At 45.6% G+C, this 72089-nt stretch overlaps 4 protein-coding genes, 1 long non-coding RNA gene and 1 pseudogene across 7 annotated transcripts in view; 2 read left to right on the top strand and 4 right to left on the bottom strand.

Moving 5' to 3' along the window:
• Positions 1–16761: 16761 nt before the first annotated feature.
• Positions 16762–17453, bottom strand: LOC112902072. 2 transcript variants are annotated; one of them, XR_003230477.1, is made up of 4 exons: positions 17416–17453; positions 17240–17258; positions 17086–17155; positions 16762–17001 (listed from the first exon to the last, which is right to left on the bottom strand). XR_003230477.1 is itself a non-coding variant. In XM_025970983.1 (3 exons), the coding sequence occupies exons 1-3, from the start codon at positions 17312–17314 to the stop codon at positions 16787–16789; spliced, it is 360 nt and encodes a 119-aa protein (XP_025826768.1). In that variant the 5' UTR covers positions 17315–17334; the 3' UTR covers positions 16762–16786. The 2 variants fall into 2 exon arrangements, 1 of the variants encoding a protein (XP_025826768.1); XM_025970983.1 differs by lacking the exon at positions 17416–17453 and having other exon boundaries at positions 17240–17334.
• A 2604-nt stretch (positions 17454–20057) lies between these two features.
• Positions 20058–20928, bottom strand: LOC112901953. The gene is made up of 5 exons (XR_003230447.1): positions 20860–20928; positions 20516–20776; positions 20362–20421; positions 20211–20279; positions 20058–20076 (listed from the first exon to the last, which is right to left on the bottom strand). It is a non-coding gene; the product is annotated as an uncharacterized LOC112901953 (long non-coding RNA).
• Positions 20929–25843: 4915 nt separating this feature from the next.
• LOC112903818 lies at positions 25844–31429 on the top strand (annotated as a pseudogene).
• A 3543-nt stretch (positions 31430–34972) lies between these two features.
• Positions 34973–36526, bottom strand: LOC112903020 (formin-like protein 20). The gene has a single exon (XM_025972229.1). It carries the CDS (start codon positions 36503–36505, stop codon positions 35573–35575), a length of 933 nt encoding a protein of 310 aa, XP_025828014.1. The 5' UTR covers positions 36506–36526; the 3' UTR covers positions 34973–35572.
• A 27-nt stretch (positions 36527–36553) lies between these two features.
• Positions 36554–38092, top strand: LOC112903019. Its single transcript, XM_025972227.1, has one exon. The coding sequence runs from the start codon at positions 36836–36838 to the stop codon at positions 38090–38092; it is 1257 nt and encodes a 418-aa protein (XP_025828012.1). The 5' UTR covers positions 36554–36835.
• A 33488-nt stretch (positions 38093–71580) lies between these two features.
• The window catches only part of LOC112903380, a 2064-nt gene continuing 1555 nt past the window's right edge, over positions 71581–72089 (bottom strand). For both annotated transcript variants that reach the window (XM_025972631.1, XM_025972630.1), the window contains exons 2-4: positions 71988–72089; positions 71768–71900; positions 71581–71681 (exon numbers count right to left, since the gene is read on the bottom strand). The exon at positions 71988–72089 is cut by the window's right edge. In XM_025972631.1, coding sequence (XP_025828416.1) covers positions 71647–71681; positions 71768–71900; positions 71988–72089 — 270 coding nt within the window. In that variant the 3' untranslated portion in view covers positions 71581–71646. The remainder of the gene's footprint in view (positions 71682–71767; positions 71901–71987) is intronic.

A 72089-nucleotide genomic window follows, 5' to 3' on the forward strand; every position in this document is an offset into this window, starting at 1 on the left:
CCAACAGATCATCAACGCTCAAAAGGCACAGCTAAAGCAACAACTGCAAGGAAACAATGAGACGAGGAATATACCATGAACATGAGTAGCAGAGCAAGGGTGCGTCAAAACTAAACCGAAGTCAGGAACACCGGGTTGCAGACAGGGATCAGGATCACAAACAAATTCAGTACTTGGCCACATAGCTGAGATTTGATGCATTCGACATACACGCGAACTGCTCAAAGAATCTTCATTCTGTACCAGAACCATCAAAGTCTGATAAGACAACCAAGTTTCACAGATATCACAGGCTCATCCAGTACTTAGCACGTCACTGAAACATAATAAGAGATAAAACCATATATAGGTACCATACATTTATTATCCTAAGACCCATCAAAGCTGCTAATCTGGATACTGTTCATGTAATATCCTTAAACCCATAAAATTTGCTAATCGGAAGACGTAGTTGATATCATTTGAAGCAAAGAAGTAGCCGATATCACCGTTGAACTTTCAAAAAGTCTACCACATACTTTCTATTAGACCTCAAAGGTGCTCGACCAAGAACAGACCCATCACTGGTCTTGCTGATGCGGCACATACCACCACCCATCGAGACAACCAGATCAGGATCTTCAGTTAGCTGCCCCACCGACACCAGGTTCATAGTGAGCCCCGGGACGTACCACACGTCAGGGAGAACGACTGCCTCTAGGTGTTCACGGACCCTCGGCCACACACCAGCATCCCCTCGCCGTCTCCTGCCCGGACAACCTGGTTGCTCACAGGCACCAGGTTGGAGATGAGCGTCCGGTCACCTGTCATGTGATTGGTAGCATAAGACGCCATGAACCAATCGGCCGCCCCAGCGTTCACTGATGAGCTGTTGCCGCCAGTGCCCCTACTGTTAATAGCAGCAAGAAGCATAGCAAGTTAGGAGTGCACATACTGAAACCATCAAGAGAGTTGCATACTATTAGATTCATTCAAGACTATAGTAGCAAGGTAGGAGTGAGTGTACTGAAGCAATTAGTCAAGAGGATTTTGAGACAAAGGTTGTTTCAAGACTAAAATAGCAATTTAAGAGTTAATGAACTGAAGTAACCAAGAGTGTTACATACTGATTGATTAATTCAGAACAATGGTCACTGATGGAACAAAAACTCGATGGTGTGTCTGAAATTTTAGTATGTAAACGAAACGTATGGAGGACAAGCAGTTGTTGTTGTACATAATTGCCAGAAATTATCGAATTTTTCGCGTCCAGATCTACAGATTACATGCCCTATAACACACATAATTAAGATGGAAACAGAGAACATCAATAAACCCACACGAACTAGCAATCCCAGGGAAACCTAGCCAACCAAGAGGATCGGATGACGCCTCTTCCACCCGACTCATACTGCAGACAGGTTCGTAACAAAAAGATGATTCGCTCGAACGCAAGCAAGCATAACCCCAAAGCCCAAAACCCCAATCGGTGGTGCAGACCCTCGCACACGGGAAACGCGCGAACTAGTCATTTTCTATGGCAGCGGCAGAGGATAGAGGAGACAGTACCTGGGCGCCGCCGGCGAGGTGGAAGACGCCATCAGGTTTTTTTTTTTTGGGGGGGGGGGGGGGGGGGGCGGGGGGGTCGGCGAGCCAGTCCACTGTTCACGCAGAATTGCATACTGCCTACCCTTTTATGCCCACTCGCGCCTGCAAACTGGCCCACGGCCCAATAATTATGCAGCCCAAGGTCACGCATGGGCGAAATGTCCACGGCCCAATGATGTTGTATTTGAAGTTCTTCTATTTTTCTTTTTCTTTTTCCTTCAGCAAAGATAATACACATTCAAATAGATTGCAGGTAAATATTCAGTATAAGAAAGTGCATTACACATCATCCACCGGACAATAATAATGTGAAATAAAGCAAAATACTTTCACACTTAATTACAGATTTCAATAACGTAGTATTTGAAATAAACAAATACTAGAATTGCTACGGGTAATAAAATATTTTTTATGAATAAACATATCACTATACAAGAGAAATAGAAGTGCCCAAACATAAATTTCACTAATAAATATATCATGGACCAAAGCTAAATAGGATTGCTCTAACATAGTTCTACCAGGATTGTCGTCAAACCATCCCAGGGTCATTGTTTTTTTAATTCCCTAAAAAAATTGAACCACGACTCAAGTGCGTTTTGAAAGCAACAAAATTAGTTTCTAATAACCACACATACTCTATAGAATGCAAATTACAGTACACCCTGTGATAGTTCTGATGATAATACAGATGCATGGACACTTGCAACGAAGAGATACATGAACATGATTAATTATTAGGTCTCCAGAGTGCCCAGCAAAATATGAACATGGTCAAGCAAATTTACAGTACCAGACATCTCCAACTGTATATATAAGTAAAAGTATAGTAGACTCTCCCATGTAGAAATAAACAAGTATAATATTCCCTTCTCGCATCTGTTATTTAATATTTTTTTATACTGATAATATTTTTTTACAGGACTTGTGAGCAAGGTTGTTCCCATTCTTGACCCCATCCCTCGTAGCATTCTGGAGGAACTCATCAATAAGAGGGACCATGAGGGTACTGACGTTGCAACGAACGCAAAGTAGCAGCCTGGAACAGAAAGTTGTATTAACATGATATTAGTAGTTGTAATACCGGATGATAAGTTAGAATTAAAAGCAGTACTGTTGAAGGAAAAAAATACAGTTGTAGGAAAAAAACAAACATAATGATGTAGTTAGAGCTAAGAGCAGTCTGAGATGCAGTACCGTTGCAGGAAAAAAACAAAATATAATGATTAGAACTAAATGCAGCTACCTCTACAACTCGTAAGCAAAGTACTGAATTCCGACTACTGTACCTGTACTTAAATTGATGGTCCTTGATCTGTACATATCAAACGCCAAGCACACAAACTGCACGTGAAAAAGCGCCAAAGTGAGTTTCAACTATATTAGATAAAAACAACACAAGAAAACAATATACTATTATCAGTTTAAATAATAAAATCACCTCTTCTATGGCGTAAGAACTTCCTTATAAACAATATTCTTCGTTTATGTTTCATTCAACATCTTGATTGCTTTATTCTGCTTTGGCTTTGATTGTTTTTTCCTCTTTGTCGGTGTTTTACCGCCACGCCCACCGAGGGATACCCCTGAAGTGGTAAGTTTGTAGGTAGGGTGTCGCCGATATTAGGAACTCGAAGGTACAAAGGAACGTAAGGTTTTAGACAGGTTCGGACCGCCGAGAGCGTAATACCCTACATTCTGTGTGGTTTGTATTGCCTTTGATGGTGAATGGGTGATCTCCTGGGTGATTCCCTGGATGATCGCCATGTTCTCCCCTGAAGGGGGTTCTGTCCGCCCTTATATAGTCTGGGAGGACAGGTTTACATGGAAGTTCTAGTCGGATACATACCCTAGAGTCCTACCCGAGTACTTTTCTGGTAGTTCCCTACTTTATCCGACTAGTTTGACTACTGTAGGAGTAGTTCTACTAGGCTACGAGTAGTTACAACAGATGTAGGGCGTGGGCCATGTCCCAACCCTTATCCTAGGAAAAGTATGCTACGTGTATAGTCCCGTGTATCCGGGTCTGACAAGCCCCCGAGCTCTTCGTAGCCGAGTACTACAGGCGTCCGAGTACTTCTGAAGGCGTCTTCGAGTTCTCCCAAACTTCATCTTGAAGGTGTCCTCCGAGTACTTCCTTGGCTGCGTCGAGGCTGTGAGGTGCTCATGCCCGAGTAGTTGTCAAGTTTTGAGTCTTCTATCCTTATCTTCTAGCAGATTTATAAAATAAGTTGCTGATGACATGTGCCCCGCAGCCCCCGAGCCTTGAATCCAAATCCCCAAGTTTTGAAATAAAGGGTCTAAAGAATCGTGGCATGCAATCTTCATTAATGAGAGCCGTGTCGAATGCAGCCCCGAGCCTGGGAGCTAGATTAGTCGCATAGGATATGCCTAGTAGATGAATCGCATATGATATACCTAGTAGTCAGTGGAGCCAGCCCCCAAAGTCAGGTATTGGCGAAGTCGCCACTGAAACTTGAACTATCGATGAAGGCGACTAGTCGGAGTCGATTCCGACTAGTTTTGTAGGCGAGACGAGTAGTCGAAGTAGTCTCCAGCTTATCACCGAGTAGAGTCAATTCTGACTAGCTTGTATGCGCAACAAGTCGTCGAAGTAGTCACCCGCGCGTCACTGTGCATTTTGCATGAAGGCAAGTAGTCGTCGACAGCTGTTGTGTGGCAGAACCAACCTGAATTATACCGGCTCAAGTACGCGAGTCCACTCCCGAGGGCTCCAACATGCTTCAAACGGTATAATCTCTTGGCCTGTCGGGTAACGTCCCGATAAACCACCGATACACAGGATCAAATAAGGTTACCTCGCACGAAGGTGAGTCCAGAGATACAATCACCAGCACATTTTTACATCACAGGGATTTACATTACAAGAGTTTTCAAAAGCAGTACATTACAAACTGCTAAAGTCATGGTTTTTGGCAGCGAAAAACATACGCAATGATTACAGCACGTCGTCAAGACGGATGTCATGCTAAGCCCAGGCACGACATCACTCGGTATCACCAACGTTGGTCGGGGATGGATCCCATTCCACGGACCGACCTTCTGGGAGAGCACAGGGCCAAGGCAGGGAAGAGTAGGGTTTTCCAGACATTACCTGCAAAACATATAGCTAGCAAGGCTGAGTATACTAATACTCATCAAGGTTTACCCGGGATTGGGTATACTTTAGCCCATAACTAAACTTATGAAGGCTTATAATAGTTCTGGGTTTAGTTTCAGCTGAAAAGCAACTAAGAGTAGATCCTTATTTTTAACTTTTAGCTTTCAAGTTCTATGTGATTATCCATTCTATATAAGCACTTATAACTAAGCATGCAAGGTAGAGCTCTTTATATCAACCATCAGCATTACTCAGCATATAGTTGCTCTTGTTACTCTGTGTGATAAAGGGATCAAGCAGTCTCAATCATCGTGAGAAGCGGACGATTCTGAATCGAATTTAACCTTGCAAGGTAAACCTAACTCACACGCTTGGAACACCAAAGGGTCGTTCCGAAGCAACCGTTTATCTTTCATTCCGACTCGTGGATCAGAGCCACCACAAGTGACTGCAGGACCATACGCACACCCAATGTGTGCAGGACGTACGTCTGTAGCGCGACTACAAAACCCATACTCCTGGTTGCCCTTGCAACACGTATTCCCACACGTCGAACATAAGTAACCAGAAGAAGCAAGACGAGTGGTGGGAGGTATGTCCACTCCTCGGGCCGATTGGCTACTAGGCTTACCGCTTACCATATTTCGCGGCATATGGTTAGTACCTTCAAACGCTTAACCCCGATCGGCACACACCGCGACCTTATCACTTTCAACAACACAGACGGGGTATCACCTCAACCATGATACCTCTCAAAACTCCCGTCCGTCATCCTTATAGTGATAACAGGAATATAAACATTACAACTCCTATATCGCGCGAGTGACAGGAAATCACCCGACTTCTACCGGTCCTATTAGCATAGCAGCTAGTCGGACTCAAGTGCTAGTATTCATCACATTGGTTCCTAGGAGAATGCAACTAGGGTTTCAAGCAATTCTTAAGAACTTAATGCATAGAATACGTAAATAGATATAGATTGCAGTGTAATAAAATAGTAGGTTATGTCCGGGGCTTGCCTTTACTGGTGGGCTGAAGTCAGAAATGTCAATATCTTCCGAACTTTGGTTCGGGGCTTCAGTTAATCCCTTGGTGACATTCACTCGGTCTTCAGGAACATCCGCCGTAGACTTCTGGGAGATCTCGTAGTTGCCGTTTGCAGAAGTAGTCATATCTACATGCAGTGCAACATTACATTCAAAATGTGCACACAAAACTATTTTACTTCACAACAAAGTTGCAATTCAACATTCATTTTAACAGGCTACTCACATAACAATCAAAAAGATCTGAAACTAAACCTAGACAGAGCTATAGGAGCTACTTGTTGAGGGTTACAACAGAGCCGATTGGAAACAACGGGGGTTTAGCTGATGGATGAGTGTATCGGGTTCCTAGACGATCGATGAAAGCATCGAGTACTTCAGCGGGGGGGGGGGGGGGGGGGTGATTCCTAAAGCAGCTATCTCTTAATTGAGATGTGCTTAAGTGTTATTCTAGGTAACTAGGCATGGTTGTGTTGGCTCGATTACGTCAGCACAACAATTGAGTGACGTACAGCCGATTGAAGTGTGGTTAAGGGTGTGTGACCGATAGATATATAGCCGATCTCTCAGTCGACAAATCAGCTGATAGAAGTTTGTGGATAAGGATGGGACAACTAAGGATTGATCGGCCATAACCGATATGGACAACAACTAGAATCGGCTTGGATCGGCCGATAACAAGAACCTTAAGATCGTGTGTGTCTCTCTGATACATCGACTATGTGCAGTCGATGTAGGACAGAACGAAGGAATTGTATCGGCAGTAGCCGATATAAGAAGGATAACAACCGTATCAGCTAACCAGCCGATGGTAGAAACATATCAAAAGAAATGTATCAGCTGATAGCTGTTACGCAGAAACATTACGGACTCAAAGAAAACAGATGCTAAGTGGCTGGGTTGATAACCTGACACTGAAGCATAGCTGTCGAGAAGTATTAGGTAAGCAGCAGATACATACAAACTAACAGGGATCCTTTTACGAAAAGGATCTTAAGGGAACGGCAATCAAGACAAGGTTAAAGTCTTGATGGCAGGGATAAGAGCACTCATATGAAAGGATTAACTAGATATCGCACCTTTCTGCCTAAGACATATATCCTATGATTAACCCTTTAGCTACAACACATGCATACAACTCAAGGTACAAATAAAGCATTCATTTCCTAGTATTCAACCTAGATCACAATTCAAAGACTTTCACTCAAGATCATAAGATACAACTTATAGATTTTGACCTAAAGGTTCAAACAAAACTGATTTTGTATTTTTATGAACTTCTTATGAAAAACTATGAAATGTAGAAGTTCACTGATTTGAAATAAAGAAAGCTGTGGAAATTTTATAAAGAACACCCTAGAACTTTCTAAAACATAGCAATCAAGTCCCTGGTTTGGGAAAACAGATAACAGGAAGTTAACGGCGATATTCCGGCAAAGGAGTCGCCGGCATCAAGAAGATTCAGTAAATCAGGGCAAACCTTGGTTGTGGAGAAGAACAGATGGAAAGTGAATTCCCGTGGCGAACAAGATTAGCGAGGAGAAGAGCTCGACGGTGACGAAGAGTAGAAGTTGCTGGATGTCGTGGATCATGGGTCAAGACAATGGAGCCGAATGGGTTCGCTAAATCGACTTCTCCGCGAACCCTAGGGTTTTCTGGCTCACGGGTTGAACTTCCTCTTCCCACGCACATGCGATGCCAAAGCCTGGTCGACCGAACACCTCTGCTCGCACAAGAAGAAACCTTTGTTGACCTTACTGCTCCGGTGCGTGCACTGCCGGCTTACTTGCACAACCATTCGCAAGGCTGTCGCTCCCGTTCTGCTTCCCCACCATCGGCCTCCAATTTGCTTGCGCGTGGTTTGTTGCTTTGCATACGCACGCGCCTGCAGAAACGAGCCGAGTCGACCACTGGCAGAATACTTCGCTCGCATCCGCGGACGTGCTAGTCCAAATCCGTTTGGACCTTCGCCTTTGCTTCGCCGCCTTTCCTTTCGGTTCGTCATGCCATGACCACTCCTTCACTCCGCGGCTTCTCTTTCTGATTCGCCACACCATACTCACACCTTCGCCTTCGCGAGGACTGTGGTCTACCTGTATTAGGGCCGTGCCTTCCGCTGCGTTTTCCTCGACGGCCTCCGACGTTTTCCACGTGCGACTCTACTACACACCAATTCGGTCGTGGCCTGAGCTCGCCTAGCGGAAACACTGCCATGCGCTGTACGCCGCCGCTCTGCATGTCGTTGCCCTGCTTGTCAATGCTCTGCATAGCTCCTCCTCCTTCCTCTGCTGCCGGACCCGCGCTTGGCTCCGGCCTTACCGCATCGCAGGTCCCTCCGTGGCCGTCCTTGCCAAGGTACTGCCGTGCGCGGCCTCGTTGCCCTCCGTGCGGGCCGCTCCGAGATGCCAAGCCTCACCTCCATCCACGCACGCCCGAACCGCGCGCGTCCTCGGCCCGCATCGCGCTGCTGCTCACGTGTCTGAATCCGCCCTGCGCGCCACTGCTCGTTCCGGGCCGTTCGCTTCCGCTCGGGTCCCGCTCTTGCGCTCGCACGCTTACACCGCCTACACCACGCACGACATCATCTTGCGCTGCTAGCTCCTGCGCACGCCGTCGCCTATTCGCGCAGCAATCCTTCACTGCCACGCCCTGCGCTGCCCGCGTGCCGCAGTCGTTAGCCCCACATCCGTTGCCGCAGCTCCTCCCGTGCGCACGCGCTTGCTCGCTCCAGCCCCGCACACGTGCCGGTCCAGCTTCTGCATCTGCTCCACCTCTGCGCTCGCCAGCCATCTAGAGCTGCGCCCCGCCTGGAGTCACCCGTTGCCTGCTTCCGCGTCACCCGAGCCGCAGCCAGCGCCCGCGTTGCCTGCCGCCTGGAGCCACCAGCGCCGTTCCTGTGCTCCGCCCGGCTCACGCGCTAGCGCCCAGCGCCGCTCCCTGCCGCGCGCCTCCACGTCTCCCGCGCCTGCCACGGCCCGCGCCAGCCGCTGCCCCCGCCTGCGCCTGCGCTCGCTCAGCCGCACTGCGCGCCGAGCCGTGCGCGCTTGCTCCCGCCTCGCGCTGGCGCCGCTCCGCGCCGCCTGCAGCCGGCCGCCGCGCCTGCTCCCACGCGCTCGAGCTGCGGCCGCCCCAGCCGCGCCAGCTCCCGCGTGCTGCCGCGCTGCACTGCCGGCGCCCAGCGCCTGCCTCGTCCCATCCGAACCGTGTGGAGGAGGAATAGAGAGAGGGGGAAAAATGGATAAGGAGGAGGCTGTACTGCCGATGGGGATAGAAAGGAAGGCACCAGGAAAGGGAAAGCTGAGAAGGAGAAGTGAGACTCTTCCAAGGACTTGTACGCAAATATAGAAAACTGCAAGGGCCTGTCTGTAAAACAAGATTTCCCATTGATTTAAAACCCAAATGAAGAAATGTCCAAAACGAAAGTTGAAGAGTTTTTCAAACTCTACAACATTGCTTTAGGGCTCAAGTTCAAAAACTCCAAACTTGTATTTTTACACGTGAATTTTTGAACAAAAGTTGGATTTGAATTGCTTTTGTTCTAAAGAATGAAACTTTATAAAATTCAGGACCTAAATGCAAGCATTTATGACACGTCATAATGACGGGATAGACTCGTCATAATGGTTAGATAGACATGTCATGATGACTTGCACTTTTTACACTTTAGTCCTGAGTAAATTTAAAAGTTACTTTTGTAAATCAAATACTTACACAAAAGGACTTATACTTTTATAAAATTACATAAACACTCTTATTTTTACCATTTTACCCAAAATTTTTACACACTTCAACAAACATATTTCAAATACAACTTTCAAATAAACATACATTTTTTACAAGGGATAACATAAGAAAAACATGTTTACCAAAACCACCTTTCACTTATTTCGAAATTACCCTTCTCCAAATACATTTTACAAAAACCACCCTAGGTTTTTCTGTAATTACAAAAATACCCTTTTTACTTGCACTTTAAATTTTCAAAAGCTTCACATAAACACACATAAGCTTTATACAAACAAATATATATTTCACACTAACAAAATATTTGCCTAGCATTACAAGTACACGAACTGTCACATGTTGGTGAACCCAACTAGTCGGAGTCGAATCCGATGAGTAGTCAAGCGTTCTCGTGAAGTAGAAGTAGTCGTGGGCGATTGTTGATGAAGCCAACTAGTCGGAGTTGAATCCGACTTGCCCAGCAGCACGGTCCAGATCTGGTCCCCTGCAAGGTAAACATAAAAGAATATTGTAACTGATATACATGATATCATGTTGGGAGCAAATCCCAGCATTGTAGAATGCATGTAAAATTTTTCGCGTTGTACTCTTGCTGGGTCGCATAATGACACCGGGTAGGTAGCCTGTTACACTAGGCATCTGATCCCTGATTGCCGTAAACCATTGCGTAGGGAGCTTAGCCATGTGCACGCGTAGTTGCATAGGCGTACAGAAGAGTCAAGGTGGCTGCGATAAGCGTACGCTACTCGGGTAATGTAGCAACCGTTGAGAGGAAACTAAAGCAGTCGGCGCTGCATGAAAAAAGAGAACGCTCGATAGCGGACATGATCTCGTCGTAGGCTGCCTTCTGCTCAATGTTAAGATTATCCGCTAGTGACACATCATCAGGGTTGTGCTTGATGCTCGCCTCTTCGAATATCTCATGAGGGACACCGCTAGCATCATCATACGTCTCATCAATATCAGGAAGGGGAAATGATTTGATATCCTTCCCCATTGACTGTAACATATTCTGAATATCAATCAAGACCATCTGCTGCACAATTACGGGTGATGTATTATTGCGGCTATAGTCCTCTAACAATGCATCAAGGTGTTTATGCCATAGTGCTGAGACATCACTTGGCTCGCAAAACACCAAAATTGTAGCAAATAGTCTACGTAACGATGACGGCATATGGGATAATGTTGCTTTGGTTAGACACTCATCCAGATTGCTATCCTCCTCAATGAGACCCTTTCTTTGTGCAGCTTCACGAAATGTGGGAAGAATCACACCATCTACAGTCCTAAGGTCCTCATATGAAGTAGCACCCGCCACATGGTTCAGGATAACATGCAAGTAGTAGTGTTCGCCCTCAGCCGGGTGCGCCGATACGATCCTGCCAACTTGCCCACCTGTATCATGTATCCTTGGTTTCCAAAACTTCCCATTTGACTGCCACGTAAAGAATTTAGGAAAATCACGGTACAATTTATCATGACCAATCTCGTGGATTCTATTTGCTGCGAAGTATGCAGTAAACATTGACTCATCAGCACCCGGTTGATTAACAACTTGTTCAATCTTTTGATGCTGATTAAATGTTACCATGTGCATGTCTGGAAGATGTAGCTGCAACTGCTGTACAGATGGATAGTTCTTGCTAAGCTCAAAACCATATATCCTCTAAAGGGCTTCTGGGGGAGTAACCCATTGGACGTCTCTATATTGCTTGATCTCATCAACATTCCCTTTTTCGTCCGCCTTTCCAGTCTCTCTCATGGCCACGGACGCACGGTCATGTCCGTTGTATATGTACCTGAAAAGGTACTTAACAGATGTGATGCTCCCACAAGCCTCAACATTTATGTGACAATTGAACGTGCGTAGCAGATAAGGATTGAAAGGCACAACACATTGATTATCCAGCACGTGGCCACGTATCTTTTCTTTGAGTCCAACATCACGTCGCCTATAGATAGGGTAAGAATCCTTGCCCTGTGAAGTAGCATCGCAGAACGAGCATGGATATCTATTTTTGCAAGAGGAACGCCCCATTGTGCATGAGCAATTAAGATTTAATGACCCACACGGTCCGTGCATCATGTGTTTGGTTACCATCTTGTACAGTTCTAGGTACTTCTTCTTGTTGGGAAGCTCAGCTGTTATCAGATGGTCATACTGTTCAGGACATGTAAGCTTGTATTTTCTTTTCATGATGAGCAGGAAGTGGGCATGTGGCAATCCTCTCTTTTGGAACTCCACAACATACACATATGCACAGACTTTACCAAGGATATCCTTTTCCATCAACCTCCACTTCAATTCCTCTAGTTTTGCCCTGAAGACTCGGGTGACAAGATCTGGACGATCTTGCGCGGTCTGACCAGGGTACAACTCTGCCTTGATCTTGTCCCAATTGGGATTGCATGTCATTGTGAGGAAGATATCTAGCTTACCATACCTTCGGACCAAGGCCATGGCATCCATATACCAACGCCTCATGTCCCTAGGGCCTCCAATAAAGGATGTCTCGAGAACTGTACGCTTTCCAACAGAATCTGCTTGTGACTCCCCTGCGTGCAAACTATCAACCAGGGCTTGATATAAATCCGCTCTAATCTCATTCTGGTTGTTTCATATGTATTCTAAATGCGAACTCTCAATCTTGATGTAAGTGTCAAAGGCAAACTGTTGGAAGAGTCTCTTTTCATATAATATTGGTTAAATATCCCCGGCTGCATCTAAAACTTATAGCAATAGTAGTCGCGCACGGACACACATTTATTCCCTGCGTAACCTGCATTTATTAAATTATGATAGTTTAGTATGTATTCTTTCAATATTACAATGTCTAAAATGTAAATAATATTCTGAAACATTGCACGAGTTACCTTCATCATCACCCTCAGATCGGGCTTTGCGGATGGCGTGAGCAGCATTGACTTCATCCATGGTCACACGCACCTTTGGAAAGCAATCGTGCCAACCAAGCTCCCCTCTAGGAAAGAACAAGGGATACGATAATGGGCCGTAGCACGCATGATATGATCGAATGCCATGTATAGACCTATCCTTGCCTTGTAGTACCACGCTATGCTGGAACTGCCCACTCAGTTCACTTCCCTCTACCCAAACGGCAGCCACCTCTGATGTTAATGACACATTATGTGTCCTCTTATCTAACCGTTGATCCAAATTCAATGCAACATGATAGTCCTCAACGTGTTCGATCTGGCCCATTGTCCTAAGATGTTCAGAATAAGGATTACCTCAAAGGATGCCAACCAACATATCAATAACCTCCTTGTCCTTTCATGCACAATCTGCACGACACTTTTGGTACCGATGCTCAAGAGCCGAATCATCATCATAAAAGTAAAGCTCAAGGTGTCTAGTTTCTATCCCCTCTGTCAGTGTTTTACCGCCACGCCCACCGAGGACTACCTTCGAGGTGGTAAGTTTATAGGTAGGGTGTTATCGAGATCAGGCGAAGGTGCAAAAGAACGCAGGGTTTTAGACAGGTTCGGGCCGCTGAGAGCGTAATACCCTACGTCCTATATGGTTTGTATTGCCTTTGATGATGATTAGGAGATCTCCTAGGTGATTCCCTGGATGATTCCTTGGAGGGGGTCATGTTCACCCTTATATAGTCTGGGAGGATAAGTTTATATGGGAGTCCTAATCGGGTATAAGCCCAGGAGTTCTACCCGAGTACTACCATGTCCGACTAGTCTAACTACTGTACGAGTAATCCTACTGCATTACAAATAGTTACAACAGATGTAGGACGTGGGCCATGTACCATCCCGTATCCTAGGAGAAGTATGCCACATGTGCAGTCCCGTGCACCCGGGTCTTACAAGCCCCCGAGCTCTTCGCAACGGATAGCAAAACGTATCCATATCCGTTACCCGCGGGTAACGGATATCCAAGGATATATCCGTGCGGGGGGGGGGGGGGGGGGTGGGGGGGTGGGCTAGCGCCGCCGGTCGCCCGGGTGGGGGGCCGGAGTCTATCCGCCTGCGGCCTGCCTAGCGTGCACACGGGGGGAGGGGGGCAGAGCTGGATCTGCCCCGTGGCGGGCCATGGGGGGAAGGGAGAGGGGCGGCGGGCGGCAGTGCGGCACAGGGAGGAGGGGGAGGGGAGAGGGGCGGCGGCGGCACAGGGAGGATGGGGAAGGGAGAGGGGCGGCGGAGGGGCGGGCGGAGGGGCCGGCGGAGGGGTGGCGGAGGGGAGAGTGGCGGCATCAAGCCCAAGCGAGGCGGCGCACAGGCCGGAGGAGGAGGAGAGGGGCGGCGGAGGGGGCGGCGGAGGGGCCGGCGTAGGGGCGGCGGAGGGCGGGCGGAGGGGCAGGCGAAGGGGCCGGCGGCTGGGGGCTAGGGCCTTGGGCGGCGGAGGGGGTGGCGGAGGGGCGGCGGAGGGGCCGGCGTAGGGGCAGCGGAGGGCGGGCGGAGGGGCCGGCGGAGGGGCTAGCGGCTGGGGGCTGGGGCCTTGGGCGGCTGGGCGCTGGGAGCCTGGGAAGCGAAACCCTAATTTCGTGTATATATAAGGGTACTCGGGCCCACATGTCAGCGGGTATTCGGGTTTACGGGTTCGGGTATCATTTTTTTCATACCCATTAGAAAATATCCGTGGGTTTAGAGTTGCACCCGCGCCCGTACCCGCGAGCACAGATCCAGACCCGTATCCGCGCCCACCGGGTACAGTATCCGCTGGTACGCGGGTATTTCCTACCCGTTGCCATCCCTATATCCAGCCCCCGAGCCTGAGAGCTAGATGAGTCGCATAGGATATGCTAGTAGTCGGTGACGCCAGCCCCCGAGCCTAGGTATTGGCCAAGTTGCCTTGAATCTTGAACTATCGATGAAGCTAACTAGTTGGAGTCAATTCCGACGTGCCTAGCAACACGGTCCAGTTCAGGTCCCCTACAAGGTAAACATAAAAGTATGTTATAACTGATATACATGATATCATGTTGGGAGCAAATCCTAGCATTATAAAATGCATGTAAATTTTTTCGCATTGTACTCTTGCTGGATCGCATAATAACGCCGGGTAGGTAGCCTGTTACGGTAAGCACCTGATCCGTGATTACCGTAAATCGTTGCGCAGGGAGCTTGGCTGTGTGCATGATAGAAGAATCGAGGTGTCATGATAAGCTTACGCTACCCGGGTATTGTAGCAATCGTTGAGACGAAACTAAAGCAGTCGGCGCTGCGCGAAAAAAGAGAGCGCTCGTGGAGCACACTTATAGAGTGTAACCCGATCGCCCATGTTGCAGGGTGGACCGTGCAGGCAATCGGGAACAGGCATGACATGGCTTGTGAAGAGAATGCGCATTGCGCAAAAAGTATTCGAGCCTGTGAAGAACAAGTCGGAAAAGGTATAAGTGACTTAGCTTCGTGGACGATTGTTGATGAGCCGCAGCGGCCGTCAGTAGAGCCGTGACGGTTTGTTGATAAAGCCGACTAGTCGGAGTCGATTCCAACTAGTTGTTGATGATGTGAAGCCATCTCCGGAGTAGTTTTCTTGCCGAAACAAGTAGTCGGAGTAGTCGAGTCACACCCACTAGTGGATGGTTGTTGATGAAACCGCAGCAGTCGTTGATGGAGCCACGATGATTTGTTGAAGAAGCCAACTAGTTGGATTTGATTTCGACCAGTTGTTGGCCGTGCAGAACTAGTCACCAAGTAGTTTAAGGCTCGTTAATGTCTAGTTTCAAGTCGAGATGAATAGTTGAAGTAGTTGTTGGTAGTCGTTGGCGACGCAGATTTGTCAAAGTAGTCGTAGCCGGTGATAGCAGCGCGTCTGTGCTGCGGCGCTAGCTGAAATCGAGTCGGATCGTCAGGGTGGGTGGCGATGGCGTATTGTCGTTGTGGCATGGGCTGAATTTGAGTCGATCATGAGTAGGATCCGGGTTGGATCTAGGCTCGTCCTCACGGTTTCTGATTAGATTGGAAAATCAAACTCCGCCTCGATCATCGATGAGATCATCAATGTCGCGGTAGGATGCTGTAGCAGATGCTATCAGCTTCCCGGTTTCAGCGAGGTAGTAGTTGAAGCCACCACCTCGTCGGCGATGCAGACTCAGAAGCCGAAGGTGAACGCCGACGAGGTGGCTGACTCTTCGTTGGAATCCGAGTCATAGTCGAGAACAGGGGGCCCCCGATGCACGGTGGCTCCCTCATCTCAAATCTTGAAGAGGCGATCCAAGTCCTCCTCCAAGTCGAGGAGGGACTTGGATCGCGAAGCCTTCTCAGATCAGTTTGAATCCAATCCGAGTAGTTCTGGTGCAGTACGACTTGAAGTCGCGTCGAAAATGGACATCTTTTCGATCTGCCTGGGTGGATCTAGAAGCAGCAACTCGTCGAGATTGTCGATGATGGAATCAAGGTTGCAGCGTCGAGTTGCTGCAGGGGCCTCTGGCTTCTTGGAATCGACTAGGTGGCTGATGAAGCCACCCAAGCGTTGGCGATGCAGATCCAAGAGCCGAAGATAAAGGTTGTGCCCTCATCGAGCACGTTGCTGGTGAAGCTAAGAGATGCCATCGAGTTCTCCAGTGGATGCTCGATGAAGACCCCTACCTGGCGCGCCAGCTGTCGGTGTTTTACCGCCACACCCACCGAGGGATACCCCCAAGGTGGTAAGTTTGTAGGTAGGGTGTCATCGAGATCGGGAACTCGAAGGTGCAAAGGAACGCAAGATTTTAGATAGGTTCAAGCCGCCGAGAGCGTAATACCCTACATCCTGTGTGGTTTGTATTGGCTTTGATGATGATCAGGAGATCTCCTGTGTGATTTCCTGGATGATTCCTTGGAGGGGGTGTTGTCCGCCCTTATATAGTCTGGGAGGATAGATTTACATGGGAGTCCTACTCGGGTACAAGCCTAGAAGTTCTACCCGAGTACTTCTCAGATAGTTTCCTACCCTGTCCGACTAGTCTAACTACTATACGAGTAATTCTACTGCATTACGAATAGTTACAACAGATGTAGGGCGTGGGCCATGTCCCATCCCGTATCCTAGGAGAAGTATACCACGTGTGCAGTCCCGTGCACCTGGGTCTGACGCCAGGTGGGTGTGTAACTACTGGGGGTGCACCCAGATACGCGTTACCAAAAGACCGGATATTGTGGTAAATCTTACCATGTGCACGGAATGTGTAAACACCAGCATTCCGCATGTTCGTGGTCATATGGACAAGGTGACAGTACATGTAAGTGAAAGAAAAATTCCCATTGAAAAACCTAATGTTGGCACGAAAGTGCCTTGCATTGGGATCCGAACTTGTCCACAATCTCATTAGGGCTGGGGTTGTGTCAGGTGTGGAAAGATGTATCTTCCAACTACGGCAACAAAACCCCGGTGGTTCTGGCTCAAACTTCTTTGCTTAAACGGGGACATTTGAGTCTCTGATGGAACATTTGCATAAATCGCAGCATAAGGATCTGGAATCTCTATCACATTAGGGTCATCATCACCAATATCGACCTCATCATCTTCGTCAGCATCGTCTTCTGTAGAATAAACCATTTGGATTTTCATGTTAAATGGGGATTACGATATTGAGTAACACGTACAAACATATGCTTCGCGCTTACCTTGTCCTGCAAATAGGTACCCCCTCATCTTCTTCTTCATCATCCTCAAATATGATATCCTCATCACCATCTGCGATATAATTAGACTCACGATCACACTCACCATTTTTTTAGTACAAAGGGGTGGTGGAATTCAAGAGTCCATAAAACTTACCATCCTCCACCATGCCTGGCTGCATCTCGTCAACCACATCATGTGTATTATTTGTTGAGCCGGCATAATGAGCATATGTTTTAGAGGGGTTGTTGGCATACGGTCTTTATCAGTAACATTGGATATGCGACAATGTGTTGGAGTTGGAAAATAACTCTATCAGAAATGGGTTTTACCAGCATTAGTTACAGGCGATTCCTTTGTCGGCTGTGGATCACACCTTGTTTCTTCATGAGATCTATCCATAATCTGTCCAATTGTTGTCTCAAACTGTTTAGTTCACAAAGAACGAAGTTTACCCTTCAAGCTAGGGGTATCATGTGGGGAACACCTTTTTCTTCCAACGAGGATCGGCGGATTAGCTTCATGATGGGGGTCCTCTAGGGTTGCGTGAATGTAAACAAGTGTGCTGTTTACAACTGGGATCTCCCAGTCATGTGCGCTTAGTGGCTTATCAAGGGCTGTAGGAAAAATGAGTTCAGACTCAAAGTGTGGGTTCTCCATTGCGATAGAGTCAGGGTGCAATGTATCGGACCTAATACCTTTAATTCTTCGTCAAGATGCTCTTTTTATTTCACTAACTTTCTGCTTTTTCTCCTCGGCAAACATAGTCTTGTTAGGCTCTTTGTGTGCATGATATGCATCTCGACGACGCTTATTAATTATATCCCTCTGCTCGGTAGTCATTGCTGCCCTTCACGCTCAAGCCCTCTCGCGACGGAGTTCATTAGGATCAACCACTTGATTTTCAACTAGTGCATGAAATTCTAAAATGATAACAATAATTTAACTTATTTGTCCCCGGTCATACACAAACACATCTGTATAGCGAGTTAAATGTACCTGCGTTGTGCTGAGCGATACTTTCTCCACAACACGATTCCCGAGGTTATCCGTTCCAAATATTGTCTCCTGATAATAGACATTATAAAGTGTGATGAGATACATGTCATGCATGGAACCAAAACAACAACCCATCGCATACTATAGTGAACATTGACTAACTGTACCTGCCTCATCAGGTTTTGAAAGGACCTCAAGATGCCTGGGGGGGGGTGAATAGGCTAATCTAAAACTTAAAACACTTTGAACACCGTCAGTAACACAGATGTCCGGATATTTCGGATATATGTTCGGAGAGTCCGAGTATGAAACAATCTACACAAGAACAAAGATACTGATGCTATAATTTAGATCAAATAAATTTAGAAGAGCTAGTGGTACCTTTGAAGTGTTTCTCACCAGTTGTCTTGCTCTAGAGACTTGTATAATAGTAGATCGACCACAAACCCTAACATGTTAGTCTCACGAGCAAATAACCAATAGTTCAAAGTAAAGTGACACGGAGAGGCAAGGATTTGTTTCCCGGAGTTCACTCCCAAAGGAGCTACGTCTTTGTTGAGGAAGAGTTCAAGAGACGGTACTCAAGAACCCTTATGCTCTTACCTAGGGGCAAGACGTCGACACTCAAGCCCAAGGTCACCTACTATGAAATCCTCCGAGAAGATGGCGAGTACAAACTTCTTGTGGAGCTCACAATGTGGCTGAGCAATCACAAGCACGCCTAGCTGTCTAGGAGCACTTAGCTCCAAGAGTAACAAACTTCAATCACTGGCTTGACAAGGATCTAGTGCTCAAGAGATTTGAATGGCAGCTCATAAGCACCAATCTCTCCTCTTGCAATACTCACACTTGAATCCCTAATGGAAATCACTCAAAGATGGAAGGAGGGGTGTGTGATGGCTCTTTCAAGGTGTTTCAACTGTGCAGCATGAAAAATGGGCAAGAGAGCTGACTTTTGAGGGTAGGGGGTATTTATACCCCCACTCCAAAAACTAGCCGTTGGAGCAAGAGGTGCCCGAAAACTCTGGGCATATGTTTGGATACTCCGGACACTGGGGTCCGGACACTCCGGACACAGAGAAATTTACTGACGGGGAACAGTTACGCAGAGACTCCGGTTATATATCCAGATACTCCGGACTTTGTGTCCGGACATTCCGGACCCGGAGTCTCCAGACTCACTAGGGACACTCTCAAGAATATCATTTCAAATTGGTTTTTTGGCTCACAAGTATTTGTATGGGTTCTCTTGAGCACTAATTCTAAGTCAAAACCTGCAGATCAAAGTTTCTCTTTATAGTACGGGGTTCCTATACTAAAAAATAAAACAAAAGTCCACTCTTCGAGTAAATTTCAACCACCGCTTTTTCATTTCCTTTTGAGAGGTCGTACTTCACCATATGTTTTGCTTTCTCAACTTCAGCACCTGCACACATGCTAGATGTGTTTTATCATCTAAAACCAAAATCCACTAAGGGGTCTAGATATCTTTTTGGTTTTTTTCCACATCTGATATAAGTCAAATCGGCAATCTCGGGGATGACCTGAGATCCACCTGCACATAAGAGAATGAACTGCGTTTGGATTCCACGACCACTTACGCGCAACATGGAACAAAAACAACAACAGATCAGTAACTGATCAGCACATCACGTACCTGACTCATTAGGTGTTATGCCACTATTTGCAAAATTCAATTCTCCAAGCCCGGGAATGTCCCGAGCACCAACTGCACAAAACAAAACAAGATCATTTCTTAAATCGCAATTTTTGATAATGGGTTGATCTACTTCAGTGAATGAAGTCGCTGATTGTTACGGAATGGTTAGTTTATAGGGATGTCATCATCCGTTGAAGCCACAATAGAATAGAACAGTTGAGCTCACATACAAAACCTAAAAGTTTATGATTTATTATGCACACTGTAGGTGCGTACCTATCTCATTGGGTGTTAAGTCACCTGCAAATATCAATTCTCCAGGCCCGGGGATGTCCTGAGTGACACTTGCACAAAACACAAATGAGCGCAACGTGCAAGTTCAACAACCTCTGATACCCAATAATCATAAAAAAATCCGTTCCACCCTACTGTTTCAACAAACAACTTAACGGCACCGATCATAAGTACCTAAAAGTGGCATCACGTTGTTCTCTTCTTTCCTCGGAGCCCCAAGCTCATCTGCGCCCCGCGTGACCCCTGAATATGTGCACTTTATTATTGTTGTGGACTACAAGCATGAAAGCAATAAACAGGATAAAATGTTGCTACTAAGCTGTACCTGGTTAGTAAGATTCATTGCGATGCAGCCAGTCGGCATCCTCTTCAGCTGTGTTCAGATCTGCAGCGAACACGCGGACGGTGAGAGATCCAATGCAATATGGAGTAACACAAAAATCACAACAAATGTAGAGAGTGGTTCCAGGACACCATACCTGTTAAAGGATCAACATCCGAACCGCCGGCACGAACATTCTCAACGCCTGCAGATTGAGCTTTCCTCCTCTTGTACGATTCTCTAGGCTTCCTGTTCAGCTCAGCCCTCTTCTCATCAGACATATTTGAGACACGCTGCTTTTTAACCTGATCTATCTTTTGTTCCGCAGACATCCCTGCAAATGGGTCCCTCTCTCGCTGCCTTTTTGCCTCCTTTGGATCTGTCGCTTGTGGACTCGGGACATGAGGTTCTTGGTTACCTAATTCACATTTATAATTCACGTTTAGTATATGTAGCAAACAGATTGTCTGGAGAAGGTTGAACAGTAGCAGGAGGCCTCACCTAATCCAATTGTGTTTGATACTTCTCTGAAGGGCGATCGTCTAGATTTACCCATACCTCCTAAAATCCACAGAACCACCTTTACAAATTTACAATGCCCATGTGTTGCTACGGGAGTTAAAAAAACTTCTAACGAGATAAGAGGTGCATATAAAGTATAGTATTTTGAGTTCATCAGCTATTACAATCCCCCAATATGCTGTTTTGAACCAATACAGAAGAATCAACTTTGAATCAATTAAAAGAAAAGGCACATGAAAAAAGTTTTAAAAGATCTAATTTTTGAACTTATATAGACTTATTAAGATTCCATTACTGAACTTGCCAATTGAACCAAGAGGTTCTGCTCATTAATGATCCAACGGTCTGGAATCCATGCTCATTGATCAAGGCATATATCAAAAAGCTCGTTTTCTAAAACTCCATGCATCCCTTTCCAAAATCACCATGCCTTCGTAATAAAAAATCACCATGCCTATGAACATGCATTGTACCTTGTGGGAATGGCAATCGGCAGTCCGGCACCTCCGAACAGGACGCAAACAAAATGAATTCAACAGTGTCAGGGGATGCGGCTAATCAAACTTGTGATAAAACCAGAAACAATCTCAAGAGCTACTATATGGTTCCGGAAACCGAGCCCACTTAAACACCTAGGAGGAGACAAACATACAAGTCACAAACAATGAGAAGGACATAGTAGAAAAAATAAACCAACAATGGTCTTCAATAAATTTATTTACATTAGCTAGGTTCTTATTTCCCAGGATGATGACTATCGCTAGATCTGAAAAAAAGGCATGGGCATGACCCATTTATTGATCACTAAATTTAGAAAGGGAATTGGTAATGCATTGCAAAGTAAGAGAGATGGGAGTATCCTTATCACCTTTTCATATTACAGTAGTAGCAGTTTAATGAGACTAACTACCATGCTGTTCGATCATTTCAGTAACATAATAAAACCTTCATTCTCTTCCACTTATTTCAGACAGTGATAGACTGATACTTTTGATCACATTTTCTACTGACATGCATAATATCATGGAAGATGCAAATAACAAGGCATACGTAGGTTATCAAACTTGATAGATAACTCCACACTTTTACTTTCAGATCTCACTTCACTCACCAATCAAAGCTTAAAAGAGTAATTTCTGAAAATCACTCACATTGTAATAGCCAAATTAGTTAAACAGCCAAGAACATCACCTCATGGTGAGTGAAGTTAGTGAGCAGCAATATACATAAACAACCTGTATATTCTGCTTCTGAATTCAGTGTTACAGAAATATAGATTCATCTCCTTAATTTGATTGGCCCCAGTAATCAAAGTGCAGCGCACTCCCATAGCACAACACCTGACGCCTAATATTATGTTCTAGAAACCTAATATAAATTCTCAATAAAGGATGACTATCCACTACTAATTACATATTGCAGCCACCACATAGGTCCATTCCATTCTACATGCATTTTATCAAATATCTTTAGCTATACTGTTTTCTAACTATATATCAAAAGATCTAACTATGAGTAGACCTAGAAACAGAACTATAGCTAGCCAATAGCACAATAATAACATAAGCTCAGATTTTTTTTTCTATTGAACACATTAATCGAGAAAAGTACAGAACTACAAGTCTTGCAGGCATTAACCAATGAGGTTCCCCCTCCTCTGTTCCTCCATTGCACTACTGAAAACCAGAATAGCTCAATGGTCTAACAAAGTCACGTATAAACACATAATTAATCTAGCAAAATTACCAGGAGATTCAAATTTACAATGCAGCAGCAAGTATAATCAATGTTTGACCTAATTAGGCTTGATTCGATCCAGCTCGCCTTCACGCGCGGTCTATCCCTGGATGCTGCACCACGAGTCGAATTTGGGCAATTAATCTTTTTTTTGCTGGGCAACGGTATGGTGTATGGGCTGATAGGAGCAATCCTTACCTAACTCTGTCAGCAGAGATATGAAGCTGCTCAGGTACCTGCTTTTACTAAACATGTTCATAAATATGCAATATTGTGTATGAAATATAATTAAGAACCTTAATATTTTCCACGTTTGAGTATTCTTGTCAACATCTCTATCTTCTCGATAATATTAGATCTGTGCATTTAATTTTCTTTGTCTACAATTTGTCTGCGTACAGCTTTGGCAGAAGCTGAACTGGAGGTATGATTAATATACACCATTATAGTTCCTCAAATATGTAGGAAAATTGCTTAATTGTTCTGATTCTATAACTATGAAATGCTCAATAGTTCTGATTCTATCCCTATGCACCAAAGCTGCACTAAAGGTATGATTAGAATACACCACTATAATTGGTCAAATATGTAGCATAATAGTTCTGATTTTATCAATATAAGCATGCATAATCACAGCATTGAAGCTTCGCATAGCTCTCTGTTCTAGTTCTAGACAATTGATTAATAGCGGCAATGTGAAATCTAAAATATCAAGGGCTTGGTTATTTTGATAGGGATAGGGGGAATTCGGATGACGCCGTCAGCATGCCTAGACAGATCGACTGAGGGATAAACAGCAGGGAGTAGGATCGGCGTTTTTAGGATTGCTGCTCACCTCCCTCAGGGTCCGGACGTTCTTTCTGCTTAGTCTGGTCGGGGTGCAGACTGACGGTGTCTAGGGCGGCGTGGAGGTTTTTTCTTGGTGTCGTCACGGTGCATCCCACGTCGTCTAGTCAGCAGGAGGCAGGATCGTTGCCTAGACACTATTTTAGGAATTCACTTCTCACCTCCCTTAGTCTGAAGACAATCTTCCTCCTTGATCTCACCGGCCTGCAGGCCGACGACGTATATGGCAGCGGCATACATGTTTCTCCTTGGTGCTGTCAGGGTGCAGCCGACGGCGTCTAGGGTAGCACCTCGTGGTGTTCTTCTATAGTTTGTCCTAAAACACAACCGGGGATGATGCATCGAGGAACGGCATAAGAGCGACGATGCATTGATGGAGATGATTAGGATCTAGTTGCTCACCTCGATGCAGGCGATCTTTTTGCAGATGGCCGCGAGGTCTGCAGATCCTAGTCGGGAGGGGAGGGGAGGCACGCAAAGGCCATGACGTCAAGCGCGGTGGAGGGGGAGAGCTCGGAAAGGGAGGGGAGGCATGGGAGGGTGACGTGGGATTGTGGGAATCACACGGGAGGGGCGAGAGGCACGGGAGAGCGACGTAGGAATTGCACGGGAGGGGTGTGATTGCACAGGAGGGGAGTGGTCGCACAGCAGACTGGCGAAGGTGGGAGGGGTGAGGATCGCACCGAAAAATCATCCCCTAATTAGTCTTTTTAGTATGTATATATATATAATGGGTGATCGGGAAAATAGTCTCTTAAAAAAAAACTCTCGTCTCCTCTTCAAGTTCGCCCTGGTGGATGCCCTGGTGCCAAAAGCACCTAGATGGCAAAGCGGCGAGGTTTTCCACTGCAGGGTCAATTGCGGATGGTGTTGTTACACCGTGTGTCGGTGTGTTACTCCCTCTATTATGAAAGTATAGGGTATCCTTAGTTTGGATTTATAAATATTACTTCCTCCGTACATAAAAGAATGCAACTCTCATTTCTCGAGAAGTCAAACAATTTCAAATTTGATCAAATTTATATAAAATATTATTAATATTTATATTATAAAATAAGTATTATTAGATTAATTATGTAATATATCTTCATACTAAATCTATTTGTAAACATAAATGTTAGTGATTTTTTATATAAATTTAATCAAAACTCTAAATTGTGTGACTCCTCGAGAAGCGAGAATTGCATTCTTTTGTGGATGGAGGGAGTAACATATACCACATTAAATGAGTAAAATATTTGACCAAGTTTGTAGGGGATAATACTAACGTATACCACGTTAAAAAAGTAAAATATCAAACTTTTTATTTTATAATGAATCTAATTATGAAATTTTTACTGCAATGCCGTAAATATTACTTTTCTTTTCTACAAACTTGATCAATTTTTCAAATTTCAGATAGTCGGACCTAGGACAGACTCGTGATGCCTTATACTTCAAAATGAAGGCGTTAAGCAAAGCTCCAAAAGCACCACTGCTAGTGCTGCCTAACAGAGCACTCAACCAGCAGTCCAGCACAAAAGAAACTTCTACTATAGAAGAAACCTTTTGCCTGTCAACGCTCATGATCATTGAACAACACCAAGCATACCAACAGTAACATTCTTGTCTTGCGAGCATTCTTGGCACGTGGCTGGGCAATCGGATGGTGTCGACTCTAACCGAGCGCATGCCCGTGGATCAAGATCATGCTTGCACGCCTCAGGAACCTCTGACTATTTTCTTTTTTCTTATTTTCCTTTCTTGAACTTTGAGGTTCTAGGCTGTGAACTGTGGTTCATGGTGTAGGAACTTGTGAATTGTGATTTATGGTTTAGAAACTTGTACTTCTTCTTCTACCTCTTAATAAAATACGTGCTCAGGCACGGTCACTAAAAGATAATGAAAATAGGTGCGTACATAAGGTGATCTGTTGATAGCGGCGAGTCATAGTAGTAGGTGGAGTGTCGTCCTTCAGGATGTATACTAAATTAATGTACGTAAATATTGAAGAATAATTTACATCAAGTTATTTAAACATCAGCACCACACAGCCTCGATCCAAAAAGATTCGCCCAACAAACTGTGTTAACCTGCGTCCCATGCATGCCCACAATTAATATGAAATATGAAACACGTGCTCGGTTTTTTTTTTTTGCCGTTCTCCCTGACATACAGCGATCATGCGCGACGACGGATTACATTCAGAGTTGTATGCTGTCATGGTGTAGACGAGGCGTTAGTGTGTGTATATATATGTATATCCATGTGATAGATGCTCCTTATATCTTATGCCCTTATTGTCAACGCAGACAGCTAGACAATAAATATATAGGCCATGGATACTAGCTATCTACTGCATATATAGGAATACATAGCAGAGCAAACAAGACAAGTAGCCATGGGTAGCTGGAGCGGCCTCCGTGCGGCGGTCGTGGCCGTCGTCTTCGTCCTCTCGGCCATCCATGGTAGTACTGCCGGCAGCTGCCGCCGCCGCCGTCGAGCATACCTTCGTTGTAAGCATGGCACTCTTCCATGGCTCTGTTAAACCTCCAGCACTGATTCTTCCTGCATATATATTATTGTGAATTGGTTCAGAATTTGAGCATATCTATCGTTGTAAGCAAGGCAATTCTGGCATCTATCTATCTATGTATCTATCTATCTAGCTAGCTATATATATGAAAAATCCATTCTATATGCAGGTGAGCCGGGTGAACATGACGCACTTGTGCAAAGGAGACGCTGGTGACAGTGGTGACGGGCAGCTCCCGGGGCCAGCGATAGAGGTCACGGAGGGAGACTCGGTGGCCGTTCAGGTCATCAACATGTCACCCTACAACGTAACAATTCATTGGTAATGGATGGACCAAGCATACATGCATATTTATTAATGGAACATATGCGTTTCCTTTCTATTATTGCTGGAACGACGACACGCAGTTTTCCAGTGTGTCCGGAAAAGAAAAAGAAAGTTGGGTCATCTTGCATTGTCCAATAAAAGAAAAAATGAAGTTGGTTTCCTGTTGCATTCGAAATAGGGAATTTTTTTCTGGATCCTTTCTTATTTTCATGTCTTCTGGCGTAGGCATGGAGTGAAGCAGAGGCTGAACTGTTGGGCTGATGGGGTGCCAATGATCACGCAGTGCCCCATCCAGCCAGGTCACAACTTCACCTACCGGTTCAACGTCGTCGGGCAGGAAGGCACCCTGTGGTGGCATGCTCATGTCTCCTGCCTCCAGGCAAGTGTCCACGGCCCCTTGATCATCATCAGGCCAAGGCAGGGGGCCAGCTCGTATCCCTTCCCAAAGCCCCACATGGAGGTCCCGATCGTCATAGGTAAGTGAATTATTATTCAGCATTTTGTTGCCACGCTAAGATACGAACACAAAGTGTAGCCAGATTGTAAGTTTGAATAGGGAGAACGTCCATCTTGCTCCATGAAATTATGGGCATGCATGACTGTTTGATATACTAAGGTTGTCACCGTTTGCCGTAAAAATTTGCCCTTGAATACGCTTAGGTGTTCAAAATCTTTGCCACACTTTATCAAGACTAAGAAAATCTTGGCACACAACTATTGCGGCAACCAAGCACCTTCGTAAACTGGTCAAACTTGCCTAAATTTAGGTGTGGCAAACTATGACAAGTTGTGCCTACAAAGTACAAACTAACCTGTTGTGTTGTGATCTTGGCAATGGCAGGAGAGTGGTGGGAGACAGACCTCGTACAGGTGGCCAGGAACTTGACACACGGTTTCTTTGGTTTCAACCCCAGTGCAGCCACACTCAACGGCAAGCTTGGAGATCTCTACAACTGCTCCGGTAATCACATCGGTTCTTGGATGCATTGCGCCACATATTGAAAATGGTCTCGCATCGTCTCTAATTAAATGGGGGTACGTTGCTTCTTCATGTCAACTTTGAAGGGGCCATGGAAGAAAGCTTCGTGCTGGATGTGGAGCGTGGCAAGACCTACCTGCTGCGGCTCATCAATGCAGCCCTTATGTCTGAGTACTACCTCAAGATAGCCGGGCATAAGTTCACGGTGGTTTCCGCTGATGCAAACTACGTCAACCCGTACACCACGGACATCATCGTAATCGCGCCCGGTGAGACAGTGGACGCCCTGCTGGTCGCCGATGCACCTCCAGGGAGGTACTACATGGTTGCCCTGGCCAACCAGCCATCCATAGCCAACCCACCGGTTCCAAAGACCATCACAAGAGGAACCAGCAATGACCCCGACAATGGCGTCGCGGGTCATGGCTCAAGAAGCTGTGATGAGGGGGATGAAGAAGCTGCATCAAATAATACCGATGTGCCTTCTGCGCCTGAGATGCCTAGCCTTCACGACATGGCGCCCTCCTACTACTTCCATGGAAACCTGACCAGCAGCCGGAGAAGTCAGCAGCATCGGCGGTCGGTGCCTGCGCATGTTGATGAGCGTCTGATCGTCCCTCTATCTGTGGGCTCCGTGTGCCGACATGGCCAGTCGTCCTGCAAGAGGAGCGGGTGCATTGAGTCCATCATCGTGGTGACCATGAACAATGTATCTTTCCAGATCCCGGATGCAGCAACGGTGCCACTTCTGGAGGCTCACTACCACGGTTGTGACGGGAAGGCTGCCGGCATGGAGCTGTACACGCTGCCGGACAGGCCGCCGATGCCTTTCAACTTCACCGACGCACCTTCATCCCGTTTGGACTTTGGACCCATAGAGGCACGGCCTGAGCCGACGGAGAAGGCGATGACGGCACGGCGCTTCCGACATGTTTGTTGTCGCGCAGGGGCATGGCAACTATGATGCGGTAAGGGATGTGGCCCAATACAACCTTGTGGATCCGCCGGTGAGGAACACAGTACTCGTCCCCAGACTTGGGTGGGCCATTGTCAGGTTCGTCACCGATAATCCAGGTTCGTACCGTACCTAGGGGAATAATAAACTGGTCATCACGATTTCTGTAAACAGCTCGCTACTCCAGTAGTATGCTCATTAGAAAAAAAAAAGAACATAAACTCAGGACTTCAAAAACGTATACTTGTATCTGCACACTGTTCAGTAGTTCAGTAGCGAAGTAGTTAATTACACAATCAGATCTAATGCTTTTGTTCCGTATGTTGTGCAGGAGTGTGGTACCTACACTGCCACTATGAGTTCCATGTAGCGGCGGTGTTCATTGTAGAGGACGGGCCAACAGTTAACTCAACTCTTCCTCCACCTCCCTGTAGATCTTCCAAAGTGTGGCGGCCATGACAATATCCTGATGACAAATGAAGTACACCCTCCGGCAAAAAATAGTGATGTTCCCTACGTTAATGTAGCATAAGAACAATATTGTCGGTTCAATTCCAGTTCGGTCACTTCGGTTAAGACCGAAACCGAACCCGAATTACCCAAAACCGAATTCATCGGTCTCTATAAATTAAAATGGCCGATCGGTCCCAACTTTTTAGTAACTGAAATTCGGAGAAACCAAAGAACCGATCGGTTCGTTCGGTCTAACCAAATGCCCAGCCTGATATATGGTATAGCCCTTCATGGAATTAACCCCATGATTTTGGTGGGGGTGACATTATTTTTATACTTCCACTAGCATGTGCCTATGAGGAACGAAATAGAAATGGGCCTATCCATGTCATTCCTCAAACCAAACAAGTGTGCTAAGAGTTTGGATCAATGGATCGTCACTATACCATTCCTCAAACCAGCACTTACAAGAAATAATTACCTTCAAACGTCAGCGCTAATAGAAATATTTCCAACAATCATGGAATGAACAAGGAAATGTTGAAACAACCAAAGAAAATCCAGAACTTAGGGATTTCTCAATTTGACAGTCTAGTATGCTACAATGCTGGTATATCAAGTTTGTTTAGAAGCCCAATATGACATTGCACGTTCACTATTAGATAGCAGAGTGGAACTAAGAAGAAAAGTGATTGACAAAAGTTTTTTAATGTATTTCAGACAGAGATCAAATTTAAACCCAAGGATCCCAAGAAAAGTTGCCAAACTTCACCGTTTGTCCAATGTACAATCATTGTGTAGCCATCACACCAATAATAAAGCCTTTGTCCCAAGGAAGTTGGGGCAGACAAAAGCCAACCAAACAAGAGCCAAATAGAAGTCAGGTGAAGGAGAAGGGCATGGTTTTTAAGACATTACAGTGATGTCATGTGGGGCATCCAGTACCGACGCCGTCAGCATGTCCAGGAGCAGCCACCGCCAGCGCCGGGTGGCTAGGCGTGGAATTAGGCAGGCAGGCATGCAGATAGACATGCAAGGATTGCTAGAATTAAGGAGTTTGTTTCCTTTTGTTAGCAGGCCACGGGCCTATAGAAATCATGTAATCGGCACTCTGGGATTTTAAGCAATGAACACCTATCTCCTACCTCTCTCTCTGCTCTTAATCTCACCTCCTTCACCATTGAGCAGTTAGGCAAAAACCCTAGCGCTCCTACCCGCCGAGACTACGAGCTACGTAGTCAAGGTCCCGCCGTCTTGGGCGTTGAGGTCCTTGACAACCTGGTATCAGCTTCCAGGCGTTCCTCGTCTACCACGCCACCGTCAAATCCCACCCCGCCGCTGCCGCCTTCCCCATCCCTCCACTCCATGGCCGAGCCTACCTTGGCGGAGCTTGCTGCCATGATCCAGCAGCTCATCACGAACGTGGAGTCGCTGCAGTCCAAGGTTGATGGGCTCCAACAGGAGCGCACCGATGCGTCGTCGTCAGGTCCCCGCGTGCTGGTCACCGGTGAGCACCACAACGATTGTCCACCTCGGTTTCAGAAGATGGATTTCCCCAAGTTCGACGGCAAGTCCGATCCTCTCGCATTCATCAACAGATGCGAGTCCTTCTTCCATCAACAACGGATCGCCGAGGAAGAGAAGGTGTGGATGGCGTCGTACAATCTTGAAGGAGGTGCCCAGCTGTGGTACATGCAAGTCCAGCGCGACGAGGGCACGCCGCCATGGCGCCGCTTCACTGAGTTGCTCAACCTCCGCTTCGGTCCGCCCCTGCGATCTAATCCGCTGGGCAAGCTGATGGCGTGCAAGCGCACGGCGTCCGTCGTCGACTTCCAGGAGCGATTCGAGGCGCTCCTTCCCCGGGCCGGCTACCTTTCGGAGGCACAGAAGGTGCAGATCTTCACCGCGGGGCTCCAGCCACCCCTCAGCCTCGACGTGGAGATCCATAACCCGCAGTCTCTCGCCATCGCCATGAGTCTCGCCCGCAAGTTGGAGATGCGCGACCAGTGCGCGCTCGCCGTCGCGCCGCCGGCTCGTCCGCAGCAGAAGGGCATTCTGCCGGCGCCTGCACCTCGCTTTGCGTTTACCGCGCCCGCGCCACCGACCGCACCCCAGCCAGCGCCGGTCCTGGTGGAAGGGCGCCAAGTCAAGCGCCTGTCGCAGGCAGAGATGGAGGAACGCCGCCGCCTCAGCCTCTGCTTCAACTGCAACGAGAGATTCGGCAGGGGCCACAATCGGGTGTGCCAGCGCATCTTCCTCCTCGACCTGGCGCCGGACGACGACGACGACCCGGCCTCCGACACCGCGGACGCCACGCCGGCCGAACCCCAGATATCGCTCCATGCGATCGCTGGCGTGCGCACGAGCGAGACGATGCAGATGCATCTCTGGCTCGGTGGCGTCTCCCTCCTCGCCCTGCTCAACTCCGGCTCCACCCACAACTTCATCGCCGAGGAGGCGGCCGCCCGCGTCACGCTGCCGTCCCCCACCCTCGACAAGATGCGCGTCACGGTGGCCAATGGCGAGCGCGTTCCGTGCCGTGGCGTGTACCGCACCGTGCCCTTCCACATCGACCAGGAGGCATTCTCGGCGGATTTCTTCGCCCTGCCGCTCGCGGGCTACGACATCGTCTTGGGCACGCAGTGGCTTGCAACGCTGGGGCCGCTCCTGTGGGACTTCCGCACCCTCTCCATGACGTTCTGGCGTGGTGCTCGCCAGGTGTGCTGGTGCGGCGTAGCGGGTCCACCGGGCTCGGCACTGAAGTCCTGCAGCAGCCGCGACTTCCTCGACGCCATCGTCGCCGAGTTCGCCAGCATTTTCGCCGAGCCTTCCGGCATGCCTCCGCCCCGCGCTCGCGACCACGGCATCACCCTGCTACCTGGTTCCGCCACGGTAGCCGTTCGCCCGTACCTCTACCCGGCCGCGCACAAGGACGAGCTGGAACGTCAGTGCACCGCCATGCTCGCCCAAGGCATCATCCGTCGGAGCTGCTCTGTGTTCTCCTCGCCGGTCCTGTTGGTCCGCAAGCCAGACGGCTCCTAGCGTTTTTGCGTCGACTATCGCGCGCTGAACGCCATCACTGTCAAGGATGCGTTCCCGATCCCGGTGGTGGACGAACTCCTCGACGAGCTCCGTCGCGCTCGCTTCTTCACCAAGCTCGACTTGCGTTCAGGCTACCACCAGGTGCGGATGCGTGCGGAGGACATCGCCAAGACCGCTTTCCGCACCCACGAGGGCCTCTATGAGTTCCTGGTGATGCCGTTCGGCCTCTGCAACGCGCCGGCGATGTTCCAGGCACTCATGAACGATGTCCTCCGGCCGTACTTATGACGCTTCGTCCTCATCTTTTTCGACGACATCCTCGTCTACAGCGAGACGTGGGCCGATCATCTCCACCATGTGCGCACCGTCTTCACCACCCTGCACCAGCACCGGCTCTTCGTCAAGCGATCCAAATGCGCGTTCGGCGTCGAGTCGATCTCATACCTCGGCCACACCATCTCAGCTGCGGGAGTGGCCATGGATCCAGCCAAGGTGCAGGCGGTGGCCGAGTGGCCGCAGCCACGCTCGGCGCGAGCTGTTCGGGGGTTCCTTGGTCTTGGGGGTACTACCGCAAGTTCGTCAGGGAGTTTGGCGTGGTCGCCGCACCTCTGACGGCCCTCCTTCGCAAGGAAGGTTTCTCCTGGTCGCCGGAGGCAGCTTTAGCCTTTACGGCCCTCAAGACGGCGGTCACCACGGCGCCAGTACTCGCCTTACCGGATTTCACGCAGCCGTTCATTGTCGAGTGCGACGCCTCTACGTATGGCTTTGGGGCCGTCCTGCTCCAGAACCAGCATCCGGTGGCGTTCTTCAGCAGGCCCACCGCGCCCCGTCACCGTTCCCTGGCTGCATATGAACAGGAACTCATCGGCCTGGTGTTCGCTATTCGCCATTGGAGACCGTACCTCTGGGGGCGCCAATTTGTGGTAAGGACCGATCACTTCAGTCTCAAATTCCTTCTCGACCAGCGCTTGGCAACTATTCCGCAGCATCATTGGGTCGGCAAGTTACTGGGGTTCGACTTCACCGTGGAGTACAAGGCCGGCAGTACGAACTCGGTGGCGGACGCCCTCTCCCGCCGCGACACTGAGGAACCGGCGGTCATGGCCATCTCTGGTCCTCGCTTCGACTTCATCGATCGGCTACGTCAAGCTACATCGGCTGACCCGGCGCTCGTCGCGCTGCGCGAGGAGATCACGACGGGCGCTAGGGGGTCACCCTGGTCGCTCTCTGACGGCCTTGTCACCTTCAACGGCCGCCTCTACATCTCGTCGACGTCTCCGTTGCTCCAGGAGATCCTCGTCGCCATACACGACGACGGTCATGAGGGCGTTCAGCGCACGCTACATCGTCTACGCCGCGACTTCCACGCACCCTGCCTGCGCAAGACGGTGCAAGAGTACGTCCACGGTTGCGCCACATGCCAACGGTACAAGTCAGAACACTTGCACCCCGCCGGCCTGCTTCTTCCACTGCCGGTGCCCACGGCCGTGTGGACTGACGTCGGCCTCGACTTCGTGGAGGCGCTCCCTCGGGTGGGCGGGAAGTCCGTCATCCTCACTGTGGTGGATCGCTTCAGCAAGTACTGCCACTTCATGGCATTAGCGCACCCGTACACGGCGGAATCGGTGGCTCGGGTGTTCTTCGTCGAGATTGTGCGTCTCCATGGCGTTCCACAGTCCATGGTCTCCGACCGCGACCCCGTCTTCACCTCAGCATTCTGGCGGGAACTCATGCGCCTCACCGGGACGAAGCTGCACATGACGTCGGCGTTCCATCCCCAGTCGGATGGCCAAACGGAGGCTGCTAACAAGGTTATTGTTATGTACCTTCGTTGTCTCACAGGAGATAGGCCGCGACAGTGGCTCCGGTGGCTTCCGTGGGCGGAGTACATCTACAACACCGCCTACCAAACAGCGCTCCAGGAGACCCCATTCAAGATCGTGTACGGCCGCGACCCTCCTTCTATTCGATCCTACGAGCCAGGCGACACGAGGGTGGCGGCCGTGGCAAAGAGCATGGCGGAACGGGACGAGCTGCTCGCCGACGTCCGTTTTCGCTTGCAGCAGGCACAAGCTGTCTACAAGTCCTACTACGACAGACGCCATCGTGATGTTCAGTTTGCCGTCGGCGACTGGGTATGGCTTCGCCTTCGCCAACGAGCCGCGTCGTCCCTCCATTTACCGACCAGGGGCAAGCTCAAGCCACGCTTCTACGGGCCTTATCGCGTCTCCGAGGTCATCAACGAGGTCGCATACCGCCTTGAGCTGCCAGCACGCTCGCGGTTACACGATGTGTTCCATGTGGGCCTCCTGAAGAAGTTCGTCGGCACGCCGCCGCCTGCACCGCCGGCCCTTCCTCCGATCCACTACGGCGCAGCGGTCCCTGAGCCGGAACGCGTGACTCGCTCACGCCTCGTACACGGTGTTCGCCAGCTCCTCATCCACTGGAAGGGCGAGTCTCCTTCGTCGGCCACATGGGAGGACCTCGACGGCTTTGTCGAGCGCTACCCCGCATTTCAGCTCGAGGACGAGCTGCTCGTCGAGGGAGGGAGAGATGTCATGTGGGGCATCCAGTACCGACGCCGTCAGCACGTCCAGGAGCAGCCATCGCCAGTGCCGGGTGGCTAGGCGTGGAATTAGGCAGGCAGGCATGCAGATAGACATGCAAGGATTGCTAGAATTAAGGAGTTTGTTTCCTTTTGTTAGCAGGCCACGGGCCTATAGAAATCATGTAATCGGCACTCTGGGATTTTAAGCAATGAACACCTATCTCCTACCTCTCTCTCTGCTCTTAATCTCACCTCCTTCACCATTGAGCAGTTAGGCAAAAACCCTAGCGCTCCTACCCGCCGAGACTACGAGCTACGTAGTCGAGGTCCCGCCATCTTGGGCGTTGAGGTCCTTGACAAGTGAGGTGTGGCGACCCACCCCCTTCCAAGCACCCATGCACTTATAAGGCTAGCCAAGGCAACGCCTTACCAGCCTGATAAAGAGGCAAAATGCAGCAGGGGGAAGGGGGAAAGAGGAAAAAGATGAATAAACAGAACAGGCAGAGGAACGCAAATAAACATAATCAATCATGCAAGAAGGCAGAGGCAAACAAAGGATGCAACCACAATTCTGAAGAACCAAAAATTTCTGGTATGAGCTTGAAGTATGTGAAGAAACATGGACTGCAGAAACTATTTCGTGAATGTTTCACCAAGTAATAGTTCTATGACATCAAACATGGCAATGTAACTATCAGGAACTGCAAACAAAGACTAACCAAGGATTCCTTATTTCAATTCATTTTTAATTGACTCTCTACCTAGATATCTTCCATTTATAGATTCCTTGTTTAAATTCACTTTTAGTTGACTCTCAACCTTGGTATCTTCCATTATTTTACTAATAGTACACGAAAAACGTCAAACGGTATAACTTTATTGATTAAGAAACTGGTACATGTATATAAAAAAAATGGACAAATAGAGAAGCTAACCAAGGAGAAAGATGAGTGCAGACAAAATACCAATCGTTGAAGAATTACATAAACAATCTGTGGAAGTGCCATTCCATGGTAAATCCAAAAGGTCAAACATAACAACAGTTTTTTTTTTCAATTGTTAAGATTATCTAACACTAATCCAAAATCATTTGTTATATTTTGCCCCCTTCTTTTTAGGGGGAGAAAAGGTGCTACATGGAATCCACTTATGTGCTAGTATAATGAAATACTACCAACAACATTATGTTGACGACTCATTTATCATGTATCACTTTCACTTCCAATGTTGGTTGGTATCTAAATTGAGTTTGAACTTTTTGCACTCAGCTAACCACATCCAAACATAGGATTAAATCAACAAGGCAAAATCTTTCAGATTTTCAGCATACCTTTGACAGACAGGGCACTTCAGCTGGGAAAGCTTCCCATTGGCCCGGTAATTCTTCTTATCTGCTTCATTCTCATTCATCAGCTTCACCATCTTAAGAAAGGAGCTCTTCAGCGCCTTGGGGTCCACCCCCGTCTCTTCCACCTTCACCTGCTTCACGGCACGCGCCTCAGCCTTCTGCTGCTGCTGCTGGCGTCCAGAGGATTGCCCAGGCGCACCCCCATTGGCCTGATCCTCCCACTTCCGCTTCGGGACCGGCATGGGAAGCAGCCCAGCAGTGGGCAGAAGCGCAGGCATGGGCGGCGGAGCCCACCGCTCGAGGGGCGGGCGCAGCGGGACCAGCGGTGGCGGCGGCGGCGGTGGGGCCAAGAGGTGCGCCGGTATCGGCGGCGGCGGCTGGCGGAGCTGCGGCGGCGGCTCGTGCGGGAGCGCGAAGTAGGTGCGCACGGTGCCGTCGGAGAGCGCGACGGTGCGGCGGTCGAGGTCCTCCAGCCCGTACGGCGGCGGCGGCGGGATGGCGTTCATCACGGCCTCCACCGCGGCCGCGACGGGGGGCAGGGGCACGGGCGGCGGCGGCGGCAGCAGCAGCGGCGACGCGCCCCGGGGAGGCGGGTGCGCCTGCGGGTGCGGTGCGGGGAGCAGAGGGGACCGGCCGGCCTCCCCGTTGAGGCTCGGGGGAGGGTCCGGGGGCGCGGGCGCGGCACCACTGGTGGCGGCGGCGGCGGCGGCGGCGGCGTTGCCGGGGTGGGGGCGCTTGTTGGGGTTGTGGTCGGCAGCAGACGACGACGACGACGACGCCCTGGAGGAGGGGGCCTGCGGGTTGCGCGGCGCCGCCGCTGCCGCCGCGGGTGGAGGCATTGGCATGTGCTTCGGATTCGGGTTGGCGGCCTTCATGGCGGGACGAGTCCGGGAGGTGGAGATTGACTTTAGCCAAGCGGGGAATTAGAGTTTGGAATTCTAACCAGTTTCGCGAGAGATTCGGGCTCTAATCCGATTCGTGTACGGTTCAACGAACAGCTTTGGATATTTCAGAATCGATTCGGACATGGAGTGGTTGCTGATCTATAAAAGTCCATCCGGACGGCTCCTTACCGTGCTCATCAACCAAATAGGAGACCAGAAACCAAAATAAATCTCCTTTCGGGTGTGGCCTTCAGCAGTTCCACGATTTCGACATCGGGGGGTCAGAGTTGACGAGGATATAATCCTCTCCATTAGAAGCTGATGGACGAATCGCCGGATGTGCCGCAGGACATCCTGCGGTGTATATTTGCTATCTTGGAGATCCCTGACCTTGTGCGTGCAGGATCAGTCTGCTCGTCATGGCGTGCCGCCTACACCAGTCTGTGCAGCACTGGAAATTGCAAGTTGCAGCAGACACCGTGCCTCCTGTACACCTCTGAATCCACCGATGCGAGGGAAGCGGGTCTCTACAGCATCACGGAGAAGAAGGCCTACACATTGACTCTCCCAGACCCACCTATCCGTAGCAGGTATATCATTGGCTCCTCATATGGATGGATCATCACAGCTGATGAGAGGTCCGAGCTTCACCTTGTCAATCCTATCACCGGCGAGCAGATTGCCTTACCATCAGTCACGACTATCGAGCAAGTGAAGCCGGTCTTCGATGACGAAGGCGCTGTGTGCAGCTATGAATATTGGTGGTACACCGGAAAGGATGTGATTTCAAACACGCCTTCAGTATTTCCTCTCAGCGAGCTGAGGGATTTCCTGTTCTACAAGGCCTTCCTGTCTTCGGATCCGTCTACGGGAGGCTACTTCGTGGTGCTCATCCACAACCCACATTCACAGCTCTCGTTTGCAAGGGCAGGGGATGATAAGTGGACCTGGTTGCCACCATGTTCTTACTATGAAGACTGCTTATTCAAGGAGGGGTTGTTGTATGCATCCACTACAATTGGAGAAATTCATACATTCAATCTTGGTGCTCCTGCAGTCACACGGAAGGTATTTTTGAACAAGACGAAAGACATTTATTGCGAGAGGATTTACATCGTTCAAGGTTCAGGTGGTGAGATGCTGCAAATATGGAGGTCTGATGCAGAGCCACGTGGAGAAGACGAAGATGAAACTGATTCAGATTTAGAACTGGAATTAGACGATGACAAAGTTGTGGACAAAACCACCGCGATCACCGTCTATGAAGTGGAGCCTGCATCAAAAAGGATTGAGAAAATAAGTAGCTTGGGTCAGAACGTGCTGTTTCTTGGGCATAATCAATCACTTTGCCTCCATGCTGAAGAGTATCCACAGCTGAAGGGAAATCATGTCTACTTCACTGATGATGACTTTCTCTATACTACAGGTTTCAAGAATAACCGCCGTGACATTGGTGTATTTGACTTGGAAAATAACAGCAGCGAGGAAATCACAACCCCTCAGCTTTGGTCCAACTGGCCAACCCCTGTGTGGCTGATTCCAAATCCTCGAAGAATGAGTTTAGCAACGCACAGTTAGACACACTAGTGTTTCCCTCTGTAATCAATTTCATGCTTGTTTCTCTACGTAACTTAGTAGCATGCTGCGTGTTGTTCGTACGCAGTTGCCATTTTGTTTCCTGAACAAGTGTCGTCTCAACAAGGAGTGTGTGTGACATCCAGGTAATAAGGGATATAAATATTAAACTCTAGTATGAAATAGACATATTGATATGGGAAGTACAAAGGGCTAAGGGTATATTTGTGATTTCTATACTATATAGGTTTTTAAGTGCAAGATGTGTGGTTTGAAAAGTAGCTTTGAAACCCAAAGGAAATATAATATTAGGTGCTAAAAGGAAAATAAACCCTTAAGTATGAATAGGAACCTACTTGTAAATAAACATAAACCATAAGGTCTTTTATGCAAAGTAGCTGTGTAATAAAAGTAACTTTCATGTTTACCTGAGGGCCTATTTGTAAAAGTATTAGTCATCATGATAATTCATGAATATTTGCAAATATGTTAAAAATTTGATCAAAACCTTGTTTGGTAAGGACAGGGGTAATTTAAATTTTACCTTGCTTAAAATTCAACTTATAAGGTTGCAAACTTTGAGTTTTTGAAGTTGAGCCTTAAAGCAAAAATGTAGAGCTTGAAAAACTCTACAACTTTCATGTTGGGCCTTTTCTCAGAAAACTCCTAGATCAGTGGGAAAAATTAGATTATCACAGAGTCCTTGTAATTTTTGAGTTTTGCAAACGGGTCCCTGGATCCTTTTTCCCTCCCTTCTTCTTCCTCTGCACCCCCTCTGCTCCCTCTGCTTCTGCTCTGTCGCCGGCGTAGGCCATCTCCCCTGGTCACTGCTCTGCCTCGCCGCCGTTCAGCTCTTGCTGCTCTCTCTCCATGCGTCACTCTACCTCTGGCCGCCGCCGTAGCCCCCTCCCCGGTGTCATCCCGCGCGCGCGCCACGGTGCCCCGAATGCCCGTCGGCCGCCACCACATCACCGCCGTGGAGAACCCCCGAGCAAGCCCTGGAGCTTTTACTTTTCACGCGCACTAGCACCGCCAGAACCTCTACATCCTGTTCCCCCGATTTTCCTTGGCATTTCCTAAGTACCCAACCCACATTCCGCAGTCGCCTCTCCCTCCCAACTCTGGCCGCGCTCGGCATCGCCGTGGGCAGCCCTCACCGAGCACTCCTCGCCCCCATCGACCCCCGTAGCAGCTTCCCCGTGCCCTGCTGATGCTCGCCAACCCCTCAGTGCTTCCCAATTTTAGTCGGAACTTGGTTACCGACGAAGCGCCGCCGCCGCCTCGGCCTCGCCGTGGAACCTCCTCTCCCGGCCTCCCCTAACCCAAATTGACCCCGGCTCGAGCTTTCTTACACCCCCAGGAAGCTTTTCGACCCTTCCACCGTCATCCAAGAGCACCGAAGCACCGTCCTCGACGTTGCTCCTCATCGCCGGCCGCCGGTCTTAGTCGAGCCACTGCTACAAGCTTCCCCATACGAAATCCCAGTGCCTACAGGTGCGCCAGAGCTCACTGTTGCCCTTCCTCCCTTTGTCCCTCGTCGCCGGTAATCACCGCCGACAGGACATGCCGGTCAATTGTCACGCATCCTCTTTAACTGAAGCTAGGGACCTCGGATTAGAAGGAGCTAAAACCCGAGGGGCTATTTGTAAACCAATAGACTCAGAGGAATAGTGCTGATCAGGGACCCCTCTGTATAAGAGTTTTTGTTATTTCATGTGATGCTACTGTTATCTTGTAAAATTCATAACAAACTGTAGAAAAATCCAAAAATTGCAAAACTAATTTTGTTAGAAACTAGATTTTAAACCCTACAACTTTGGTTAATAAGGTTTGGTGTGAAACTAAATATTTTTGGGTCTAGTTTAAATTCAAAGTAAAATGATAAAGGGTGCATAACTTTCACATGATTACTTTGTTGCCTATAATTTTTGGTATACAACTCCCACAGGTTATGTGTAAGCTTAGGTAAAAATTTCAAACCCAGCAATGTTTTGTAGTCTAAGTTCTTTTAAGCTTGGGCATTTCAATTTGAAATGTTATGAAATTAATTAAGTGTATTCCTTAAGTTTATTTTAACTAGATCTCTTTACCATGATCTGATATGTTAATAACCAGTGTCTAATTAAATTTTCAAGACTTTATAATTCTTTTTGTCAAAACTTAAACTTAATTTTGAAATTGGTATTCAAATTCAAATATTTTAGTTCCTATTTCAATAATTTTGATACTGTAATCATGACTTAAATATGAGTGTTAACCCAAAACTAAACCCCTTTTTATATCATAAGTTCATGATATTTTATGTATGTTAGCTATTTAGATTGCAACCTCATTATGGAATAAAATAAAAGAAATATGCATTTCTTAACCTTATATTTTTGCATATCATGTAGAACCGTTTTCTCTCGCCGACGGTGATTACGAGCTGATCGCAGACCAAGCCGAGGAGACTCCTGCCGATCTCGGAGACACCGTCGAAAATCTAACTGGAGTTCTGAACCAAGGTTCGGAAAACCTTGATCCTACTGTTCCCAATCCTACACAAGAAGGCAAGCCCCGGACATAAACCCACTACTTTAATTACACTGCAATCTATATCTATTTATGTATTCTAGGCATTAAGTTATTAGGAATTGCTTGAAACCCTAGTTACATTCTCCTAGGAACCAATGTGATGGATACTAGCACTTGAGTCCGACTAGCTGCTATGCTAATAGGGCCGGTAGAAGTCGGGTGATTTCCTGTCACTCGCGCGATATAGGAGTTGTAATGTTTACATTCCTGTTATCACTATAAGGATGACGGACGGGAGTTTTATGAGGTATCATGGTTGTGATGATACCCCGTCTGTGTTGTTGAATTTTGATAAGGTCGCAGTGTGTGGTGATCGGGGTTAAGCGTTTGAAAGTACTAACCACATGCCGCGAAATATGGTAAGCGGTAAGCCTAGTAGCCAATCGGCCCGAGGAGTGGACATACCTCCCACCACTCGTCTTGCTTCTTCTGGTTACTTATGTTCGACGTGTGGGAATACGTGTTGCAAGGGCAACTAGGAGTACGGGTTTTGTAGTCGCGCTACAGACGTACGTCCTGCACTTTGAAAGTGCGTATGGTCCTGCAGTCGCTTGTGGTGGATCTGATCCACGAGTCGGAATGAAAGGCAAACGGTTGCTTCGGAATGACCCTTTGGTGTTCCAAGCGTGTGAGTTAAGTTTACCTTGCAAGGTTAAATTCGATTCAGAATCGTCCGCTTCTCACGATGATTGAGACTGCTTGATCCCTTTGTCACATTGAGTAACAAGAGCAATCATATTATTATTATCAACAATGATGAGTGATCAAAGATTATACCATGCTTGTATAGATTTAGATTTAGGTGCTTATCTAGAATGGATATTCAATTAGAACTTCAAAGCTAAAAGATGAAAGTAAGGATCTACACTTAGTTGCTTTTCCGCTGAAAATTGATCCCATGACCATTACAAGTCTTCATGAGTCTAGTTATATGGCTATGTATACCATCACCGGGTAAGCCTTGCTGAGTATTAGAATACTCAGCCTTGCCTTGTAACTTTTGTTCAGCTAATGCTCCTGCTGACTCAGCTCTGCCTATATCGTGGCCCTACCCTCTGCCTGATGGTTGGCCCGTGGAGTGGGACCCGTCCCCGGCCAACACAGACCCCTCTGAGTGATGTCATGCAAGGGCAAGCATGACAACTGTACTGACGACGTGTACAATACCGTACTTTAATTTCCGCTGTTTGACCTAAAACTTATGGCTGTTCTGTAATAATTTCCCAGTGAGGAAGGTTATGTTACTTTTAAACACTCATGTAATATATCTGCCTGTGATGTAAAATGTGATGGCCTTTGTATCTCTGGACTCGCCTTCGTGCGGGGTGCCTTGTTTGATCCTGCTTTCGGTGGTTTATCGGGACGTTACCCGACAGGCCAAAGGATTATACCGTTTGAAGCACGCCGGAGCCCGCAAAAGTGGACTCACGTACTTGAGCCGGTGTAATTCGAGTTGGTTCTGCCACAGAGTGCTGCTATGGTCTTTTACCAAACATCATCATAATTTGATAGATAGTAAAACATGACCAAATTGGAAACGGTTGTGTATGTATTACATATTTGACTTGCTCAAAAATGATGTGCACATGTTAGGTCCTACCATGGCCTTGTGCCAGAAAGGCCAGGGAGAGTGTCTTTGTCTTTTCATAGATTATAGGGGTATTACACTCTGTACAATATACTGTGTTGCCGTGTTGGTGCAACAGCCTAGGAAACCCTCTTCATACCCATTCAATTTCTGCCAAAGTTTGCCCCCAAAATCCTCTTCTTGTTAGTAAAGGAGATGGTGTTTAATATATCGAATTCTGGAGCAACGTTATCATTGTAGGCAATCGTTCTTCTTGAGGTAATTCTCCACACAAAGCAAATACTAATAATACTTCTATTGAATGTGGCAGAACCAAGCTGGATTACACTGGCTCAAGTACGCAAGTCCTCTCTCAAGAGCTCCAACATACTTTAAACGGTGTAACCCATTGGCCTGTCAGGTAACGTCCCGATAAACCACCGAATGCAGGATCAACAAGGTACCTCGCATGAAGGCGAGTCCAGAGATACAATTGCCATCATATTTTACATTACAGGCACTTATATTACAAGAGTGTCTCAAAGTAGCATAAGTTTCCAAACTGATAAAAGTTATTACAAACCAGTTGCAAGTTCTCATGTTTACGGCAGCGGAATTTGAAATGCGACAACTATACACGTCGCCAGTACGGACATCATGCTAAGCCCTAGCATGACATCACTTGGTATGATCAGTGTTGGCCGGGGACGGGTCCCATTCCACGGACCAACCATCGGGCAGAGCATAAGACCATGGTACAGGTAGAGCAGATTCCTTAGGGGGATTACCTGAACAAAAGTCATAATACAAGACTGAGTATTCTAATACTCAGCAAGGCTTACCCGTTTCATGGTATACTTAGCCATGTAACTAGACTTATGAAGGCTTTTAGGGGTTCTGGATATAGTGTTCAGCTAAAAGCAACTAAGAGTAAACCCTTAATTTTAAATTTTAGCTTTCAAGTTCTAGTTGATTATCCATTCTAGGTAAGCAACTATACTATTTAAGCATGGTAGAATCTTTAAACAAACATTATCTTTGTTAACCATAAAGTTGCTCTTGTTACTCTATGTGGCAAAGGGATCAAGCAGTCTCAATCTCCGCGAGAAACGGACGATTCCTTAATCGAATTTCAGCCTTGCAAGTGTAAACCTAACTCACACGCTTGGAACATCCAGATATCGTTCCGAAGCAACCGTTTGCCTTTCATTCCGACTCATGGATCAGATCCACCACAAGTGACTGCAGGACCATACGCACACTCAATGTGCAGGACGTATGTCTGTAGCGCGACTACATGACCATACTCCTGGTTGCCCTGCAACACGTATTCCCACATGTCGAAGCGAGTAACCGGAAAAACCAAATACGAGTGGTGGGAGGTATGTCCACTCCTCGGGCCGATTGGTTACTAGGCTTACCGCTTACCATATTTCGCGGCATGTGGCTAGTACTTTCAAACGATTAGCCACCACTACCACACACTGTGACCTTATCAACTTTTATCAACACAGACGGGGTAACCTTCCGAGTCATGATACTGCACATGACCCCGTCCATCATCCTTATAGTGATTGCAGAATAATAAACATTCAACTCCTATATCGTGCGAGTGACAGGAAATCACTCGACTTCTGCCGGTCCTATTAGCGGAGCATCTATGCGATAAGAGCTAATGTACAATACATTGGATCCTAGTATCCAAGCATCTAAGGTTTCATTTCAACTCCTAGACTTAATGCAACATATAATATATATATGCATAAAACTGCATAAATGTAGTAATTTGAAATACTGGGTTATGCACCGGGGCTTGCCTTTACTGGCGAGGCTGGGGTTAGAGACGTTAACAAATTCTTCCGAACTCGGGTTCGGAGCTTCAGTCAAATCTCCGATGATATTTCTGGGGTCTTTAGAGATTTCCACTTCGGATCCCGAGAGAATCTGATAGTCTCCGTCGACGAAAAGCGTCGAGTCTACCTATGATGTAAATGATGTAGTTTAGAAAATGCATAGACTTCTATTCTGTTTCACGATAAAGTTGCAATCCAACACTCATTTAACATATTACTCATATAACAACCAAAAAGATCTAAAACTAAACTTAGGTAGAGCTTTAGGTGGACAACTAATTAAAGTCAACTATTTGTTGAGGATTACAACAGAGCCGATTGGAAACAACAGGGTTTTAGCTGATAGAATCGGTAAAGGAGGGAGTTATCTACACAGTTTTAGGAAATCTGCTGATTTCTGTTTGAAAGAGAAATTGGCAGAAACGGTCTCTGTATATGAGCAGAAGAGGTTAGCCGATTTGAGTTCATCTGGGGTTAAATCGGCTGATATGGATAGGAACGTTAAAGGTACAGTGCTTCAAGGATAAAACAAAGAAGGATCTTGCTGATTGGATCTAGTTATCAGCATGTTTTTGTTTAGCTGGTTGGTTGGTGCATTGGCTTGCCTTAGCCGATGAGGGTGCATCAGTTGTAGCCGATTGATGTGCCTTGGTTGTGTCTAACAGAGGCATGTTGACTGCGCTATCTTACTGATCTAGGGTTGCGTACTTTGGCCTGTGTAGCTGATTAATAGGTGCATCGACTTTCTAATTGATCTATGAAGGTGTCGATCATTTTAGCGGAGGGGTGTTTCCTAAAGCAGCTGTGTTTTAACTGAACCGTGTGAGTATTGGCGTATCTAGCCGATCGCGTGCGTATCGGCATAGCCGATCCATGCTTTTGCAAAACTAGTTGATTACTGAACATCGGCTGAGCCGATTTATGTACATGTATTAGTCAATCAGTGAATCACCATATTAGTCAATTTGATGCATCGGCACATTAGCCGATTTACACATCGGGTAGAACTAGTCGAGTGATGTATCGGCATAGCTAGTTGATTAATGCGAGTAACTAGCCGATAGTGCATTGGTAGACTAGTCGAACTATGCATCCGTACGGTCTGTGTCTTGGCGTATTCAGTCGATTGGTGGGTTGGCTGTGTAGCTAGTTTTCATCCTTAATGTTCTCCTACATTTATTGGGGTACATCAGCCGTGTAGCTGATTGTCCTACTCTGCACTAACTGTGCCTAACTGAGATGTGCTTAAGTGTTATCCTAGGTAACTAGGTGCAGTTGCATCGACTTGATTATGTCAGTACAACAATCGAGTGACGTACAGCCGATGGGGTTATCTAAACCGGACCTACTACAAGAATTAGATGGAACAAAACACTAATATCGGACTAGGCTAATGAGATCACAAGCGCGGAACTAGATTAAAGAGGATGTGGCTGATGGGCTTGTGCCGATAGATATGTAGCTAAAAAAGGCGTGTGGTGGGTAAGCATACAGTTGATGGGTGTCCTATAGATGTGCAGCCAAAAGGCATGTGACCGATAGGGGTGTGTTCTATGGGTGTATAGCTGAGGGGTGTATGGTCAAATATCTTAGTCGATAAATCGGCTGATAGAAGTGTGTTGGCAGAGAGGGGTAACGAAGGAATTTGATACGGAAAGGGGCCCTAAAAGATTGCAAACTAGACAAGGACAAGGTTGTGATAGAAGAGCACGAGCACTCGTGTGAAAGAGTTAACTAAACATCATACATGTCTATCATAAAAATATGAGCTGAGACTATCAAACTTATCAACAATGCAAAACGAAAAATACGCTATGTACCAAACATATCATTCACTCTTCTACTGGGCACTCATTTACCGAGTATATACTAACTTAACTAGCTACACTAAACAACCTGTTTAACTACATAAAATAACCAGGGTTAGTTTTATTGTATCTTCCTAATTAGGGTTTATAACTAACAACCACTAATCTATAGCCAAAGTTGGGCATTAAAATTATTATGCTATACAGATTCAACAGAGACCAATCTATTCTATACACCTAGACTAAGTACATTAACATCACTATTAACTTTGCAAAACCAGCTAATTTATTTCTTAAAAGAACTTAGATTATTACTCATGAAGAATTATAGCTTTTGATTAACTAGATAAGTCCTAAGTTAGCAATAGATTCTAATACCATCGAAATTAGGATACAAGGAGTTATCAGAAACAAACTTATCCTAAATTTTTCAGAATATATTATGCACCAACTAAATTAGAGTAAATAGGGCAAGTAAATCATGTGTAAGACATGAATCATTTTTATAGATCAAACTGCTGTAACACTGGGGTGGAAAGTTTTACTAGGTACTGATTGACCCACAACTAAGCTATTGTGAATTTATCAAGATTTTATCTTTATAGAAATAGTGCTGACAAAATAAACACAAATAATATTATTATATCAAGATCTATTTATATCAATAGTTTTAGACAAGATCACGTGCTAAAAATTTTGTGGACAAGTTATAGTACTCAGAAACATTACTTTAGAATATTTTCCAAATTTTTCATGAACCAAAACTTTTATACATGAAATAACTTCAAACTCAAGCCCAATTTTATAGCTTGAGTCACACAGTGCTTCTGTTCCTAAGATTTTTATCATGGATTACATATGCTAAGTAGAAGCTATGGGAATAGATTCAGCTATACACATTAATAGAATCATTCCCAAATAAATTCTAAAGATTCAGTCAACATAGTACAAAGGTACTTAAAATCTTTGGTTAAAGATCAATACTGAGTCTACAATTTTTACACAGATCTACACATGGTATGTACATCTCATGTTCCAAAAATCACAGGCAGCACAAGCATAGATCATGAGATACAATTAAATCACTCATTTCCTAACAATTAATCTAGAGTATAAAATAAACAGAACTAACTTAAGTGTATAACAGAAAACTTGTAGATATTGACTAGTATAACTCAGAACAATTGAGTTTGCTATTTTGGAATTTTCTAAAAATTTCTAGGAATTTTCAAAGTTCACTAAATTAGATTTGAAAGACTCAGACTACTTTGCAGAAAGGACCCTAGAACTTTTCAAATCAAAGCAATCAAGTCCTTGGCCGGACTTGACAGAGGACAGGGGAAAGGCGGCGGTGTTCTGGCGAGGGGAGTTGCCGGCGGCGAGGGGCCAGGGGTGGAGGAGCACAAGGAAGAGGAGAGGGACCTTGGGCGGCGTTCGGGTGGAGCTGGGGTGGTCGGAGGCGGGCCGGCCACGGAGCTCTGCTCCTGGCGGCGGCGGCGGCGGTGCTCCGGCAGTCGTGAGCGGCGGGGAAGGGATCGGGGAGCTTCACTGCGCCGTGGGGAAGCTAGCAGCGGGGCCGATTGGAGCCAAGGAAGGTCGGGTAGGGGTGTTCCACGGCGAGCAGGGGGCGGCGGCGGCCATGGCACGCGGTGGCGCCACTGGCGTGCGGGTAGGGGCTCGGCTTGGCTCTAAGAGGGGCGGTGCTGCAGCGGACGGCACAGCAGCGATAGAGGCGGCAGCACGGCGGTGGCGGGTGGCGCAGAGCCTGTAGAGAACAAGCAGAGGAGGAAGAAAAGGGGGATGAATCCAGGGACTGGTTTGCAAAATAGAGAAATCCTAGGGGCTTATCGATATACTATAATTTCCCATAAATCTAGGGCTCAAATGAGAAAATGGTAAAAACAAAAGTTGCAGTACTTTTCAAATTCTACAACTTTTCTTTAAGGTTCAAATTCAAAAACTAAAAGGATCAACACTAGGCCTAGAGGGGGGGTGAATAGGCCTTGTTCGAATTTTCCTGAAAATCTTGACAGAAAATCGTCAGGGGCCGGATGATCCGGCACTAGGTCGGATCTTCCGAGGGCCGGATGATCCGGCCTAGGGTCGGATCTTCCTGCTGGGAGAAAGTAACTAACCACTAAATTCAAAATATACTTGAAATTTGACAATTCCCTTTGAATACAAAGTTGGCAAAAGGTATTACAAAACCTATGCAGGTATCCAATGTGAGAGATCTACACCTATCTAGTAGATCGGGTCAAAACAAGGTCAAGAACAATATGAGCAACAATAAGTAAATGGAGACACACGATTTATTCCGAAGTTCACTCCACAAAGGAGCTACGTCTCCGTTGAGATGCTCACAAAGAGCCGGGCTGTCACTAGTCCCAAGTCTCTCACAATCAACCATAAAGGAGGATTGAGTTACTTACTATTGATCTCACAAAGAGATGGGTAATACAAACTTCCGGGAGCTCGAACCACAAAGGAATGGGAGCTTCCCGGCACCTCTAACCGTCTAGGAGCAATGCTCCAAGAGTAACAAATGCAAATCGATGAATCGATGATGCTTCAAGTGCTTCTTGAGATGAACAAGAGAAAACTCGCGAAGTGCTCTCCTTCCACACCCCAACTCTTACTTTCTCTCAATCCCTAGGTGAATCTTGGCAAGAATCAAGCTCTTGGATGGAGGATAGAGTGAAAATCAATGCTGTGCAGGGGTGTTAGGTCGTGGGGGAGAGCTACCATGAATGAGGGGGGTGGAAGGGTATAAATACCCCACCCTCCTCAAGTGACCGTTATGTGTAAACTGAGGGGTACCGGATCATCCGGCCTATAGCCGGATCATCCGACTCAGCACATACTTTGAGCACGAAAAGCTCTCCAGAAATCCCAGGGCCGGATCATCCGGCCATGGGTCGGATCATCCGGCAAGCGACAGAGGGTTTCAGGCGAATGGGCCGGATCATCCGGCCTAGGGCCGGATCATCCGACCCAGGGCAGAGAGGAAAAGCCAGCCAGGCCGGATCATCCGGCCTGAGGCAGAGAGTTTTGGCTGGCAGGCCGGATCATCCGGCCTAGGGCCGGATCATCCGACCCAGATAAGTTTGGGAGGAAGGTTATCTCAAAGAAAGTATTCCATCTCAAATTGAAGCACTTTGACAACCTGGATCAATCGACAGCATCCCCCTTTATAGTACGGTGGTCCTATACTCAAATTCAGAATGAAAATTTGAATTAAATCATTAGTGAACTCCACCACCATACATATTTGAATTGGGGACCTCCTTTTCTTCTTCTTCTTAAATCTTTCATTTTATTCCTGCACACAACTGCATCAAAGCATCATATCCCAAATTGTGATTGTCAAGAATCACCAAAATCAATTAGGGGCCTAGATGCACTTTCAATCTCCCCCTTTTTGGTGATTGATGACAACACCAATTTGGACTCACAAGGGAAGAATAAAATCCACGAATTGAAAAACAATAAAATGGAGGAGCTCCCCCTAAATATGTGCATGTACAATTCAAAGTGGTCTCAAATACCAATGCACATATTTAGATGAACTCCCCCCAAAACTTTGCATGGAAGTGCTCAAGTGTGATGAATATAACCGTGATGCATATGACAAGATATCCAAATAAAAAAAATGACAAATAACATTACATCATCCATACGCATCAAGCTAATAAAAATCAAGTCCATCATCACACTAGCAAATAAGTCTTACAAATTATCAACTAAAAGTCATCACACTAGCAAATAAGTCTTACAAATTATCAACTAAAAGATCAACGATCAACAATCACCAATCATAACACCATACATAGTTCTTACATGTCCAAAGTCTAAAGAGAGTGTTTGATAAGACATAAATAAAGATATAATGATGATGACACCCAAATATCACTCCCCCTTTGGCAGCAAGCACCAAAAAGGAAGCAGATCAACATCTCACTCGGACTCGGTCTCGTCATCGCCGCCTTCTTTCTCTTCCTCTTCCTCTTCATCATCACTCTGAGCTTGACCCCCTTGAGAAGGCATCTCTTGTCCTCCATAATCAAGCTCAACATCATCACCAAAACGATACTCTTGAGGCACATAATCATCCCAAGGATTATAGATAGGTGGTGGAGAAGGAAAGTCTCGTGGCTCACGAACGGGAGAGTGAGGAATATCTACTTTGGCCATTAACTGCTTTTGCCTCCTTTCCATCTTGAGGAGTTCCTCATCCATATATCGCCTATGTTCTCGCATTTCTTGTGCATTTTGGCGACACATATTAAAGCAAGCAAAAATCCCTTGAGCAATGAAGGATAACTTGCCTTGCTTTGACTTGGAAGCCTTGCGCCGGTGAGAAGTAGATGGTCCTGCAGGAGAAGAAGGAGCATCCCGCGAAGATGATGCACCGGGGGTGAAGGTCGAAGCATAGGCACCCGGAAAGGGTCCAGAAGCAGGAATCCCCGTGCTATGACTGGCAATGTGAAGTGTCTGCTCAATCTTTCCCTTGTTGGACCGATAGGCCATGTGAGTGATGTTGGGCACAATATTAAGTTGTGTTGCCGCATTGATCATGTGGAAGATATATGGAGCATAATGACATGCACTGGATGGATCAGATGAACAAGCAATAATCTCATTCCAAATGAACTCCATAACTGCGAATTTGGGACGATCGGGGGCCATTTGAGCTAGAAGATTCTTTGCTCTGGAGGATATCTTATCGGAGTCACCACCCCTAGGAGTAAGAGTGAACCTAAAGAGAGTGTTGAGCATCTTGTAGTATGGAGTGAGCCCCTTGATTTGCCCATACACAATATCTCCATAAGCACGATCATACATGAAATGCAACTTGGAGGGCTCAAGCTCATTACCTTCATGCAAGTCGACCTTGGAGGTATCACGACCCACAATGTAGCCACTTCCATAGACCATAGAGTCTCCGGTGTGACCAAATAAGATACTGAACTGAGCCATGTTGTATCTGAAGCGCTTTCCTCCAAGTAACCAATGGATAGTTCGCTCATCGTCCTCAACAAAAAGTGTGGCATAGAATTGAGCCACAACCTCCTCATTCCAATCACATTGAAAACTCATGATCTCCACGAGATCCATCTCCCGGCAGCGGTCATAAACAGCATCAACCACTTCCTTGACCGGTGACGACATCCGCTTCAAATAGTCCCAATCGATCCACCTCATCTCAGTGGTAACATGTTTCTTGGTCATGATGACGGACTCGTACCAATCAGCTTGGTGAGGAAACCAAAAGCGAATATCCCCAAAGAAGCTGCGCTCAACGAATCTGGGGTTCTCACTATATCGAAGTGTAGATATAGAGTTGCCACCCCTCTTGTAGTTTACCATAGAGGGGTCACGGGCGCTGTGAGTTGGACGCATGATGCTAAGAACCATGGTTTCAAGATGAGAAAGATCGATGTCATCGTTGTACTCATCTGGAGGATGGCAAATGCTAGCTTGCTTCATTCTAGGACGACCACTGGAACTTCCTGCAGCCGACGATCCTCTTCCTTGAGGGATTTGTGCACCTCGTCCTCTAACGTTCCTCCGAGGAGCGGTGTTCTTCCTTGTCTTTTCCTTGATATACACCTCTCCGTCGGAGCCGGTTTCATATTCTGTAGATTCGGAGTCGGTGGGAGGACCCTTCTTCTTTGTCACCTTTTCCCTCACCATCTAGATTAAAATATTTAACGGGAATTTAGGATAAGAATCGAGAAAACGGAATGAATTCATGAACTTGTTGTGCATCACAGGGCCGGGACGGATGATCCGACCCTACGTCGGATGATCCGAGGGTCGGATCATCCGGCCCACGGTCGGGTCATCCGGCCCTGCTCGGGGATGAACTTCAAATCCATGAATCCGGGAAACTAGCCCACCAAAACGCATGAGACTTTAGGCATGACCTCTATATGGGTAAAGAAGATGATTCACCGGAGGAAATCGCCTAAGACATCCTACATTGAGAGATCGGGGCGAGAAGGTTTTGAATGTTATACCTTTGAGTTTCCCGCGAGATTTGAAACGAAGTTCCGGAGTAATGCCGGATCTTCCGATGCGGAAAAAGCAGGGCACAAGAGGGCACGAAGAAATCCTCGTTTGCTCGAAAAATCACCGTGCAAAAATTTGGACAGAAGAGTGGCCGGCGAAGCAAATGAGGAGTGAACCTAGGGTTCCAAACGGTCGGGTTTATATATGTGAAGTGCCAGGGCCGGATCATCCGGTGCAAGGCCGGATGATCCGACGGGTGACAGAGGGGATAAGCTGGATCATCCGGTGAGTAGCCGGATGATCCGGTAGGTGGCAGAGGCGATCCGGACGAAACGGCCGGATCATCCGGTGTAGGGCCGGATGATCCGACTGTTGACAGAGAGAAACAGGGTAGAGCGTCGGAAGATCTGGTGTCCTGCCGGATGATCCGACTTCCACCATAGATAAGAGCTGATTTGAGGAATTTGATCCGATGAGGATGATTTGGAGAATGGACATATAAGAACCTTGACTCAAAATGATCAGTCACATTCATCATTACAAAGCAATGATCATATGAGCCAAGGAGAGATCCAAGAATCTCAACACCAAAGATTTTTGAAGAACTCACACAAAAGGATTTTTCTTAAACTAAGCATCAACACAAGGTGTACACAACAAGTCAAGCCAAGTTACGAGAATCCAAGATATTTAGCTCACTCCTCAAGGAACAAAACCTTTGCTCATCAAGAGGCTTTGTGAAGATATCGGCTAGTTGTTTTTCGGTTCCTACATGAGTTAGTGCGATATCTCCTTTGGCTTCGTGGTCTCTAAGGAAATGATGTCTTATATCAATATGCTTGGTTCGCGAGTGTTGGACCGGATTATTGGCTAGTTTAATGGCACTCTCATTGTCACACAGGAGAGGAATCTTTTTGTACTCACAACCAAAATCACTCAAGGTTTGCCTCATCCAAAGTAGTTGAGCACAACAAGCACCGGCTGCAACATACTCGGCCTCGGCGGTGGATAGCTCAACGGAATTTTGTTTCTTAGAACTCCAAGACACCAAGGACCGACCAAGAAATTGGCAAGTCCCTGTTGTACTCTTTCGATCTACCTTGCAACCGGCATAATCCGAATCGGAGTAGCCAAGTAGATCAAAAGTGGAGCCCTTGGGATACCATAAGCCAAGGTTTGGAGTGTGCACTAAATATCTAAAGATTCTTTTAACAGCCACTAAATGACATTCCTTAGGATTGGCTTGAAATCTTGCACACATGCACACACTAAGCATAATATCCGGCCTAGATGCACAAAGGTAAAGAAGAGATCCAATCATGGAGCGATATACCTTTTGATCGACCGGTTTCCCATCTTCATTGAGATCAAGATGTCCATTTACTGCCATAGGAGTCTTGATGGGCTTAGCATTTGCCATGTCAAACTTTTTGAGCATATCACTTGTGTACTTAGTTTGACATAAGAAAGTTCCATTCTTCAATTGCTTGATTTGAAAACCAAGAAAGAACTTTAATTCACCCATCATGGACATCTCAAACCTTTTTATCATGATCCTACTAAATTCTTCACAAAACTTCTTATTAGTAGAACCAAAAATAATATCATCAACATAAATTTGGCAAACAAATAAGTCCTTATCTACTTTTTGAATGAAAAGAGTAGAATCAGCTTTGCCCATTTCAAAGTCATTCTTGAGAAGAAATTCCTTAAGGCATTCATACCATGCTCTTGGAGCTTGCTTAAGTCCATAGAGCGCCTTATGGAGGTTGTACATATGATTGGGAAATTGAGAATCTTCAAAGCCCGGAGGTTGCTCTACATATACCAACTCGGAGAGGGGTCCATTTAAGAATGCACTCTTCACATCCATTTGATACAGCTTGAAGTCATGATGCGCGGCATAGGCTAGAAGAATACGAATGGACTCAAGCCTGGCCACTGGAGCATAAGTCTCACCAAAGTCTAGACCTTCAATTTGAGTAAAACCTTTGGCGACCAATCTAGCCTTATTTCTTGTGACAATGCCATGCTCATCTTGCTTGTTCCGGAAAACCCACTTTGTACCAATTACATTTTGCTTGGGCCTTGGAACCAATTCCCAAACTTCATTTCTTGTAAAATTATTTAGCTCTTCTTGCATTGCAATAACCCAATCCGCATCACCAAGAGCATCTTCTACCTTAACAGGTTCCAAAGAGGAAACAAACGAGTAACATGCACAAAAATTTACTAAACGTGAACGAGTAGTTACCCCTCTTTGGATACTCCCAAGGATGTTATCAACGGGATGATCCCGTTGAATGCTTTGATGAACTCTTGGGTGAGGGAATATAGATTGGCGTTGGATAGGCTCATTGTCGTCACCCTCATCATGAGAAGCATCAACTTGAATATCTTCGCCACTAGCTCCCCCTTGATCGTTTCCACTATCATGATCGTCACCATGATCTTGAACTTGATCTTGAGAGAAACTTGATGGTTCAACTCTTGTTGATGATGATACATTAAGATTAGGACAAATATTCGGTGTTTGGATTTCCGCTTGCTCTTCTTCTTGATCTTCATGAGGTCTTACCTCTCCTAGACCCATCTTCAAGATGGATTGGTTTGGAGGCTCTTCGTTACCTACAAGGTTATTTTCAACTTGCTCTCCTTGAGAGCCGTTTGATTCATCAAATTTCACATCTACCGTTACCTCAACACACCCGGAGGTTTTGTTGAAGACACGATAGGCATGTTCGTTAGTACCATAACCAAGTAGAAAACCTTCATCGACCTTAGGTGCAAACTTGGAACTTTTGATTTTCTTGTTAAGAATATAACACTTGCAACCAAAGACTCTAAAGTAATGCACCTTTGGCTTGTTACCTGTGAGAATCTCATATGGAGTCTTGCTTAAGTACTTTTGAAGGTATAAACGATTCACGGCATGGCAAGCCGTATTAATTGCTTCGGCCCAAAATGAATCCGGAGTCTTGTATTCATCAAGCATAGTTCTAGCCATCTCAATAAGAGTTCTATTCTTCCTTTCAACGATGCCATTTTGTTGAGGAGTATAAGGAGCTGAGAGTTCATGCTTGATTCCTTCTTCATCAAGATATTTCTCCACATTGAGATTCCAAAACTCCGAACCATTATCGCTTCTAATATTCTTAATCTTCAATTCAAACTCATTTTGTGCTCTTATAATAAACTTTTTGATAACTTTTTGAGTTTCACTTTTATCTTGCAAGAAATATACCCAAGTGTACCTAGAGAAGTCATCCACAATCACAAGACCATATTTATTCCCACCAATGCTAACATAAGCAATCGGACCAAATAAATCCATATGAAGTAATTTCAAAGGTCTTGAACTAGTCAATATGTTCTTGGGTGGATGAGAAGCACCAACTTGTTTTCCGGCTTGGCAAGCACTACATAACCTGTCTTTCTCAAAAGTAACATTTGTTAGTCCTAGGATGTGCTCACCCTTTTGAAGTTTGGCCAAGTTCCTCATGCCAACATGGGCAAGTCGGCGATGCCAAAGCCAACCCAAGTTAGATTTTGCCACTAAACATGTCTTAGGTTCCACTTTAGTAGTTGTGAAATCAACTAAATAAAGTTTTCCCTTTAAACGACCTGTAAATGCAATAGAGGAATCCTCCCTTCTCAAGATGGTCACACCCTCATTAGTAAAGAGACAATTGTAGCCTTTCTCACAGAGTTGTGAAACGGACAACAAATTGTACCCTAAAGTATCAACTAAATAAACATTGGTAAGTGATGAATCTTTTGAGATAGGGATATCACCTTGACCAACAACATCACCATAATTATTATCTCCAAACATAATTCTTTCAATAGGCGAGTTATATTCTTCAAGATTTGTAAACATTTTCTTCTCTCCGGTCATATGATTTGAACAACCGCTATCTAGCAACCATGTAGTGCCACCGGAGGAATATGCCTACAAAGCAAGTCAAGTCTTGATTTTAGGTACCCAAATAAAATTGGGTCCTTGAGGGTTAGATCGAGACATCTTTGGCACCCAAACACTTCTCATCATTTTCTTGGCATGAGCACCAACATACTTGACTACCATCTTCCCATTTTGATCCCACATTACCGTGTAATCAATTGTGTAGTTAGAAGATGGTTTACGCTTAATAAACTTCTCTTTTTCCTTGGTGACCTTGCTAAGAATCCCAACCAAGGGCTTTGCTTCAATGTTGTTTGCTCTTGATGTACCATGAGCAATGTTCATCAGCTCTCCAAGATTGGTGCCTCTCTTGAACAAGGGCACCTCATATCCATTTATTTTTCTTGTGCCATTTGATCTACCACCTCTTGTGAATCCGAGTCCATCCTTAATACTAGGATATCTCTCGGCCTTATATGCCGGATGTGACTCGAAAACACTCTTACCTTTGGCTTTACTCATGTTAACCAACTTGTTCAAATCCTTAATTTGAGCATCTTTCGCTTTGATCTTTTCTTCTAGCTTAACAAGGTTAGCTTCACAAGATTTGATATCAATTGAATAACATCTTGAGCAACCTTCACTAGTGGAGACATTTGGATCATGAGTTGTTTTGGAGTTGGTTTTGGCATTTTTCAAAAGAGTGTCAAAGTTAGCTTCAAGATCTTTATATTTGACCTCTAGGCTTGAATGCCTTGCTTGAAGCTCACTATGTGCATTCTTTAAATTAACAAACAAGTCATTAATTAAAGAAGCTTCCTTTGACATACTCTTAAGAGAGTCATTGGCACTTGACAAATCAAGTGTCAATTTATCTACCTTCACCTTTTCCTCAACTAGAGTTTTCTTAAGGGCAAGGTTTCTTTCCTTTTTAAGGATAAACAAGTCTTCTTGCCTCTTAAGAGTCTCTTTTCTCTTTTCCAATTTCTCCATTAGTTTTTTAATTTGTTTATAGCCCTTTTTGCCAAACTCATTTATCATGTTTCTTTCTAGTTCGGCCTCCTCTTCATCTAGGTTATCTCCTATATCACTAGATGTTAAGGGGGTGGATGATGGAGGAGCGGAAGCATTTAATACCTTAGTCCCTTGAGCCATAAGGCAAATGGAAGATTCATCATCACTTTCGAAGAAGTTGTTGAAGAGTCTTTGAGTTGGTGTAGGGGCTTGAATAGCAAGAGTTGCTATTTCTTCTTTGTCGGAGTCATCACTTGACTCCCAACCTTCATCAACATGGGCATTGCCATGTTTCTTCTTGTATTCCTTGCTCTTCTCCTTGTACTTCTTCTCTTTATCATTGTACTTGTTCTTTGATTTATTGTCTTCCTTGTCATTTTTCTTGTGAGGACAATCGGCGATGTAGTGACCTTTCTCGCCACACTCATAGCATCTTCTTTGGTGAACCGGTTTCTTGTCACTTCTTCTCTTCATGAACTTCTTGAAGTTCTTCACCATCATGGCGGTCTCTTCGTCGGTGCTATCATTGTCACTTGAGTCTTCTTTCTTCTTAGACTTTGAGATCTTCTCTTTTGACTCATTCTTGTTGCTTAGTTCGGCCTTTAGAGCAATTGCTTTGACTTCACTTTGTTCAATATACTTGGACACATCCAAGTTGTTCATCTCATGGAATTGCAACTTGTTGAACAACTCCATAGGTAGCATATGCTTAAACTTTCTTTTGTCTCTAATCATGGTTGCAAGCATTGGATTCTTAGGCGCATATGCTCTAAGCATTTTCTTGGTGACTTTATGCTCATCCCAATCCTTACTACCAAGCATCCTTATCTCGGTCACAAGAAGCTTCAAGCGATCATGCATTTCTTTAAGACTTTCATCTTTCTTCATGACAAAAGATTCAAGTTCCCCTTGAAGAACATCCATCTTTCCTTCCTTAACCACATCCGTTCCTTCATGAGACAATTGGAGTGTATCCCAAATGTCCTTTGCAATTTCAAGCCCTCTTATCTTGTTGTATTCATAAGAGCTTAGAGAGCTTCGAAGAACCATCACGGCTTGAGCATTTTGGAAGAAGTCGTGTTCTTGCTCTTTTGTGTGAGGGGGGTTGGCGTTGATATCCACACCTACAACCACAATAGTCCAAAGAGAAGGGTGAAGACCATATAAGTACATTTTCATATCATCGCTCCAACGAGCATAGTCACTCCCATCAAAGTGAGGAACCTTTCCCATTGGAACCGATGTAAAAGCAAGGTTAGTGGGATCAAGAGTTCTATGAGAGGAAGAAGTCTCATATGAATGAGACACCGCATGAAGTCCTGCAAGAATTTCTTTCTCCTTCAACTTCTTCTTGAGAAGCTTTTGTGCTTTCTTCTCGGCTTGTTCGGCAATCTTCTTTCTTATCTTCTCACTTCATTTCTTCTTCTTCTCCGCTTCCTCCAAGCTTTCATCAACATCGCTTATAGCGAAGTCGTCATCATCATCTGAGCATGATTCCACAACCACATGTTCTTTCTCGGAGGATGCACCAATACCGGAGTTATCACAGATCACGGCCATAGTGTGTTTCCCTTAGCGGTTAAGCCTTAATCAAGGGATTAGGCTCTGATACCAATTGAAAGGATCAACACTAGGCCTAGAGGGGGGGGTGAATAGGCCTTGTTCGAATTTTCCTGAAAATCTTGACAGAAAATCGTCAGGGGCCGGATGATCCGGCACTAGGTCGGATCTTCCGGGGGCCGGATGATCCGGCCTAGGGTCGGATCTTCCTGCCGGGAGAAAGTAACTAACCACTAAATTCAAAATATACTTGAAATTTGACAATTCCCTTTGAATACAAAGTTGGCAAAAGGTATTACAAAACCTATGCAGGTATCCAATGTGAGAGATCTACACCTATCTAGTAGATCGGGTCAAAACAAGGTCAAGAACAATATGAGCAACAATAAGTAAATGGAGACACACGATTTATTCCGAAGTTCACTCCACAAAGGAGCTACGTCTCCGTTGAGATGCTCACAAAGAGCCGGGCTGTCACTAGTCCCAAGTCTCTCACAATCAACCATAAAGGAGGATTGAGTTACTTACTATTGATCTCACAAAGAGATGGGTAATACAAACTTCCGGGAGCTCGAACCACAAAGGAATGGGAGCTTCCCGGCACCTCTAACCGTCTAGGAGCAATGCTCCAAGAGTAACAAATGCAAATCGATGAATCGATGATGCTTCAAGTGCTTCTTGAGATGAACAAGAGAAAACTCGCGAAGTGCTCTCCTTCCACACCCCAACTCTTACTTTCTCTCAATCCCTAGGTGAATCTTGGCAAGAATCAAGCTCTTGGATGGAGGATAGAGTGAAAATCAATGCTGTGCAGGGGTGTTAGGTCGTGAGGGAGAGCTACCATGAATGAGGGGGGTGGAAGGGTATAAATACCCCACCCTCCTCAAGTGACCGTTATGTGTAAACTGAGGGGTACCGGATCATCCGGCCTATAGCCGGATCATCCGACTCAGCACATACTTTGAGCACGAAAAGCTCTCCAGAAATCCCAGGGCCGGATCATCCGGCCATGGGTCGGATCATCCGGCAAGCGACAGAGGGTTTCAGGCGAATGGGCCGGATCATCCGGCCTAGGGCCGGATCATCCGACCCAGGGCAGAGAGGAAAAGCCAGCCAGGCCAGATCATCCGGCCTGAGGCAGAGAGTTTTGGCTGGCAGGCCGGATCATCCGGCCTAGGGCCGGATCATCCGACCCAGATAAGTTTGGGAGGAAGGTTATCTCAAAGAAAGTATTCCATCTCAAATTGAAGCACTTTGACAACCTGGATCAATCGACAGCATCCCCCTTTATAGTACGGTGGTCCTATACTCAAATTCAGAATGAAAATTTGAATTAAATCATTAGTGAACTCCACCACCATACATATTTGAATTGGGGACCTCCTTTTCTTCTTCTTCTTAAATCTTTCATTTTATTCCTGCACACAACTGCATCAAAGCATCATATCCCAAATTGTGATTGTCAAGAATCACCAAAATCAATTAGGGGCCTAGATGCACTTTCAATCTCCCCCTTTTTGGTGATTGATGACAACACCAATTTGGACTCACAAGGGAAGAATAAAATCCACGAATTGAAAAACAATAAAATGGAGGAGCTCCCCCTAAATATGTGCATGTACAATTCAAAGTGGTCTCAAATACCAATGCACATATTTAGATGAACTCCCCCCAAAACTTTGCATGGAAGTGCTCAAGTGTGATGAATATAACCGTGATGCATATGACAAGATATCCAAATAAAAAAAATGACAAATAACATTACATCATCCATACGCATCAAGCTAATAAAAATCAAGTCCATCATCACACTAGCAAATAAGTCTTACAAATTATCAACTAAAAGTCATCACACTAGCAAATAAGTCTTACAAATTATCAACTAAAAGATCAACGATCAACAATCACCAATCATAACACCATACATAGTTCTTACATGTCCAAAGTCTAAAGAGAGTGTTTGATAAGACATAAATAAAGATATAATGATGATGACACCCAAATATCACTCCCCCTTTGGCAGCAAGCACCAAAAAGGAAGCAGATCAACATCTCACTCGGACTCGGTCTCGTCATCGCCGCCTTCTTTCTCTTCCTCTTCCTCTTCATCATCACTCTGAGCTTGACCCCCTTGAGAAGGCATCTCTTGTCCTCCATAATCAAGCTCAACATCATCACCAAAACGATACTCTTGAGGCACATAATCATCCCAAGGATTATAGATAGGTGGTGGAGAAGGAAAGTCTCGTGGCTCACGAACGGGAGAGTGAGGAATATCTACTTTGGCCATTAACTGCTTTTGCCTCCTTTCCATCTTGAGGAGTTCCTCATCCATATATCGCCTATGTTCTCGCATTTCTTGTGCATTTTGGCGACACATATTAAAGCAAGCAAAAATCCCTTGAGCAATGAAGGATAACTTGCCTTGCTTTGACTTGGAAGCCTTGCGCCGGTGAGAAGTAGATGGTCCTGCAGGAGAAGAAGGAGCATCCCGCGAAGATGATGCACCGGGGGTGAAGGTCGAAGCATAGGCACCCGGAAAGGGTCCAGAAGCAGGAATCCCCGTGCTATGACTGGCAATGTGAAGTGTCTGCTCAATCTTTCCCTTGTTGGACCGATAGGCCATGTGAGTGATGTTGGGCACAATATTAAGTTGTGTTGCCGCATTGATCATGTGGAAGATATATGGAGCATAATGACATGCACTGGATGGATCAGATGAACAAGCAATAATCTCATTCCAAATGAACTCCATAACTGCGAATTTGGGACGATCGGGGGCCATTTGAGCTAGAAGATTCTTTGCTCTGGAGGATATCTTATCGGAGTCACCACCCCTAGGAGTAAGAGTGAACCTAAAGAGAGTGTTGAGCATCTTGTAGTATGGAGTGAGCCCCTTGATTTGCCCATACACAATATCTCCATAAGCACGATCATACATGAAATGCAACTTGGAGGGCTCAAGCTCATTACCTTCATGCAAGTCGACCTTGGAGGTATCACGACCCACAATGTAGCCACTTCCATAGACCATAGAGTCTCCGGTGTGACCAAATAAGATACTGAACTGAGCCATGTTGTATCTGAAGCGCTTTCCTCCAAGTAACCAATGGATAGTTCGCTCATCGTCCTCAACAAAAAGTGTGGCATAGAATTGAGCCACAACCTCCTCATTCCAATCACATTGAAAACTCATGATCTCCACGAGATCCATCTCCCGGCAGCGGTCATAAACAGCATCAACCACTTCCTTGACCGGTGACGACATCCGCTTCAAATAGTCCCAATCGATCCACCTCATCTCAGTGGTAACATGTTTCTTGGTCATGATGACGGACTCGTACCAATCAGCTTGGTGAGGAAACCAAAAGCGAATATCCCCAAAGAAGCTGCGCTCAACGAATCTGGGGTTCTCACTGTATCGAAGTGTAGATATAGAGTTGCCACCCCTCTTGTAGTTTACCATAGAGGGGTCACGGGCGCTGTGAGTTGGACGCATGATGCTAAGAACCATGGTTTCAAGATGAGAAAGATCGATGTCATCGTTGTACTCATCTGGAGGATGGCAAATGCTAGCTTGCTTCATTCTAGGACGACCACTGGAACTTCCTGCAGCCGACGATCCTCTTCCTTGAGGGATTTGTGCACCTCGTCCTCTAACGTTCCTCCGAGGAGCGGTGTTCTTCCTTGTCTTTTCCTTGATATACACCTCTCCGTCGGAGCCGGTTTCATATTCTGTAGATTCGGAGTCGGTGGGAGGACCCTTCTTCTTTGTCACCTTTTCCCTCACCATCTAGATTAAAATATTTAACGGGAATTTAGGATAAGAATCGAGAAAACGGAATGAATTCATGAACTTGTTGTGCATCACAGGGCAGGGACGGATGATCCGACCCTACGTCGGATGATCCGAGGGTCGGATCATCCGGCCCACGGTCGGGTCATCCGGCCCTGCTCGGGGATGAACTTCAAATCCATGAATCCGGGAAACTAGCCCACCAAAACGCATGAGACTTTAGGCATGACCTCTATATGGGTAAAGAAGATGATTCACCGGAGGAAATCGCCTAAGACATCCTACATTGAGAGATCGGGGCGAGAAGGTTTTGAATGTTATACCTTTGAGTTTCCCGCGAGATTTGAAACGAAGTTCCGGAGTAATGCCGGATCTTCCGATGTGGAAAAAGCAGGGCACAAGAGGGCACGAAGAAATCCTCGTTTGCTCGAAAAATCACCGTGCAAAAATTTGGACAGAAGAGTGGCCGGCGAAGCAAATGAGGAGTGAACCTAGGGTTCCAAACGGTCGGGTTTATATATGTGAAGTGCCAGGGCCGGATCATCCGGTGCAAGGCCGGATGATCCGACGGGTGACAGAGGGGATAAGCTGGATCATCCGGTGAGTAGCCGGATGATCCGGTAGGTGGCAGAGGCGATCCGGACGAAACGGCCGGATCATCCGGTGTAGGGCCGGATGATCCGACTGTTGACAGAGAGAAACAGGGTAGAGCGTCGGAAGATCTGGTGTCCTGCCGGATGATCCGACTTCCACCATAGATAAGAGCTGATTTGAGGAATTTGATCCGATGAGGATGATTTGGAGAATGGACATATAAGAACCTTGACTCAAAATGATCAGTCACATTCATCATTACAAAGCAATGATCATATGAGCCAAGGAGAGATCCAAGAATCTCAACACCAAAGATTTTTGAAGAACTCACACAAAAGGATTTTTCTTAAACTAAGCATCAACACAAGGTGTACACAACAAGTCAAGCCAAGTTACGAGAATCCAAGATATTTAGCTCACTCCTCAAGGAACAAAACCTTTGCTCATCAAGAGGCTTTGTGAAGATATCGGCTAGTTGTTTTTCGGTTCCTACATGAGTTAGTGCGATATCTCCTTTGGCTTCGTGGTCTCTAAGGAAATGATGTCTTATATCAATATGCTTGGTTCGCGAGTGTTGGACCGGATTATTGGCTAGTTTAATGGCACTCTCATTGTCACACAGGAGAGGAATCTTTTTGTACTCACAACCAAAATCACTCAAGGTTTGCCTCATCCAAAGTAGTTGAGCACAACAAGCACCGGCTGCAACATACTCGGCCTCGGCGGTGGATAGCTCAACGGAATTTTGTTTCTTAGAACTCCAAGACACCAAGGACCGACCAAGAAATTGGCAAGTCCCTGTTGTACTCTTTCGATCTACCTTGCAACCGGCATAATCCGAATCGGAGTAGCCAAGTAGATCAAAAGTGGAGCCCTTGGGATACCATAAGCCAAGGTTTGGAGTGTGCACTAAATATCTAAAGATTCTTTTAACAGCCACTAAATGACATTCCTTAGGATTGGCTTGAAATCTTGCACACATGCACACACTAAGCATAATATCCGGCCTAGATGCACAAAGGTAAAGAAGAGATCCAATCATGGAGCGATATACCTTTTGATCGACCGGTTTCCCATCTTCATTGAGATCAAGATGTCCATTTACTGCCATAGGAGTCTTGATGGGCTTAGCATTTGCCATGTCAAACTTTTTGAGCATATCACTTGTGTACTTAGTTTGACATAAGAAAGTTCCATTCTTCAATTGCTTGATTTGAAAACCAAGAAAGAACTTTAATTCACCCATCATGGACATCTCAAACCTTTTTATCATGATCCTACTAAATTCTTCACAAAACTTCTTATTAGTAGAACCAAAAATAATATCATCAACATAAATTTGGCAAACAAATAAGTCCTTATCTACTTTTTGAATGAAAAGAGTAGAATCAGCTTTGCCCATTTCAAAGTCATTCTTGAGAAGAAATTCCTTAAGGCATTCATACCATGCTCTTGGAGCTTGCTTAAGTCCATAGAGCGCCTTATGGAGGTTGTACATATGATTGGGAAATTGAGAATCTTCAAAGCCCGGAGGTTGCTCTACATATACCAACTCGGAGAGGGGTCCATTTAAGAATGCACTCTTCACATCCATTTGATACAGCTTGAAGTCATGATGCGCGGCATAGGCTAGAAGAATACGAATGGACTCAAGCCTGGCCACTGGAGCATAAGTCTCACCAAAGTCTAGACCTTCAATTTGAGTAAAACCTTTGGCGACCAATCTAGCCTTATTTCTTGTGACAATGCCATGCTCATCTTGCTTGTTCCGGAAAACCCACTTTGTACCAATTACATTTTGCTTGGGCCTTGGAACCAATTCCCAAACTTCATTTCTTGTAAAATTATTTAGCTCTTCTTGCATTGCAATAACCCAATCCGCATCACCAAGAGCATCTTCTACCTTAACAGGTTCCAAAGAGGAAACAAACGAGTAACATGCACAAAAATTTACTAAACGTGAACGAGTAGTTACCCCTCTTTGGATACTCCCAAGGATGTTATCAACGGGATGATCCCGTTGAATGCTTTGATGAACTCTTGGGTGAGGGAATATAGATTGGCGTTGGATAGGCTCATTGTCGTCACCCTCATCATGAGAAGCATCAACTTGAATATCTTCGCCACTAGCTCCCCCTTGATCGTTTCCACTATCATGATCGTCACCATGATCTTGAACTTGATCTTGAGAGAAACTTGATGGTTCAACTCTTGTTGATGATGATACATTAAGATTAGGACAAATATTCGGTGTTTGGATTTCCGCTTGCTCTTCTTCTTGATCTTCATGAGGTCTTACCTCTCCTAGACCCATCTTCAAGATGGATTGGTTTGGAGGCTCTTCGTTACCTACAAGGTTATTTTCAACTTGCTCTCCTTGAGAGCCGTTTGATTCATCAAATTTCACATCTACCGTTACCTCAACACACCCGGAGGTTTTGTTGAAGACACGATAGGCATGTTCGTTAGTACCATAACCAAGTAGAAAACCTTCATCGACCTTAGGTGCAAACTTGGAACTTTTGGTTTTCTTGTTAAGAATATAACACTTGCAACCAAAGACTCTAAAGTAATGCACCTTTGGCTTGTTACCTGTGAGAATCTCATATGGAGTCTTGCTTAAGTACTTTTGAAGGTATAAACGATTCACGGCATGGCAAGCCGTATTAATTGCTTCGGCCCAAAATGAATCCGGAGTCTTGTATTCATCAAGCATAGTTCTAGCCATCTCAATAAGAGTTCTATTCTTCCTTTCAACGATGCCATTTTGTTGAGGAGTATAAGGAGCTGAGAGTTCATGCTTGATTCCTTCTTCATCAAGATATTTCTCCACATTGAGATTCCAAAACTCCGAACCATTATCGCTTCTAATATTCTTAATCTTCAATTCAAACTCATTTTGTGCTCTTATAATAAACTTTTTGATAACTTTTTGAGTTTCACTTTTATCTTGCAAGAAATATACCCAAGTGTACCTAGAGAAGTCATCCACAATCACAAGACCATATTTATTCCCACCAATGCTAACATAAGCAATCGGACCAAATAAATCCATATGAAGTAATTTCAAAGGTCTTGAACTAGTCAATATGTTCTTGGGTGGATGAGAAGCACCAACTTGTTTTCCGGCTTGGCAAGCACTACATAACCTGTCTTTCTCAAAAGTAACATTTGTTAGTCCTAGGATGTGCTCACCCTTTTGAAGTTTGGCCAAGTTCCTCATGCCAACATGGGCAAGTCGGCGATGCCAAAGCCAACCCAAGTTAGATTTTGCCACTAAACATGTCTTAGGTTCCACTTTAGTAGTTGTGAAATCAACTAAATAAAGTTTTCCCTTTAAACGACCTGTAAATGCAATAGAGGAATCCTCCCTTCTCAAGATGGTCACACCCTCATTAGTAAAGAGACAATTGTAGCCTTTCTCACAGAGTTGTGAAACGGACAACAAATTGTACCCTAAAGTATCAACTAAATAAACATTGGTAAGTGATGAATCTTTTGAGATAGGGATATCACCTTGACCAACAACATCACCATAATTATTATCTCCAAACATAATTCTTTCAATAGGCGAGTTATATTCTTCAAGATTTGTAAACATTTTCTTCTCTCCGGTCATATGATTTGAACAACCGCTATCTAGCAACCATGTAGTGCCACCGGAGGAATATGCCTACAAAGCAAGTCAAGTCTTGATTTTAGGTACCCAAATAAAATTGGGTCCTTGAGGGTTAGATCGAGACATCTTTGGCACCCAAACACTTCTCATCATTTTCTTGGCATGAGCACCAACATACTTGACTACCATCTTCCCATTTTGATCCCACATTACCGTGTAATCAATTGTGTAGTTAGAAGATGGTTTACGCTTAATAAACTTCTCTTTTTCCTTGGTGACCTTGCTAAGAATCCCAACCAAGGGCTTTGCTTCAATGTTGTTTGCTCTTGATGTACCATGAGCAATGTTCATCAGCTCTCCAAGATTGGTGCCTCTCTTGAACAAGGGCACCTCATATCCATTTATTTTTCTTGTGCCATTTGATCTACCACCTCTTGTGAATCCGAGTCCATCCTTAATACTAGGATATCTCTCGGCCTTATATGCCGGATGTGACTCGAAAACACTCTTACCTTTGGCTTTACTCATGTTAACCAACTTGTTCAAATCCTTAATTTGAGCATCTTTCGCTTTGATCTTTTCTTCTAGCTTAACAAGGTTAGCTTCACAAGATTTGATATCAATTGAATAACATCTTGAGCAACCTTCACTAGTGGAGACATTTGGATCATGAGTTGTTTTGGAGTTGGTTTTGGCATTTTTCAAAAGAGTGTCAAAGTTAGCTTCAAGATCTTTATATTTGACCTCTAGGCTTGAATGCCTTGCTTGAAGCTCACTATGTGCATTCTTTAAATTAACAAACAAGTCATTAATTAAAGAAGCTTCCTTTGACATACTCTTAAGAGAGTCATTGGCACTTGACAAATCAAGTGTCAATTTATCTACCTTCACCTTTTCCTCAACTAGAGTTTTCTTAAGGGCAAGGTTTCTTTCCTTTTTAAGGATAAACAAGTCTTCTTGCCTCTTAAGAGTCTCTTTTCTCTTTTCCAATTTCTCCATTAGTTTTTTAATTTGTTTATAGCCCTTTTTGCCAAACTCATTTATCATGTTTCTTTCTAGTTCGGCCTCCTCTTCATCTAGGTTATCTCCTATATCACTAGATGTTAAGGGGGTGGATGATGGAGGAGCGGAAGCATTTAATACCTTAGTCCCTTGAGCCATAAGGCAAATGGAAGATTCATCATCACTTTCGAAGAAGTTGTTGAAGAGTCTTTGAGTTGGTGTAGGGGCTTGAATAGCAAGAGTTGCTATTTCTTCTTTGTCGGAGTCATCACTTGACTCCCAACCTTCATCAACATGGGCATTGCCATGTTTCTTCTTGTATTCCTTGCTCTTCTCCTTGTACTTCTTCTCTTTATCATTGTACTTGTTCTTTGATTTATTGTCTTCCTTGTCATTTTTCTTGTGAGGACAATCGGCGATGTAGTGACCTTTCTCGCCACACTCATAGCATCTTCTTTGGTGAACCGGTTTCTTGTCACTTCTTCTCTTCATGAACTTCTTGAAGTTCTTCACCATCATGGCGGTCTCTTCGTCGGTGCTATCATTGTCACTTGAGTCTTCTTTCTTCTTAGACTTTGAGATCTTCTCTTTTGACTCATTCTTGTTGCTTAGTTCGGCCTTTAGAGCAATTGCTTTGACTTCACTTTGTTCAATATACTTGGACACATCCAAGTTGTTCATCTCATGGAATTGCAACTTGTTGAACAACTCCATAGGTAGCATATGCTTAAACTTTCTTTTGTCTCTAATCATGGTTGCAAGCATTGGATTCTTAGGCGCATATGCTCTAAGCATTTTCTTGGTGACTTTATGCTCATCCCAATCCTTACTACCAAGCATCCTTATCTCGGTCACAAGAAGCTTCAAGCGATCATGCATTTCTTTAAGACTTTCATCTTTCTTCATGACAAAAGATTCAAGTTCCCCTTGAAGAACATCCATCTTTCCTTCCTTAACCACATCCGTTCCTTCATGAGACAATTGGAGTGTATCCCAAATGTCCTTTGCAATTTCAAGCCCTCTTATCTTGTTGTATTCATAAGAGCTTAGAGAGCTTCGAAGAACCATCACGGCTTGAGCATTTTGGAAGAAGTCGTGTTCTTGCTCTTTTGTGTGAGGGGGGTTGGCGTTGATATCCACACCTACAACCACAATAGTCCAAAGAGAAGGGTGAAGACCATATAAGTACATTTTCATATCATCGCTCCAACGAGCATAGTCACTCCCATCAAAGTGAGGAACCTTTCCCATTGGAACCGATGTAAAAGCAAGGTTAGTGGGATCAAGAGTTCTATGAGAGGAAGAAGTCTCATATGAATGAGACACCGCATGAAGTCCTGCAAGAATTTCTTTCTCCTTCAACTTCTTCTTGAGAAGCTTTTGTGCTTTCTTCTCGGCTTGTTCGGCAATCTTCTTTCTTATCTTCTCACTTCATTTCTTCTTCTTCTCCGCTTCCTCCAAGCTTTCATCAACATCGCTTATAGCGAAGTCGTCATCATCATCTGAGCATGATTCCACAACCACATGTTCTTTCTCGGAGGATGCACCAATACCGGAGTTATCACAGATCACGGCCATAGTGTGTTTCCCTTAGCGGTTAAGCCTTAATCAAGGGATTAGGCTCTGATACCAATTGAAAGGATCAACACTAGGCCTAGAGGGGGGGGTGAATAGGCCTTGTTCGAATTTTCCTGAAAATCTTGACAGAAAATCGTCAGGGGCCGGATGATCCGGCACTAGGTCGGATCTTCCGGGGGCCGGATGATCCGGCCTAGGGTCGGATCTTCCTGCCGGGAGAAAGTAACTAACCACTAAATTCAAAATATACTTGAAATTTGACAATTCCCTTTGAATACAAAGTTGGCAAAAGGTATTACAAAACCTATGCAGGTATCCAATGTGAGAGATCTACACCTATCTAGTAGATCGGGTCAAAACAAGGTCAAGAACAATATGAGCAACAATAAGTAAATGGAGACACACGATTTATTCCGAAGTTCACTCCACAAAGGAGCTACGTCTCCGTTGAGATGCTCACAAAGAGCCGGGCTGTCACTAGTCCCAAGTCTCTCACAATCAACCATAAAGGAGGATTGAGTTACTTACTATTGATCTCACAAAGAGATGGGTAATACAAACTTCCGGGAGCTCGAACCACAAAGGAATGGGAGCTTCCCGGCACCTCTAACCGTCTAGGAGCAATGCTCCAAGATTAACAAATGCAAATCGATGAATCGATGATGCTTCAAGTGCTTCTTGAGATGAACAAGAGAAAACTCGCGAAGTGCTCTCCTTCCACACCCCAACTCTTACTTTCTCTCAATCCCTAGGTGAATCTTGGCAAGAATCAAGCTCTTGGATGGAGGATAGAGTGAAAATCAATGCTGTGCAGGGGTGTTAGGTCGTGAGGGAGAGCTACCATGAATGAGGGGGGTGGAAGGGTATAAATACCCCACCCTCCTCAAGTGACCGTTATGTGTAAACTGAGGGGTACCGGATCATCCGGCCTATAGCCGGATCATCCGACTCAGCACATACTTTGAGCACGAAAAGCTCTCCAGAAATCCCAGGGCCGGATCATCCGGCCATGGGTCGGATCATCCGGCAAGCGACAGAGGGTTTCAGGCGAATGGGCCGGATCATCCGGCCTAGGGCCGGATCATCCGACCCAGGGCAGAGAGGAAAAGCCAGCCAGGCCGGATCATCCGGCCTGAGGCAGAGAGTTTTGGCTGGCAGGCCGGATCATCCGGCCTAGGGCCGGATCATCCGACCCAGATAAGTTTGGGAGGAAGGTTATCTCAAAGAAAGTATTCCATCTCAAATTGAAGCACTTTGACAACCTGGATCAATCGACAGCATCCCCCTTTATAGTACGGTGGTCCTATACTCAAATTCAGAATGAAAATTTGAATTAAATCATTAGTGAACTCCACCACCATACATATTTGAATTGAGGACCTCCTTTTCTTCTTCTTCTTAAATCTTTCATTTTATTCCTGCACACAACTGCATCAAAGCATCATATCCCAAATTGTGATTGTCAAGAATCACCAAAATCAATTAGGGGCCTAGATGCACTTTCAAAAACTCAAAGTATAAGGTGTTATTTTGAATCTTGGACTAAATTCAAAACTATATAGTTTTCTTATCCTCATGAGTGAAAAATTCATAATGTTAGGGACCTATTTGCAAGTTTTCATGTAATGTCATGATGACTTACATTATTACAGTTTAACCCCTACTAACTTTAAAAGTTACTTTTATAATTCAAATACTTGCATAAAAGAGCTCATACTTTTGAATAATTACACCTAGGTCCTTACAAACTTCACTCAATTTCACACAAATCAACACATACATTTCAAATGAAACTTTTGGGCAAATTCACATTTCTTTTTACAGGGGTAAAGAAAGACAAATTGTGTTTGCAAAACAACCCTTCACCTACTTTGAATGAAGTTACCTCCTATCCAAATACATTTTGCAAAAACAACCCTAGTTTTTCCATAATTACAAAAATACCCTTTTTACTTGCATTTAAGTTTTTTTAAAAAAAAAGCTTCACACAAACACACACAACCTTTACACTAGTAAGCATATACTTCACACTAACAAATAATGTGCCTAGCTTACAAGTACTTGAACTATCACATTGAATACATACATTAACCATTTGGTGGCAAGTTATTGCACTAGAGTTGTGTCATGCAAATATGTGATGAAGTGAAACTGCTGCTTTGGATGTACATTTTTATGCCGTGCTACTACTTTGGTAGTTTGAAGCTTGCCGTGCAGCTTTGCATGCCCATCAGAGTTAATAGACAATACAGTCTATCAGTTTAGCAACATTTGTGCTACACAATACCCGGCTTAAATAGGATGTAAAATTCACATCAAAGCTTTCCCTCAAAAAAAAAACATTCACGTCAAAGCTGCCCCATTAAGTGAAGTGAAGTGATTCCAAAGCTGCTGACGAACAAGGCATACCAAGGAAATTTTATGCATTGAGAAATCAAAAACTAAAGTCGCAGACCATGATAACAAAGGTCAATCACTTCTTAATTGCACAACGTGAAATGGTTAGACGGTGGGACACAAGCTGCAAAGCTCTTTTCATGTACATCTGTTCTAGTTTCTTTTTGAGCTACTGTACATAGTTTCTTCAGAGGTGCAAGACGCACCAATCACATGTTTTGACCTGCCTGATGGATTTGCTGACTCCTTCGCCCAATCACGGCATGCAGCTCACACCTACTTGTGCTCCTCCAAGTAGGACCGCCACCAATCTAACGGAACAGAACATTTGATGAAATTAGCCTAAAATAGCTAGTGAAGTGAGAAAGAAGATAACTGCACGGCAAAGAAAAAATACCCCTTGAACTCTGCCCGTGGAGATAGTGGTGGTGTAAGCCAACCTCTCCAAGTGTCGCAGCTCGGACAACGCAACCAGTTTTAGGACATAAGAAACCTTTGTTTCTGTGAACATTGTCACAATGTTTTCCCATCTGCGCAGAGTTGAAAATTAAACATTTCGCACAAGCACAATTCAAGAAACCAATTAAAGATGATAAAAAAAGTAATGGCAAACCAACCTGTGTTTTCTTCACAGATATGGAGCATCCATTTTGAAAGAAACACATGTGACATAGTTCCCAATCCTTCTTCCCTTTTAAGGTCTCTACCCGGCTGCTGCA

This window comes from Panicum hallii, chromosome 8 (assembly GCF_002211085.1).
Source record: "Panicum hallii strain FIL2 chromosome 8, PHallii_v3.1, whole genome shotgun sequence".
Taxonomy (NCBI): Eukaryota; Viridiplantae; Streptophyta; class Magnoliopsida; order Poales; family Poaceae; genus Panicum; species Panicum hallii.

Excerpts from the sequence above, each read along its gene's own strand:
- LOC112902072 (XM_025970983.1), bottom strand. The coding sequence starts at position 17,314 with ATGCTCATTATGCCGGCTCAACAAATAATACACATGATGTGGTTGACG. Across the intron at positions 17,156-17,239 it reads GCCAGGCATGGTGGAGGATG|ATGGTGATGAGGATATCATA; the intron begins GTAAGTTTTATG and ends ATTATATCGCAG. Across the intron at positions 17,002-17,085 it reads GTACCTATTTGCAGGACAAG|AAGACGATGCTGACGAAGAT; the intron begins GTAAGCGCGAAG and ends TTTATTCTACAG.
- LOC112903020 (XM_025972229.1), bottom strand. The coding sequence starts at position 36,505 with ATGAAGGCCGCCAACCCGAATCCGAAGCACATGCCAATGCCTCCACCC.
- LOC112903019 (XM_025972227.1), top strand. The coding sequence starts at position 36,836 with ATGGACGAATCGCCGGATGTGCCGCAGGACATCCTGCGGTGTATATTT.